The sequence below is a fragment of the Schistocerca nitens genome, chromosome 2 (genome assembly GCF_023898315.1).
Source record: "Schistocerca nitens isolate TAMUIC-IGC-003100 chromosome 2, iqSchNite1.1, whole genome shotgun sequence".
Classification (NCBI taxonomy): domain Eukaryota; kingdom Metazoa; phylum Arthropoda; class Insecta; order Orthoptera; family Acrididae; genus Schistocerca; species Schistocerca nitens.
In genome coordinates, this window is record NC_064615.1 from 630,723,115 (window position 1) to 630,795,203 (window position 72,089).

At 39.1% G+C, this 72,089-nt stretch overlaps 1 protein-coding gene across 3 annotated transcripts; it reads left to right on the forward strand.

Moving 5' to 3' along the window:
* Positions 1-365: 365 nt before the first annotated feature.
* Positions 366-57,073, forward strand: LOC126236738 (tubulin-specific chaperone E). Of its 3 annotated transcripts, XM_049946270.1 has the most exons (12): positions 366-486; positions 1,285-1,512; positions 13,616-13,819; positions 25,552-25,740; positions 25,871-26,018; positions 35,250-35,380; positions 35,654-35,783; positions 40,905-41,036; positions 52,636-52,801; positions 52,914-52,979; positions 56,418-56,566; positions 56,752-57,073. In XM_049946270.1, exons 2-12 carry the CDS (start codon positions 1,298-1,300, stop codon positions 56,839-56,841), a joined length of 1,620 nt encoding a protein of 539 aa, XP_049802227.1. In that variant the 5' UTR covers positions 366-486; positions 1,285-1,297; the 3' UTR covers positions 56,842-57,073. The 3 variants fall into 3 exon arrangements, 2 of the variants coding, with proteins under 2 accessions (XP_049802227.1, XP_049802228.1); XR_007544976.1 differs by lacking the exon at positions 56,752-57,073 and having other exon boundaries at positions 52,636-52,805; positions 56,418-56,556; XM_049946271.1 differs by lacking the exon at positions 13,616-13,819.
* The last annotated feature ends 15,016 nt before the right edge of the window (positions 57,074-72,089 follow it).

Here is a 72,089-nt window from a genome sequence, read left to right on the forward strand (position 1 = left end):
GCTCCTCGGAAACCATGTCAGTATTCTGTTTGTCTTTTTCGTCAATAATTTGTTGGAAGAACCTATTGTAATTTGTTTTTTCCGAAACCAACTGTACTCTATTGTTATGTTCAGCACGATGCATACGTAGCTATTACAACTGGCACCGATATCTCATTGGTTGGCGGTAAGAGCAGTTGAAAGAGCTACGTATAATGCCTCGTATGTTCAGCACCCTTTCTCTGCTAGTTGTCAAACATATGCGAAGCGATTCAGCGATTGGCTTCACCAAAGTCTGCGAAAGTAATAGCAATATTTTTATAACCGATTAGCAAACATTAATTCAAATTACAATTTTCAAATAATAAAATAAATACTGCTGAAATGGGAAAGGAAGATTCTTTCCACAAACATCCTTGAGTAATTCCATGATGATCCAGAGATAAAACACTCTTATGCTCCTTCGAATACAGTAAACGGCACAAAATTGTGAACGTCAAATGAATGGTAGCTTGATATTTTTATGCTGTTTAGCGTAATGAATTTCCTTTGTAGACATTATAAACAAATTACACACTTCTTTGTAGCCTGAAATGTATTTTCATTAGTGAAATTTGTGTTGAGTGTAATGTGGCATGGTTATAAAAATATTACTGACTACGTAGAATGTATAAAATGAAATAGCGTCTGCTCGTTAGACTATGTGAATTGAGTACAGATTGTTTAGTTACTTCACTATAATGAAGCGCGTCAGCGTTTGTTGCGGGTGTGTCAATAGCTCATGGGATGCACATTGTCAAAGTTACTGCAAACATGTTTATCCGAACGAGGAATTCTTCGAGTTTAGAACTGAAGAGCCCTGTTCTCCAGTAATATGAAAATCTTAAACACTTATCTTAAAGAGAAGTTGAAAGGTCTCGTACTGACTGGATGCGAAGGAAATTTATTTATGCTGAAAGAAACAAAACGTATTTATTCAGTGAATTAATAAAGTGCGTGTAGTGGGTATGACGTCTGAGATACCAGTAGTATTTTACAGTTTATATTTACGACTGCGATACAACCTTTTCATATGTTTTTTTTTTTTTTTTTTTTCTTATCTGTGCACCGATTTGACAGGTGCCCTATTAGAATAACACACCTTTGATATTAAACCGATTTAATGTTCCATTTAAGATTATTTAGATGCCAGTGAGAGCGAGACCTATCAGTAAAAAGAATTTGCAGAGATATATAGTCACAACAGTTTGAAAATGCTATTGTCAAATTCTGAATTTGTGTCTTTAAGTTGTGTTTATATTTCAGTTTTGTCTTGATAATGATTGGCCCAAATATTCCTGGGAACACGACGAAAGATGAGTTCTCGTTACTTCAGCTGGGTCAGCGCATAGAATGCAGTGGTTCGTATGGAACTGTGAAGTACATTGGAGAAGTGCCACCAACTAAAGGAATATGGCTGGGTATTGACTGGGATGAGCCACATAGAGGAAAGCATGATGGAATGTACAATGATGTTAGATATTTCAAGGCAAGGTAAGGCAGCATTCTTCAGCATTATTATATGTCTTCACAGTACCTACAACATGTCTCTACCATCAAGTGGAAACACACATAAATAACCTTATACATTTTACAAGAAACAGTACTGTTTATTGATGAAATGGGAAGTTAGACATACACAAAATGTGCCTTGTTTTCCACTGTGTGAGTCTGACTGTGATATAATGAAAGAGAACAAGTGTATGAAAAGGGAACATTAATGTCTACTTGCAGTAATTGGCAGTTTAAAGGGCAAATTAATTTAATATTTGTTGTATTAAAATGACGATCAAAGATTTATCATCATCAACCATGTGACATCCACAGCTGTGGATAAAGTTTGGAGATATGCTTTCTTTTGCAAACATTCTGTAAATAATATTGCAGATTCCTGTAGTACGAATTTTCCTCCAACTGTAAAACAGTTCTGATGGAACTTTGTCATCTCTTGCTGCTTGCCATTCTGCATACCTCAGATGTCTTTTACACCTTATCTGGTATTAGGTCTGAAATTTTATTTTGAGTATCAACAATCTATTGTTTCTGATAAATCCCTCAAACTATACAAACATTTAATGAAAGTATGAAATGTTAATACATTTTATCTTTGTTTCTAGTGAATGTACCGTTTGTCACCTCAATGGTCAATCCATACCAAGTGGTCCAAAAAAGAAAATTGGTGGCTTGACCATTTCAGAAAAAATTTATATTTGCTGAGTGAATTCCTCAATGTTTAGTAGTCACAAAAATATTTTTTAAAAAAATTATTGTTTATTATTTTGAAATGGTAGACATATTTGTACCAGGCCACATGGGTTTTTTCGTATTCACAAGCATCTAAATTTTTCAGAGATATTCAGTAGTGGATTATCCTAAGCCTTTCAGATAAAATGCATTTAGTTCAGCACACTCTGAGTTACAAATTAACATCATTATCACTTAGCTGAATGTATTCTTTAATATATTTTTAATAGTTCAACGTTATCAGCCACAAGTTAAAAAAAAACTAAATTTTTTAACAGTAGTTTTCCAAAGAAAGATTAATTGCTCAGCTTTAATATTTTTTCTGCTATTACACTGTATTGTAGCTAGGCTACTTTTTATAGAGTATCAATTATGAGCAGCTTGCACTTAAAAATACACTATTTAAAAAAAAGGATATTTTTTAATGTTTCCATTTTGTGGACTGCAATATCTTTGTTGGGGGACCAGATAAAAATCTGAAACTTTCACAGTTAATAGACCTTCATGATATCAAACTTCATTATAAATTGCAACTTAGAGATTCAGTTGGAAGCCATGGAAAAAAATACAAACACGAGTCAAAAATACGTTTTTTAACATTTGTGATATCTAGGCTTATGGAATAAATTATATCAGTTACAGTATATAATTTAATCATATCTATGATTCCTTACTTTTTTTTTATTGAAAATAAGGCTGCTAATTACATTATATTGTTCTCTTGTTATTTGTTTTTAGTACATCGCTCACTGACATTGAGAAATTTTTTCACTCAGTTTGGGTGTTAGATTATAAGTTTGCACAGTCACAGTTGTAAATTCCACGGGAGACAGCTTCCTTAATACGTTTTTAAGTGGCATCCAACCTTGATCCTTCTCAATTTTTTTAAAGATGTCCTTGATCCTGGAGGGTGATAAAATACATGTTCATCTTGGTTTTGACAGTCAATATTATCAACTTCACGAATCCACCACTGTTCATCGTAAACACAAGCCACTATGTCTTTATTTTGAAGAACCAGTTGTACAAGATTTCCACACTGATGAAGTTCACTATCAGACGAAGTTGATGTGATCTTACTCTTCAGTAAGTTGTCTGAATGGGGTACAAAACAATGAAAAGATTGAGTGCCTTTAATCTTCTGACAAGTGTTGTACCTTTCCTTCAAGACACTGAACATAGACTTATTGTATTTCCTCACATTGTACAAAAACATAGGTAATTCCTTTAGTATGTTTTTTACAGAATTCAAACATTTCTTGAGGTGTTACGATATGATTGTCATCGGTCCGTTGCAGACTTGCTTTTGTGACAGCTCGCTCTGTTGTACCCCCGACACCATCACAAGGATTCTTCCCATGGCATGAAGCGAAAAAGTGCTATTCTACATCAAACCCAAAATGTTCTTTATGAAAGGAGATTTTAATTTTTTTTTCATATTGACTTGCTGCCCCATCCGAAAAGTAAATCAGTCTTTTTATGGAAGGGTGGTGCTGTTTAATCTAGGTTGTTAATTTTAGTTAAAAAATGTGCACTGCTGTAGTGTTGTTTTCAAGGTAGTCACTTATGACTGTGGCTCATCAATTTATCTTCACCTTTATAATAGAATACAATTGGATGAACTGTTAGTTTACCCAGTTGTGCCCTCGTACTTCATCTATAAAAACAAAGGAATAATTTTTTGAAGAGTCAGCAAGAACTAAGCATTCATCAGCTGTCAAGTTTTTGCTTTTTGTCTTTCAAAAATTTACTTTTAGCTTTTCCAATAAAATGATGCATGCATTATCAGATTTTCAAGGTTAGCCACCAACACTTCAAAAAAGTCTTCTCGTGATTTTATGACTGTCACCATTTCAGTTCTGTCTCTTGTGTCACCCATTGTTTGTATTTTATATTGTCAGGCATCGAATCGTCGTCTTCGGAATCTTCAAATATTTCAACTAAGGCTTGTTTGCCTGGAAAACCTTCGCATTTTCCCTTGGTCATACAATTGTAACTGTCAATACTGCATACCATAACTTCCAAAAGGTCTTTATAGTCAACTCTATGATTGGCCCCAACTATCATCAACTTTACGTTCTGATGATACAAACAAACACAAACATTATGGGTGCCAGATGCCCCTGCAACACTACAAAATCTGGGGTCTCAAATTGTAAAACTTTGATTTTCTAATTTAATGTCGGGATTTTCTTTTTTAAATTCAGTGAATAGTTCATTTAAATTACTAAATATTAACCTACATTTACATCTACTTGACTACAATTCACATTTAAGTGCTTGGCAGATGCTTCATCGAACTACAATCATACTATTTCTCTACCATTCCACTCCCGAACAGCGCGCGGGAAAAACGAACACCTAAACCTTTCTGTTCGAGCTCTGATTTCTCTTATTTTATTTTGATGATCATTCCTACCTATTTAGGTTGGGCTCAACAAAACATTTTCGCATTCGGAAGAGAAAGTTGGTGACTGAAATTTCGTAAATAGATCTCGCCGCGATGAAAAACATCTTTGCTTTAATGACTTCCATCCCAACTCGCATATCATATCTGCCACACTCTCTCCCCTATTACATGATAATACAAAACGAGCTGCCCTTTTTTGTACCATTTCGATGTCCTCTGTCAATCCCACCTGGTAAGGATCGCACACCGCGCAGCAATATTCTAACAGAGGACGAACGAGTGTAGTGTAAGCTGTCTCTTTAGTGGACTTGTTGCATCTTCTAAGTGTCCTGCCAATGAAACGTAACCTTTGGCTCGCCTTCCCCACAATATTATCTGTGGTCTTCCCAACTGAAGTTGTTCGTAATTTTAACACCCAGGTACTTAGTTGAATTGACAGCCTTGAGAATTGTATTATTTATTGAGTAATCGAATTCCAACGGATGTCTTTTGGAACCCATGTGGGTCACCTCACACTTTTCGTTATTTAGCGTCAACTGCCACCCGCCACACCATACAGCAATCTTTTCTAAATCGCTTTGCAACTGATACTGGTCTTCGGATGACCTTACTAGACGGTAAATTACAGCATCATCTACGAGCAACCTAAGAGAACTGCTCAGATTGACACCCAGGTCATTTATATAGATCAGGAACAGCAGAGGTCCCAGGACGCTTCCCTGGGGAACACCTGATATCACTTCAGTTTTACTCGATGATTTGCCGTCTATTACTACGAACTGAGACCTTCCTGACAGGAAATCACGAATCCAGTCGCACAACTGAGACGATACCCCATAGGCCCGCAGCTTGATTAGATGTCTCTTGTGAGGAACGGTGTCAAAAGCCTTCCGGAAATCTAGAAATACGGAATCAACTTGAGATCCCCTGTCGATAGTGGCCATTACTTCGTGTGAATAGAGCGCTAGCTGCGTTGCACAAGAACGGTGTTTTCTGAAACCAAGCTGATTACGTATCAATAGATCGTTCCCTTCGAGGTGATTCATAATGTTTGAATACAGTATATGCTCCAAAACCCTACTGCAAACCGACGTCAATGAAATAGGTCTGTAGTTCAATGGATTACACCTACTACCCTTCTTAAACACTGGGGCGACCTGCACAATTTTCCAATCTGTAGGTACAGATCTATCGGTGAGCGAGCGGTTGTATATGATTGCTAAGTAGGGTGCTATTGTATCAGCGTAATCTGAAAGGAACCTAATCGGTATACAATCTGGACCTGAAGACTTGCCCGTATCAAGCGATTTGAGTTGCTTCGCAACCCCTAAGGTATCTACTCATGCTAGCAGCTGTTCGTGTTTCAAATTCTGGAATATTCCATTCGTCTTCCCTTTTTTGTCTTTGAATCTTAGAACAATTTTCCTTCACAGAAACATAGTCTTTTTTGCTCGACATCAACTGCTTTTATTGTCATCGTCATAATACTTTACAACTGTATTGATTGTGTTTTCATCTACCAAATTAAATGGACTTTTCTTTTGTAATGCTGGTAAAATTCCCCGTTCTTTTACTAATTGCCTTGTTAACTTAACAAGACGTTCTGACACATTAAATTCATCACTAACTTTTGCTCGACTCCAATAATTTGGCAGTAAACTGATAATCTTAATTTTATCCTCTTTGTTTGAAGTACAGCATTTAGTTTTTCTATCAAATCATCATATCCGGTTGGTGAAGTTTTAGAACTTCCATCTGTTTTAGTACAAACTGTATTTTTAAATGAAACTTCCAAATTCTTTTTGACTGTAGCTGCCACTTTCTCAGTTTTTGTATACAAGGCACTTGGTCTTTTATTTTGACTTAGTTTTCTAATTTTACTAGCAGGCGATATACCCAGGATTTCACAAGCTGTATCTACTTTTTTAATGGTTGCTGATAAATCACAAAATTGTGTATCTGAGGTTTCACTATCCTTTCTCTTGTGAATTACAAATATCTTAGAATAACATGTTGGACACAATGTTTTTCCTGTAATGGGATTGACAAAAGGGCTTTTATTTTTAGAATAATGATCAAATGTTATTTCTCGCAGACCTTTTGTTATAGGTTTCTTTTGTTTCTCAAAAGGGTCCATGCAAGACTGACTAAGAAGGTGATGAAATTATTTTAAGTATTCATGGTACTTGCTTGTTGGTTTGACCTCTGGGCCGACTTGTAAGTAAAACAACACTTTTCTTCTTCATAGTAATCTTCAATTAAAGTAATGGCTGTGGGATACACTCCATACGCACTTTTATGACATGCTCCATTAATAATAATACCAACAGAACATTGACACACCATTTTCAGCTGCACACTTCAAGAACTTCTTGCTAAACAAGTGTGAGCAGACAATTGTTGGTGTAAGGGGGAAGACAACAATCAGATTTGTATAGGCTTGCAGATGCAATTGTTAGTCTGCTGAAACAATTACCACAGCATTGTTTTGACAAATAATCATTATCTAGTGTAATGTGGTGTGTTACATGAAGTAGTTGGTATACTTTATTTGATGAGCCTACCAGATATTGCAGATGTTAAAAAATGAATTTTTGACTCGTGTTTGTAATTTTTTTCCCCATAACTTCAAATTGAATCTCAAAGTTGCAATTTATACTGAGGTTGATGTCATGATCTATTAACTGTGAAAGTTTCAGATTTTTATCTGGTCCCCCAACAAAGATATTGCAGGCCACAAAATGGAAAAATTAAAAAAAATCCCCTTTTTTTTAAATAGTGTACTTTTTTAAGTATCAGCTGCTCGCCATTGATACTATATAAAAAGTAACTATACTATACAGTGTAATAGCAGAAAAATATTAAAGCTGAGCAATTAATCTTTCTTTGGAAAACTACTGTTAAAACATTGAGTTTTCTTAATTTGTGGCTGATAAGTTTGAACTAATAAAAATTTATTAAAGAATACATTCAGCTAAGTGATAATGGTGTTAATTTGTAGCCCAGAGTGTGCTGAACTAAATGCATTTTATCTGAAAGGCTTAGGACAACCCACTACTGAATAATTGTAAAAAATGTAGATGCTTACAAATATGGCTGCCATTTCAAAATAATAAACAATAATTTTTTTAAAAAAATATTTTTGTGACTACTAAACATTGGGGAATTCACCCAGCAAATATAATATTTTTCTGAGATGGTCAAGCAACCAGTGCTGGACCACTTGTTATGGATTGAGCCTAAATGTGGTTTCTACTCAGTATAAGATAATTTACTTTGTTACATTCATGATTTCCTTTGTCAGTTGTTTCTCTTACCAAATTTACAATATATCTTTTCACATGCTTTTTAAAGACACTTCCAAATAGTTTTAGGCATTATGGAAGTGTCAGATTCCACTTGTCTGCTGTGACCCCTGACGTCATCAACTGTAATGTATCTACAGAGAAATGTGTACAAAAATAAAAACAAAATGAAAATATTTCACTCTAACAGTAGCCTAAAATGAAACTGATGTGACAATGTCGGGAAGTTGGGGTTTAGGGTTGGGGCAATCTAAATATAAATCTATACGAAAAACAGCACAGTGCCAAAACAAATATTATCCACAAAACTCTACACCAAAATTTCTCAAAATACGACATATTCTACAAACATGAAAACTACAGGAATCATACTTTTCACTAGAGCTATATAGCTCAAACAGAACCCTCAGTACCAAAAAACCAACACACCCATCTCAGAAATGCAGTATCGCAAATTTCACTTGGCCTATATAGTTTAAATGAAGCCTTTGATACCAAAAACCCAACACGTGCAACTCCAAAATGTGGTACTGCGCATTTCAGTTGCCCTGTATACCACATACAAAGCCATTGATACCTAGAACCCAAACACAAGTTTAAATACCAGTAGCTCAGATTTCATGTAACCCCCATCTCCTCCTCCTGCTGCCATTTTAAATTAATCTGTTACCAGAACCTACATTTTGTATTCACATTCGTTGAATTTGTCAACTTGCTACCAAATTGTCACCTTCCAACCAAACTTACAACTTGGGCTATGCTACAGCTCAGACTGTCACAACAACCTAGAAGTCAAGTGGGGACATTATCATACTAAATTCATTGTAAATGTTGAAAGCAAAGGATATTGAATTTTCTCAAGTAGTAAATTTATCACATAAATTGTTAAGTTCATGCTTCCATGTCCTCTAATACTATTCTGCACCTTCTCTGGCTACTGGTTGCTGTTTGCTGCCTCTGTAGCTAAGAATTTTAAACATATTATTGCATTCTAACTCCAACATGAAGTGCCGATATGAATCTTGGTGTCGGGAAATTTGTCCAGAAAGGGGAAAAAAGGTGGTTGTGTACAAATAGTTCAAAATTTCTGATTACCCATGGTGCATCTGTGTCCTGAATTAAATATCACGTCTCTCTTGAGGAAGGGCGTGAGATTATAATCCGTTCTGTGGATAAGGTCTTTTCTGTAATCTCATACCGCTATTCAAAAGTAAGTATCAGCATTATTCTCTCGCTTTCTTTTTGAAAAACATTCATAACAGTATACACACAAACTACCTTGCCGAACATGATTACAGACTTTCACACAGTACTTTTACAAATTACACATAACATACCATTCAGGAGTCGGTAACAACCATTATGCAGTAGATCCTTGCCAAGAGCCCATTTTGCTTGACATATATTTAGCCAGCTTTTCAGTGATAGGAAATAAGTATTCGTTTACATTTTGATTAAATTTCATTTTTGTTTGTAGGTTAAGACAAGAGCAAGCAACCAAAAAAAAAAGCCAAGACATTAGAAACGCTCCATCCTGGATTTTCCATTCTTTGATTCCAGCTTTGGTATTGACTAATTATTCTGGAGCTATTAAGCAAAAATTTTCATTGCATGTTGATTTTGGTTTTGCTGCCTGTATTCATTTATTTATATTGTCATGGAGGTTTATACTGGCAAATTCACATCAAGATGAGTGGTGATGAGATGATCACCAATTTATTATATTTTATTATTTATTTATTTGTTTGTCTAGGAGTATGTCATTTGCCCATTTGGCACAACAGTTTAGGATGTTTCAAACATATTATATAAAATTGTATAGAATTAGGCGATGTTAGGCTAGGAAGTCGGCCAAGGTCTTATCAATAGAACCATCTGAGCATCCATCTTAACAATTTGGGAAAACCATGGGAAAAAAAAACAGTTATTATTATTATAACTGCGACAATTGCAGTTGGTCTGCAGTCACCATGTCTAGCCCACAGTCTAACCTCCCAACTGCACATAGCTGCCCTACTCTCTATTGGCTGCCCTGATCTCTATCCACTTTATCCCTGTGCGTTCCCGAGCAGCACTGTACTGTCCGCCACCGGCACCCTGCTATCCCTCTCTCTCTCCCCACCCCAGCCTCCTCCTTACCCCCACCCAGTTACCACTCCCATCATGCACTGGTGCTGCTGCTTGCAGTGCAGTTTCAGTAGTCTGAGACTGCAATCGCGTGCGTGCGTGCGTGCGTGTGTGTGTGTGTGCTTTGTTGCCTACTTTTGATTAAGGCCTCCTGGCTGAAAGCTTTGTGACAGTCTTTCTGTTGTGCGTATATGCAACTCGGAATCTCTGCTATATGGTGAGTAGCAACTTTCTTTTTCATAAAATTGTAACATTCCATCCTGGATTTTATATTGTTTAAATGAAGTATACATACTCTAAACTAAACGTGTGTCCTTGTTTCCATAAGTAAAGTTACTTAAGTAACACTTTGCAAAAACATGGGAAGTGAAATACAATTACACGTTACTGTCAGCATTATATTCAAGTTTAGGGCCTATTGTATGAAACATGATATATCACTCAAGTATAAGAACACAATAATTTGAGGAAGATACACTGATGTAACACACACAAAATTTTTTCACTATAACTAAAAGAAATGTATTTAATTGAGAAAAATTATAAAAAAAATGTTTTTACTATATCGACTCCCGTGATGTATAAACAGCTCATGCAGTGGATTTTCACATCACTTGGTCTTAGCAAGTGTCCCTGTAGCTACATCATTTCAATCATCTTCAGTGGTATGCAGTGTGTCCATACGTGTGTTTCACATCTCATGGTCTTAGCCTGTGTCCTATAACTGCCACATGTTACTTCTCTTCAATGGATTGCAGGTTGACCATGCAGTGGCTTTCACACAGTAACCTACAAAAATTGAATGCATGTCTTACAATCGTGGGAGGTAGTGAACTAATATTAACATCAGCATATAAGATTCTGCCACTGAACTGAATGACTTGAGGTATAGAGCAAAATTAAAGATATGTTTCAGTAGAGATATTTTATTAGAAAAAAAGACACTCAGCAACAGTACATGTACTTAAATTACACTTTCAGTAATAAATACACATACAGATAACAAAAAGGCATAAAATTACAATAATACTTGCAAAAGTAATAACAGAACAGTTACCAAAATACGCTTACCTAACCAAAGACTCATATTGACCGTACGTATGTTACCTGTTATAGAGTTTTCATTTAAATCATTTCTTTTCAACATCTACTGAATTGTTATCTATTTTGATGCCTCCCTCCCTCCCAAATCCATTACCTTCTCTTTGTATGTGAAATTCCTATTTGGATGCGAACTGCCCAGATGTTGGTTAACTGCAGTTAAAGGTCCCATCCAACTTTTGGAGGTAGTCAAAAAGAGTTCCATTGAATTAGCAGATGCATTCGGCCCCACTGAAAGCTCTTGGGAACCCACCTTCTTAGAGTGGCAGTTTCAGTTAAGACTTAAAGCGACAGGTTTCTTTAACCAATTTTTACACAATTCCTTCTTGCTACCTTTTTCTTCCCAATAGGTTAATCCATTCAAGATCTCATTCTGGATTTTAATCCATTTGGCTTCAGACCAGAAATAGTAAAGAAAACTTCTTTCAAATTACTGATAACTTAATTTTTTAAATTTTCTTTAGTTAGTCTGTTTTACCACATCTCCCTCTAAAAGCCTTGGGTGTCTGTCATGCAAGGTACAAAATTATTGCTGCAACGTTGAGTAAAATCTAGAGCATAATATTTTTCTTTCCCTGAAACATTTCACTTTCACATTGCCCCATATAACATTATTGTGAAAACGTCTTGCAAAACAAACTTCCTGCAGATTCTTTACTCTAACATCAATGTTTTCTAGGTTTGGTTGGTTTCAGTTTCTATTCTTTTTAAATTAGTTATACTTTGTACTACAAAATTACTTATGGCCTCAACTTTATTAAGTACATTAACCATTTGGGCTTGAATACTGTCACTGACCGAAATTGTGTGTCTCCAAATTTGACTTAGCTGTTGCAATTTTTGATTTAAATTTGTGGTCTTTTGATTCAAGGGGATCATGAACTCCTTTGAATTTCTGTTCACTGTTGCACTTTTCAAAAGTACTTCTTTCTTACAGCATTAGTGTCATCATTTAATGAGATTTTTACCGCAGCTATCCTGTCCTCAGATTTGTGCACTTCAGTTGCTAGAAAGTTAACTTTACCACATAGCTCTGCCCGCAAAGCTGCATTTGAAATACAATTTCATTTCTAATATCAACACATCTTACATATAAAATTATTGAAATTACAAGTTATCAATATAGGTTTTGGTCAGAGAGTTTGTTGCTAGTGTTTGTGATCAACCTTGCTAAATAATCAGTAGTTGACTATGAAATTATGTCACAATGGTCTTTCCAGTTTTAGTCTTAATCGACATACATCTCTTCAAGTTGTACCATTTTTAACTCATTTCTGTCCAGTAACACTTGGAAATCTTGGTTTTGATTCATTTTTCCAAATTGAATGTAGGTTTTTTTTTCCACATTATGCATCAGACAGTTGGCATTGAACCATGAATGCGGGGACTTGAGGCTTGTTCGATTCTTGTAGATAGAGATTCCTTAACATCACTTACTATTACACTTATTTCAGCTGCAAACATGATGTTAGCTGTAGTCTCTGAGACCTGTATGTTGATTATACAAAGAGGGAATGGAAGGGAGCCTAACACACTATTATGTAGTACTCCTATTTAAATTTTTTTTACATCAGTTACTGACCTGATTTTGTGAGTTGACGTGAGTTGCACAATCTTTGGTCTGTTTTGCATATATTTTTGCAGCCACTTGTTTTCTGTCTCCATTGTTTCCAGCTTACCTAAAAGAATTTCATGATTAATGCTACTGAAAGGTTTAGAAAGCCCCGAAATATCTCCCTCAACAATATTGTTGTTTTCTAGGCTGATTATGGTTTCATCTGTGTAACCCATTATTTCTGGTACTGTACTTCTACCTGTTCGAAAGCCATGTTGATTACTATTCAGTAGCTAGAGGGTATTCTTGGTGATTTGTTGTCATTAATCTCTCAAATACTTTAGAGAATGCTGAGAGAAGTGGTGTGGATTGCTAATGTTCAACTTCACATCTATTGCTACTGTTAAATAAACCAATAGTGCGTTATGCACTCAGTGTTTAAGCTGCATCATAATTTTGTGAAAATTGTTGGATTTTTGGAGTTGCTTTTCTTAATTTGATCAGTTAATGTAACATACGTAATGTATCAAAATGTCTTCTGAACACTTCTGATGTGTACCTGATGTAGCCTGGTGGTGGTTGGATTTCTTACCTACAACCCACAACTTGCATGTTAATTGTTATTGCTGTGGGATTGTTCAGTAGGTATTATCTAGTCAAGCATAATATTGTGGGTATATTTAAATGCAGAATGTTGTATTTATGTATTAATAATTTAATGATTGGACATATGTGCCACAGTATGATGTCTCTCATCATTAATTGTATTTGTCATTCTCACCTGTGTTTACAAAAATAATTTTCTGAACTGTTGTACAACAAGCCAGTAATAGAAATACTTTCTTTTAAAAAAAGGTTTCCTCAGTCAGGATCCTTCATCCGCCCAGCCAAAGCTAACTTTGGAGTCAGTTGCCCTGAAGCAATCAGGGAACGGTACGGAGAAGTGAAAGGAGATGAAACTGCTGGAATTGACAGGAAAGGATTGGAACTCTTACAAAAGGAAATCAATGCTAGATTTCTGGAAGTAGTGGGGTTTGACAAGGTTAATAGACAACAGAGGTAAGAGCAATAGAATGGTTTTAGTATTGTCTGACTGTTGTTCCCAATTGTTCTTGTGACTTTCTGAAACTAGTTAGTTACATTGAAGTACAGTTTCACTAATTGTCATTATAAAACAGTTCATGTAATTCTGACTTGGGGTGACTTTTTGATCTACATCTACATCCATACACTGAAAACCACTACAAAGCACATGGCAGGGTACATCCTGTTATACCAGTTATTAGGGCTTCTTCCTGTTCCATCCACATATGGAGTGCAGGATGAATGATTGATTGAATGCCTCTATGCTTACTATAATTATTCTAATATTGTCCTCACAATCGCTAAGTGAACAATATGTAGGGGTTTCTAGTATATTCCTAGAGTCATCATTTGAAGCCAGTTCTTGAAACTTTGTTAGTAGACTTTTACGGGATAGTTTATGTCTGTCTTCAAGAGTATGCCAGTTCAATTTTTTCCATATCACTGTAACACTCTCCTGTGGTCAGACAGACTTGTGACCATTCGTGCTGCACTTCTCTGTACATGTTAAATATCCCCCGTCAGTCCTATTTGGTACAGGTCACCACACTTGAGCAATATTCTAGAATGAGTCACATGAGTGATTTGTAAGAAATCTCCATTGTAGACTGATTGTACTTCCCCTGTATACCAATAAACCGAAAAAGTGTTACACCCAGATATTTCTATGAGTTGGCTGATTCCAACTGTGATTCATTGATATTATAGTCACAGGATACTAAATTTTTTTCATTTTGTCTAGTGCACTATTTTACATTTCTGAACATTTAAATCAAGTTGCCAATCTTAGCACCACTTTGAAATCTTATCAAGATCTGACTGAATATTTATGCAGCTTCTTTCAGACTGTACTTCATTATAGATAATTTCAGAAAGTCTGATGTCACTATTAATATTGTCTGCAAGATCATTAATATACAACATGAACAGCAAGAGTGCCAACACATTTCTCTGGGGCACACCTGAAGTCACTTCTACATTTGATGATAACGCTCCATCCAAGATAACATGTTGTGTTCTCTTTACCAAAAACTCTCCAGTTCAGTCAAGTTGATACTCCATACGATAGAGTGTTTGACAATAAGTGTAGAAAATCGAGAAATGCTCTGTCCTAATTACCGCCTTGATTCATGGCTTTCAGGATGTCATGTGAAAAAAGTGCGAGTTGGCTTTCATGTGCTAGATGTTTCCAGGATCCATGCTGATAGGCATAGAGGAAGTTATTTTGTTCGAGATACCTCATTATATTTGAGCCTAGAATATGTGTTCTATAACAAATCAGTGTCAGTGATATTGGACGGTAGTTTTATGGATCACTTCTACTTCTTTCTTGTAGACAGGTGTTACCTGTGCTTTCTTTCATCAACTGGACATGAGTTTTTATTAGAGGGATCTGCGATAGATTAAAGTTAAAAGAGGGGCTAACTCAGCTGCAAATTCTGTATAGAATCTGACAGGGATTCCATCGGGCCCTAGAGCTTTTTTCAATTTTAATGATTTCACCTGTTTCTCAACATCCTGACACTAATACTTATTTCATTCATATTTTGAGTGGTACAAGGACTAAATTGGGGCAATTCTCTGGGGTTTTCTTTTGTAAAGGAACATTTTAAAATGGAATCAATCTTTTCAGTTTTTGCTTTGCTACCCTCATTTTCAATTTGTGTTTTATTCATTAGAGACTGGACAATAACTTTGGTGCCACTAAATTCTTTACATATGACCATAATTTCTTTGCATTTTGTGAAAGATCACTTAACAAAAATTGTGCTACAGTAGTTATTGAAGGCTTCACGCATTGCTCTCTTGACAGCCAAAAGTGTTTCATTGAGTATCTCTCTGCCTCTGCTGTCCTAAGCTTTGTTTTACACCTATTGTGTCATAGTCTCTGTTTCTTTAGAAGTTTCCTCACAGTAACTGTCTACTATTTAGGGTCCCTCTCTTGTAATGATCTGAAGTCAACAAAAGCAGATATGTATCTGTAACTTTCGTTAGCAAGGCTATTTGTATGTATCTCTGAAGTCAAGATATTTGGTCTTTGTAGTTCGATTTAATACTTTTAATTATGTGTACTTCCAGCAGAAACTTTCACTATGTGAAATTTCTTGAGTATAAACATAATTTCATTTAAATGAATGATGTAATTGCCAATTTTTGCCAGTTATGTACCAGTGATTGATGAAATAACGCAGATAATGTTATTTTGGATGATCTTTGATATGTTCAATGGCTCAGAGGCTAAAGTCATGTCAAACAAACTTTAAAAATATTTTTGGTAAATGGCATTTATATTAATCAGTACTTTGTTTTGCATGGATATGTGCAGTTTTTGTTTGAAAGTTACAGAGCAGTTGTGAAAGGTTTGTGTCATCATGAAGAAAAATTTGCAGTTAGAGAAAAAAAATTGAAATAGCTTGTAGGAAAGACAGTTCAGCTGTGATGAAGATTAAAAATGTTAATAATTGTAACCTAAAGTCACTGGTTACTGAGTGGAATAAAAAGATAATTGAGTGTCTTTAGGCATTTTAATCTAAAGTTAGGTTTTTTACTTTGTAAAGTGAACAAATGAAAACCAGGAGAAATGACATATTGGTGTTACAACTTGTTTGAATCCATCAAGGGTAGTTTAGATTGCTTGGGAAGTAGTGTAGGTTAAAAATTATAAGAGGAGGTGTATAGTGGAAATATGCAAACAGAATGAAATATCTCTCTTCTCATCTCATCTGTCATAACCTAATGAAGACATAGCTACTACTTCATGATATTATCCAAGTTCAGCTCCATGTGTATTAGTTATATATAAAACAAAGATGATGTGACTTACCGAACGAAAGCGCTGGCAGTTCGATAGACACACACACAAAATTCAAGCTTTCGCAACAAACTGTTGCCTCATCAGGAAAAAGGGGAAGGAGAGGGAAAGACGAAAGGATGTGGGTTTTAAGGGAGAGGGTAAGGAGTCATTCCAATCCCGGGAGCGGAAAGACTTACCTTATGGGGAAGAAAGGACAGGTATACACTCGCGCGCGCGCACACACACACACATATCCATCCACACATATACAGACACATATATATAGCTCACTGGCCATTTGACCAACTTCTTCAGTGCGGATGCACAAACAGTGCCTGAACTGTGGCGGGAATTGGCAAAAAGCCACGAGTAATGAGTATAATGGGCAAGGGCACAATGAATATAGTGCGGGACAATAAGTTGTGAATGTGGGTCTCACAGGAGGCGTGCCAGAGATAAGTCCTTGCAGTTGCACTATCCTCTGTGTTCTCAGTGGCCGAGACAGGTAGAGTGTCTGCCATGTAAGCAGGAGACCCATGTTTGAGTCCCGGTCGGGTCACACATTGTCTGTCCCCGTTGACGTATATCAACGCCTGTATGCAGCTAAGCGTATTGATTTCATTGTAATTTCATCATCAACTTCAAATGTGTTTTTGTCATCTGATACAGTGCTACTCACTTTAATAGGTTGAATTACAGATGAGCAATATAAGGAAAAGATAGAGTGCTACTTACCATAAAGATGACACGTTAAGTTGTAAACAGGCCCAATGAAAAGACACATACAGGTAAACTTTTGGCGAATCCTTCATCAGAAAAAGAAATTGACACACACTCACACAAGCAAGCACACCTCATGCACAAATGACCATCATCTCTTGCGGCTCGGACTGATCTGAAGAAAAATATCAGCAAGCACTGTGACCCTTTTACACAAGGTATGAAGATGGGAAAGTTATCAAAAACTTTCTCGTGGTAGTTCATAATACAGTGTAAGTAACAGGTATGTCTCTCTGAAGCCAGAACTGTGTGTTAAGTATATCACTAGTGCTTATTCTGGTCGCTACTTCTTGTAATATGGCATCCGTTTCTTCAGTACTAGTGTATAGATACATAATCCACTGTCCTATTTCCATAATCAAAACATCCTCAAACTTAGGCTTCAAATTTTCTATGAAGAACAATTAAATGTTGAATGTAGGTTGAAATGACATCATCCTGGCAGATTGTCTGTGACAAATTGGGAAACTGAGAAACTTTTCACTGTCCGTTGTTTTGCTTCATTAGTCTAATCCTACAGAAAAGCCAAAATGATAGACTTAATGTTTTATTAAATTTAGACTGCCACGTAGTAAGTGCAAAGTAACTTAGTTAAAGTTTGTAATTTTGCACAATTAAATTGATTAAATTATCTTTTAAGGTTGGATTTTTAGAATCGTAAAACTCTAAAAAAAGTTTCAGATACTGTAAGAAAAATCTTGTCAAAAATGTGGCTTTTGTCAGGAAGTGTACTTCAGTGTGAAGGAGTAATCGATCAAAGTTCTTGTCATTTTCTTCTCGTAACTGTGCAAATAACTTTTAATTCAACTTGTCATCTCAAATTTTGTCTACTGTTTTCATGACAAATTGAAGAGACGGGTGCAAACTACCGCTCAGATTTTTCGAAACTGATTGTTGGCAACGGATGACACTGTGTATTGCAAACACCCCAGGTACATTTTGTTTTAAATGATTCATTAATCCATGATAGTGCCCACACGTGCCATATTCTTCATCTGCTGTTGCTGATATTACATTTGATAAAGGGATTGCTTTTTTCATAGAATAATCTTTCATAACATTAAATATTTATTCACCTTTTGTGTGTGTTATCACATTTCTCATGAAGAGCAGTTATTTATGGATTTCTTAGTCCATAACAAAATGAACATATGCCAGTAATAATGCTTCATTACAAGATAATGTTGACTCATCCATTTGTGTGGAGAGAATGTCTTTTGCAAATAATTATGCAAGATGTTTTGAGTATTGAAATTCATTTCGTTAACACGTCTTTTGAGTACATCATAAGCAGGTTTGGGTAGAACAGTTGTTAAAACTTCAATGGCTGACAAAATTATCTGTTCCCCGATGGTATGTGAATTTTCCAGATTTAGTGATAAATAACAAGATGATGTAAGGCACTTGCAGACCATCACCATCTTTTTCTGAAATTGAAGTGAACGCACTGTCCACTGTGGGGCTCTTTTGCAGCTTTTCTTTATGTACTTGAAAGCATTTCAGACCATTACCTTTCTTGTCTAGGTGACACCTCAGATGATCCTCCAGCTTGGAAGCTCTCGTAGTGTCATTGCTTCACACTTTGTTGGTTAAATGGCACATAGGTAATCATTTGTCTGACAGTGAGGAATGAAACCAACCTTTAAATACTCGACACTAATGTCTACATTTACTTTTAGAGTCTGACATCTTTAGTATGAGTTACCTATGGACAAGAATTAAGCTATTTAGATAAATATGATAAGACATTAGCAATCAAAATTGATCCTCTCAACCTCAAGTCATGGCTGGCATGTCTCTATACAACTAAAGTAACTACAAAGATAAAATTTGATAAAAAGTGACTTTCCTCCAACATTTCCAAACATGGTGACATTACTTCCTCACACTTGTTTTGTGTGCAACCACTGCCAAACTTGGTGCTGTAACACAGAACCTTGTGTATGGGGCCATTGTGAAGTGGTTGTTGTGCTGTGTTGTGTAGTGTCAGAAATTGAAATGGCTCCAGATGAGTGAGAAGCTCTTCCTGGCTCATGATGGGCTGTGCTGGATACTCTTTTCACTCCTTGGAGAACAACAATGGGTAGTACTTTACTGAGTGGAGCTAGAAAGGTAATTAATGATGTTGCGAGCAAGAGAGTGAAAATAAAAAAAGTTACTTCACCGTCTCTCTCAGCAGATGAGACAAACAGTGATGTACAGAGGACCAAGCTTCAGTTCTATGAGGAGAATTCGGAATTTCAATTGTGACATCCCTAATTTGGTATACATTTAATGCACTCCTTCCTTTTTTATTCCCCTGCTGACATGGACCACTTGAAGGTTGGAGTCAACTCCTGGGGATCGATATAGACCAATTTGGGAATCACTCGTTTACTCAGCTTTGAGGGGTGGATGGTGCATGACTCTGTAGCTAAAGTTTTATATGCTGTTCTAACATGAAAGAAAACTATTTAATGTATAGACATTCAGCCTGAGCTGCTGTAACTAAAAGTCATTGTTTCGGCACACAGATGGAAATATAACTTGATAATTGGTGTTTACTGTCTGATGATCACATGTTAATAGCAGCTGGCTACAACACTGGCAAATGATGTTACGTGTTGGATCGAACTGGTACTGTATGAACTGTGACAGGAACTGCAGCTGTGTGAACCAATGATCTGCGTGAACTGTAACTGCATCTGGCGAACTGGCCCAGTGTTTCTGCGTGTCAGCTTTTGTTCACAATTGGCAGAATAGCATTGCATCTGTGATCAGTTTTGCAGAAGGGGAAAGTAGTTCCAGGTATCAGCACCCTCTGTGGCAGCTGATATTACTGTAAGCAGGTGGACTAGACCGTTTGAAGGAAGTGTGAATTGGAGGAAGTATAAATTCACCATCTGATTTCTGGAACTTCAGTTGTGGTATAGTTTTCTTCAGTTCATCTTCTTTGATAGGCTTCAAGCTCATGGTTCTTTGATACCTGATATCTTATACCTAGGTCCCTAACCTACATAACCATGCAGGTGGTTTCAAAAAATTGATCCCACCCCGGGGGCCCTCTCGTTTTAAGTCTCTCATTGGTTAAAAGCTATCCCTGTGTCAGAGTTGATTGGTTGGTTTGGGGAAGGGGACGAAACAGCGAGGTCATCGGTCCCATTGGATTAGGGAAGAATGGTGAAGGAAATTCGCCACGCCCTTTCAAAGGAACTATACCAGCATTTGCCTGAAGCAATTTAGGGAAATCATGGAAAACCTAAATCAGGATGCCAGACACAGATTTGAACTGTTATCCTCCCGAATATGAGTCCAGTGTGCTAACCACTGCGTGACCTCACTCGGTGCTGTCAGAGTAGTACCTCTCTTGTAACACAGCAATACTTTAATTTAATCAGCCAGGTTCCGTACAAGAGCTGTTACTTTCTTGCATGGTATCTGGAAACAAGAATTTTCCAAAAATCTTGTCCACTTCCTCTCACCATCAGAGTAGCTTAACTTATTTGCCTGATTTCTTACAAATTTTTTGCAAAGCTCCACCATTTGCCCAGAACCTCTCACTTGAATCCATTTCCCTCTTCACCCCTATGACACCCTGCACATCCACTTTCTATATGATACCCAAAATCCACAATACCAACAATCCTGGATGTCCAATTGTAGCTGGTTATTGTACCCCCACTGAAAGAATCTCACCCCTCATTGACTAACACCTCTAACCAATAGTCCTTAATCTAGCCTCCCACATCAAAGATGTCAACCACTCCTTTAACCAACTCTCCACAATCCTCACCCTACATTCCTTACCCCTTTACCTCCTGAATCCCTACTCTTCACTATTGATGCCATTTCCATATACACCAACATCCTTTGTGCCAGTGGTCTTCCCACTATTGAACACAGTCTTTCCCAACGTCCTTCAGACTCCAAAACCAGTACCTCATTCCTCAAACACATTACTAACTTTATTCTAACTCACAACTACTTCTCATTTGAAGGGAAGGTATAAAAACAAATCCATGGCACAGCCATGGACAACTGCACGACACCCTCCTATGCCAACCTGATTATGGGCCATCTAGAAGAGATCACCTTTGCCTCCCAAAATACCAAACCCCTAATCTGGTTTATGTTCATTGATGATAACTTTGTTATCTGGACTAAGTGCGAAGACACCCTATCCTCATTCCTTCACAACCTCAACACCTTCTCTCCCATCCACTTTACCTGGTCCTGCTCAACCCAGTGTGTCATCTTCCTGGACTTTGACTCTCTCCTCCACCAACAGTACCTGCATTTTGAAAGCTGTCATCCCCTCCACACCAAAAAATCCCTCTGATACAGCCTGTCAATGTGGGGACAGCATATCTGCAGTAACAAGAATTCCCTTGCTCAGTATGCTGAGGGTCTCACAAGGGCCTTTATAGACAGGTGATCCCCCCCCAGACCTAGTCCGCAAACAGATCTCTCGCACCATTTCCCCAAGCTCCCCCAATCCTCCCACTGTCCCCAAGAACCAGATACAAAGCAGTGCCCCCTTGATCATCGAATATTACCTCAGACAGGAACAACTGAACCACATCCTTCATCTGGGCTTTGATTATCTATCCTCATGCCCTGCATTGAGGGACATCCTACCCAAGATCCTTCTCGCCCCTCCTAATGTGGTGTTCCATCACCCACACAACCTCCACAACATCCTAGTCCATCACTACTCACAGTCCCAATCCCTTGCCACAGGGATTACATTCCTGTGAAATACCCAGATTCAAGACCTACCCAATCCACACACCCAGCACTCCTATTGCAGTCCTGTCACAGGCTTATCGTACACGATCAGAGGCTGGCCACCTGTGATAGCAGCCATGTCGTATACAAGCTTTGCTGCAGCCATTGCACAACTTTTTATATTGGTTTGACTGCCATCCAGCTGTCCACCAGTCTGAATGGCCACTGCCAAACTGTGCCCTACACAAAAGTAGACCACCCTGAGGCACACCAGCTTTTCTGACCTGCACAAGTGGGAGTTATCCTTAAATCACATTCTCCACTCCCAGCCTGAATCTAAGGTAACCTACTGTCCTCACACCCTCCACCCAACAGTTTCTGCCCCCTTCTGCCCCTCTCTCTTATCATCTCATCCCTATTTATGCCCCCTCACCCACTTTGTGTGCCTAATTCTGTCCATGTGCCCAAGCATCTTTCCTCTTTCCTGCTTCTCTCCTTTTCTGCTCCCTCCCCCATCCCTGCCCCACAGCCTACCAGTGCTGCACCTGGTGACAGTCTTGTCATGCCTCTTTCTAGTTCCTGCATAGTTTGCCAGACAGCAGTCCTCTCTCCCCCATCCATACCCTGCTGTCCCTTCCCCACCCCCTCCAGATTGCTGCTTCCATTCAACGTGACAGTTGTAATCCAGTCCGAGCTGTTGGAGATGGCGGACACATGCACATGAGGTTTGCTTGCTGGTATGAATGTGTGTGTGTGTGTGTGTGTGTGTGTGTGTGTGTGTGTGTGTGTGTGTTTTTTTCCTTTTTGGAAGAAGGCATTGGCCAAACAGCTAAATGTGTAACAGTTTTTTGATTGTGCCTGTCTGCAGCTCAACATGTCATCTTAATGTTCAGTAGCAATCTATCTTTTCCCTTATATTGTTGAACATGTATAAGATAGAGATTGATAGGTAGATATATTTACATTCCACAAATCCATACTAAGGTTGCATAACATGTCATAAAAAAAAAGTAATACACATGTACAAAAGAAGAGATATGCTAATGTTTCTTTCACAGCTCCTAAGTTAAATATTTAGTCAAATGGCCTCATGTGAGAACACGTGTTACTTGCAGTTGTTGCAGAACGCTGTTTCAGCATTCTTAATGTTATAACCTCCAGTAAAGTACCACCAACATTGAAGTTCGTTTCAGAGCAGTTTCAAGACACACATTTGCTTTCAGTATCTCAAAATTATGCCTATAGCTGGGTTATACCACTTTCATAAAGAAAAGTAAATTAGCTGGAACCAGAACTGGAAAGTGTGGTGCCTGGATTTGAGACCCCTCAAGAGATGTTTGGATCCTAGATGCAAGACGAGCAGCTGTATTGTGTGGGACAAAGTCCCACACAGACCTACCTTTGTGATTTCTCGTGGTACCTGACTGCCACTTTGTATTTCAATCAAATTGGTGGAACCGTATTTCATTACCAGTTATGATGATGAATATTGATTTTGATATTTGAGCGCCTGCTAACAGAACTCCAAAAACTAAGCTGGCTGTTCTTGGTTTCGGACAGCATCCACCAGCTGCAGACCTTAATAAAATGAGTTGTACCATAACTGTGTAAATCTTATACTTGATTTTCATCTTCATGGATATTTATTTTAATGTCTGACTGTGTTGAGCCAATGGAATACCATGCCTGTGGAATGAGAAAAAATACAAAAAATCCTCCAAAACACTGATTTTGAATAACCCACTCGTAAATTATGAAGGAAAAGGAAGGAAAATTAGAGTTTAGAATTTTTTAAGGATGAAGTCATTAGAGCAGGGAACAAGCTCAGACCAGGGAAGAATTTGAATGAAAGTTGACCTTGGCCTTTCAATAAAAACGTTCCAGCGTTCAACTTAAGCATTTTAGAAAAGCAGGTGTTTTCTAATTCTGGCTAGTCATATGAGGATTTGAACTATCATTCCTGAGAATACAAGTTCTGTCTATCACTGTGCCGTCTTGTAAGATAACCAACCTGACTTCTGTAGTCTCTTCTTCGTTGCCTGTTTGATAGCACACAAGTTTGTATTCATGAACCTGAAAATCTTAATGAATACTGGATTGTGTTTACTTAATAATGAAAGCAACACCACAATTTTGGTTTCACTTTTTCACACATTGATTAAACAAGAAATCATATTATTGAGGTACGTGTCTTAACTTTGCTGCACAAGTAATGCCTAAATTAGGTGAGCTGTTGCAGCCAACAACAATCCAGTGGCAGGATTTGTTGGATACATTATATTGCTGTTGAAGCAATGTATTTAGAAACATTGTCCAGGAATGAGTTCTTGCTCTAAAAGTCACCAAACCAAAATGATTGAGGGTGGCACAGAATACAGTTCACATTTACATCAGTCATCACAGTAAACACAGTATCTTGCTGTTGTTCAAAGAATTTTCACAGAGACATTTCACATGAGCCTCTCCTTAATTAAATATGCTACTTATACTAGTTAATTGGTCTGGAGAAAGCAGTAGACTGATCTTTCTACTATTTACATTATTAAGTCCAAATTAAAATTAATACTTTACAGGAAAAATCCTGTATGGAATACAAGGAATGGAAGGAGCAATGTTAACCAAACACCATATAGTTAAAGTATAGAAAGGCACACATACAAAATTGAAAACATTATTAAGCTTGCAGAAAGTGTCCTCCTTCAGAGATAACCAAATCCTTCCTAGCCACCCAAGGTTCTAAATCACTTGAGTGCTTAAGGATCATTGATGATCTTTACAATTTGGAAGCAAATATAAGATACTGTACCCTTATTCCTCAACAGCTTCTCCTCTGTCCATTTCACCTGATCCACTTCATTCCAGTGTGCCACTTTCATGGATATTGAGATCTGACTCTTCAGTACTCCATTAAAACTTTCATCCATATAAAGCCCACCATCCATCAACAGTACCTCCAGTTGAATAGCTACCATCTGCTCTGCTCTAAAAAGTCTCTCTCATAGAGTCTATCTGCCTATAAATGGCACATCTAAAGTTAACAGCAGTGTTTTGCCCAGTATACTGTAGCTCTTACTAACACATTTCCAGACAGAGATTGCCAAACTTTGTTGACAAACAGACTTCCCATAGCCTCATTTAGAAGAAGCCCCTTCCTACCTCATTGGGATTTTGTTCATGGCAGTAATTTGTTCAGCTCCTCAACTATACAGTGAGTCGTCATCTTTACCCTTCCCATTATGTCTTAATTATGTCAGTTTTATCATCACTTGATATTCTCAGCCATCACCCACTGTTACATTTAGTTGTATTTTCTTTACCCTTCGTATTAGCACAGCAGTGAAACTCAGTAATTTAGTTTGATAGATTAGTTTTAATTATTTTCTTTATATCTTTATTGATAGACAGGTAATTTCATTGCTTTTTACAGTGATTTCAGTAAACTTCAAGTTGTATGGTTAAGGGAACATCAAGTGAGCACTGCTGGTAGTCCAGGTGAGCTATTCCAACTATGTCCAAGAATTCGGGAGCTTGATCTCTCAAGGAATCTGCTGAATAACTGGACAGCAGTGGCCGAAATAGCTATTCAACTACAGTTCCTGCGGATACTGAATGTTAGGTAATTTTTATTGTGTGGAGAGGATGGATGATAACTGTAAAAAAGATATGTGATTACTGTAAAAAAAAGAAACTTGAGTTTGGCTTGCATCCACATATTATTTTATTTAACTTCCTTATTTATTTTTCAGTGAGAATCACTTAGTGATACCAGATGATGCTTTATCTCTGAAGTCATCATTTCTATCATTGGAGCATATCATAGTTGGAAAAATGTCATACTCCTGGTGTGATGTATTGATTTGCGCCACCATGTGGCCTCATATCCATAAGTTGCAGGTTTGTATTGTGCTACAGAAAACTTTGACATAATTTTTATGCTTTAAATGGTGCCAGACAGAACAAAATTATATGGAAAAATGTTGTGAAAGCAACACAGCAGATGGTAAATAATAATTTAATTTTAAAACTTAACAGTAAGACAGATGCTGTTTGGTCAGTTGTTCAATCAGACTTACGTATTGTAGTTTGCACTCATTAAATATTGAAGAATAAGTTAAACAAAAACACCATTGTTAATACAATTTAAGTATTATTCACAAATATAGTGAGGGCTGATTGTATGAATAAATGACTCGCAAAGAATCTGGGTAATTTATTAAAGGTTTTTCAAGATGTTATAAAGGTCAATTTATCTATTTTCCGTCTTTCCCTTAGTTGCTCTAAATTTGTGGAAGTATGTCCCGTCTAGGCAACTAAATGAAGGCAGTTTGTTTATTGCCATACGCATTTTGTTTCTTTTATTTGGGAAGCGTCATCAGTGGCCTGAAATACATGTTTTGTTTGATACGTACAATAAATGTATTACATGGTGGATATAATATGCTCCTATATTACATTTTGTCATATTTTTCTCTTGCTTTTTAGGTTAGAAGCAACTTTTGTAGTAAAAGTTCTGTATTGTAATTTTATTGTTCGGTGTTAAGATTTCCAGCGCTTTTAACACGTGTGTGGTCCTGGAGATGTATTTGTTAGTTTTCAAACTCCAGCTGGCCGATGAGGAGGTGTTGAATAGGATTGGGGAGAAGAGACGTTTGTGGCACAACTTGACTAGAAGAAGGGTTCGGTTGGTAGGACATGTTTTGAGGCATCAAGGGATCACAAATTTAGCATTGGAGGGCAGTGTGGAGGGTAAAAATCGTAGAGGGAGACCAAGAGATCAATACACTAAGCAGATTCAGAAGGATGTAGGTTGCGGTAGGTACTGGGAGATGAAGCAGCTTGCACAGGATAGAGTAGCATGGAGAGCTGCATCAAACCAGTCTCAGGACTGAAGACCACAACAACAACAACAACAACAACAACAACATTCATCCACATTTGTCACATCACATGTTTCACTTGCACTTTCCATTAGGTGATCAATACATGTATGTTTTTGGTGTGTAGTGAACAACTGTTTTTGTGTGTTTGTCTGCTGTCACCAATGTGATTAATACTAATAACCAACCAATCTTTCGAACATATGCGTTTTAATGTGTTGGCATAATAGATATGAAACATCCAATCACAACTGGATCAAGAGAAAACATGTCAAACTATTGGTGTGTTTCTATTCTTCCAGTCTAATCAGCTAGATTGTTGAAAGTAGCTGCAATCCCAATTCAAAATTTTATTACAAAATGTAATATTATTCTGAGTAATTAATTTTAATCCTGACATTGAAAAATCACTATGTCTTTAGAAAGCAATTTTGCTGGAAGATTAGCAAAGCATTAGATCATGGGAACCAAGTTGCAGGTATCTTCTGTAATTTCAAGTCCTTAAACTTAGTTAACCATTCCTTGATTATCTACGGTTTGAGAAATACAGGATTAGGGGCAGCGCTCTAGAATGGCTTATATCATACCTCATGAACAGAAGCCAACAATGATTTTCACTGTGAATGCAATGTATTATTGTTTGAAACAGTGTACAATATGATATGCTTAAAGTTCTATTACAGGATGTACATAAATCTGGGAACACTTTCAATTATTTATTACACAAGAACTAAACACTGTACAGATGTCATACATATTGCATTTTGAAGAGAAACTCTGAAAGTTTTTTTTTTTTTTACAAACATTCGATATGCAAACCATGAGTAACCCATTAGATCAATCTAATTTTTGCCATACCTGTCCCAGCATGGCATCGTCAACAGTGGCAGTTGCTTCGCGTCTCCTGTCCCAAACTCTGCTACATCACATGGTAGAGGCAGTACATACACCAGATCTTTAATGTGTCTCCACAGAAAAAAGCCACACGGAAAGATCTGGTGATTGGGGAGGCCATTTCATGAAACAGCTGTCCCCTTGTGTAGCACAGTCGATCCATCGATGCGGCAGCTCAGTGTTCAGGTACCCACAAACTTCACGATGAAAATGGGGTGGAGCCCCATCCTGCTGAAAGATTAACAGAGAGTCCAATTGCATATGAGGCATCAGCCATTGCTGCAACATGTTCAGGTAGGAATATTCAGTGACAGTGCTCTCGGCGAAGAAGAATGGCCTGTACGGTTTTCGATGTGACAAGGCACAAAAAACATTTACTTTTGGGGAATCACGCTCAAATTCAATGCATTCATGTGAATGCTTTGTACTCCAGATTCGACAATTATGCCTGTTCACTTTCCCATTAGTGTGAATAGTGGTTTCATCGCTAAAAATTAAGCAATAAACAATGTCAACCCCATCCTCATTCAGTTGTTGCAACTGTGAATAAAATTCAAAACGCTTGCCTTTGTCATCGTCGTTGAGGTTCTATACTAGCTCCAATTGGAATAGTTTCATAGAGAGCTTCTGTCGCAGGACTTTCCACACTGTCATTGGAGCAATTTTGAGTTCATGGAATGCACGACACACCGATTTCTTTGGACTCCTTATGAATGTTTCTCGTACGCACTCCACATTCACTTCACTCGCACTGGGATGTCCGCTTCTCTTTGCCGGGCACAAGCAAACCATCATAATGAATTTGTTGTGACAGTGGTAAATGGCCATCCTTGGTGGTGGCTTCTTACCATACTTGGCTCTAAACATCCATGGAATAGCTGTAGCACACTTGTTTTTGTTGAACTCCAACATGCAGAAAGCTTGCTCCGCACCTGAATTCGCCATGTTTGTGACTAGCGCTGACTATCGGCAAAGTACCAAACTATGCTGTGGTGGTATATATGGGGGGGGGGGGGGGGGGAGACCAACCTTTAAGGGTTTGTCTTAAAAATGACATATGTATGATATCTTTACAATGTTTGGTTCTTGTGCAATAAATAATTGAAAGTGTTCCCAGACTTCATGTACACCCTGTATAAGGCCTGTTCAATGTAAGTCACTTGCTCATAGATTTATATTCTGTCAGTAATAATTGGAAATAGTAATTTGTATTAATTAAAGGTAAGTCCTGAATGTTGTAACACCTTCAATATATTAGAAACCAGGTTATCATAACAATCGTCCTATGGAAACGTTTGATGCGATAATTTTTTTTTTCTACATAAAGACTAGAATTGAAGCTGGAATACCGATGTTGAATTCTTAGCAACAACGTATTGAAGTTTCATACTCTTGAGCATGTCCGCTCATGCCCAGGCGAGTCATTTCTCCTGTGTACTGACTCATTGAGCAGCCTGCAAGCTATCGACCAGTGCTGCCCTTGACACCCTTTGGTAGCGTCCATTCAGGAGTTCATATATGCCCTGGAATGGTCCCGTCGTTCAGTGGTGTTTGTGTGGACCCCAGGACACGTTGGAATCCCAGGCAATGAACTTGCCGACAGGCTGGCCAAACAGGCTACGCAGAAACCGCTTCTGGAGATGGGCAGCTCCGAAACTGATCTGCATTCTGTCTTACGCCACAGGGTTTTTCAGCTTTGGGAGATGGAATGACATAACAGTACGCACAACAAACTGTGTGTCACTAAGGAGACTATGAATGTGCAAAAGTCTTCCATACGGTCCTCTTGCAGGGAATCAGTTGTCCTCTGCTGCCTCCGCATTGACCATACATGGCTAATGCATGGTTACCTCCTCCATTGCAAGGACCCACCTCGATGTTGCTGTGGCTCACAAATGACTGTCGTCCATCTCTTGCTGGACTGCCCACTTTTAGCCGCTCTGTGGTGGACTTTTAACTTTCCCAGCACCCTATCATTGGTGTTGGGCTACAGTGCCTCAACAGCAGCTTAAGTTTTATGTTTTATTTGTGAGGGTGGGTTTTATTATTTGATCTAAGTTTTAGCGAATGTCCTTTGTCCCTCTTGTGTCCTCAACCCTAGTGCTTTTAGGGTGGAGGTTTTAATGTGTTGCAGAGTGGCTGACTTCTCATGTTTGTTCTCATGGTCAACTAGCCATGGTAATCTGCTTTCTTGTTTTGATCTCTTTTACGTGTTTCTTGCGTGTCTCTGTGGGTTTCTTGTCTGATTTTGTCCATTTTATTCTTTGTTGCCCTTCTGTCATTCTTGTGGTTTTCTCCTGCTTTTCTTCCAGCTGTGTTTTGTATGTCTCAATTATTTTACTCCCACCCTCGTGGAATTATTTTAATCTGAACGGGGCACTGATGACCTAGCAGTTTGTCCCTTCCCCCCTCTTTTGAACCAACCAACCCACCTCTTTTAGAATACTGCTGTGCGATGTTGGATCCTTATCAGATAGGATTGACGAAGTACATCAAAAAAGTTCAAAGAAGGGCAGCATGTTTTGTATTATCACGAAATATGGGAGAGAGTGTCACTGAAATGATACAGAATTTTGCGTGAACATCATTAAAAGAAAGGCATTTTTTATTGCAGCGGAATCTTCTCACAAAATTCCAATCACCAACTTTCTCCTCCGAATACGAAAATATTTTGTTGACACCGATGTACATAGGGAGAAACGATCACCATGATAAAATGTGGGAAATCAGAGTTCTTATAAAAAGATATAGTGTTCATTCTTTCCACATGCTATACGAGATTGGAATAATAGAGAATTGTGAAGATGGTTCGATGAACCCTGTGCCAGGCTCTTAAATGTGATTTGCAGAGTATTCATGTAGATCCCAAATTCCTGGATCCTGTAACACACATTGAAATGCTTGCCCTCCAGGAACTAGAGGGACATGCACAACACAACCTCAAAAAGCTCTCCATCCTGCTCACTTCCTACTCCTGCCTTGGATTACCACTCACCACCACCTCTGCAACAACTTCCGAACCTCCCCCATGTCCTCTCATAGTTGGCAAACCCTGTCCTGCAGACTACTACATTTACCTCACCCTCCAAAACTCCCTCCCACCACCACCCAGAATCCAGAATATAAACAGACCCAAAACACTATCGCAAACCATTCCCCCAAAAGCCTTAGCCTCGCAGAAACATCAGTCATTTCCAAATGTCTCACCTTTTGCCCTAGTCCCAAATTCAATCATGCAGGACTTGTTAAAACCCTTCTCTCCTTCTCTTGGCCCCTACAGTGGCAACACTTTTTTGCCACCAGCTGTACCAATCAGACTCAACCAAAGACCAATTTTGAATCCTGTCTGACTCAGATCACTCCTCCATCCAACTGTGAACCACCCCCACTGCCCCCCAAATCACCCCTTGTTAACTTTCTAGAATTTAGTAACCTCAAACCTTGCCTTGCCATCATTCCCCAGATCCCTGAACATGTAAACTAACCTTACATCTGCAGAGAGAACTACAATCCACCACTTAAAAACTGGTCCCGGCCGTATAATCCTTCCTGCCGACAAAGGCTGTGCTCCTGTTGTCTTTAACCGCAATGATTACCTGCCAGAAGGACTCCACCAGCTGTCAGATTCACACATCTCCATACCCTGCCACAGTAGCCCCATTCCAGAAATGGAATCCTTAGGCCCATCCCAGAACCTCTCCCCGTAATCCATCTCTCTTCACACTCCTACCACTTCCTACACTCCTACCTTCTACATGCTTCCTAAAGTCCATAATCCCAACAACTCAGGGTGCCCCGTTATGGCCGGTTACTATGACCCAGTGAAAGAATCTCTGCTCTCATAGAACAACACCTTCATCCTATTACCTGCAACCTATCCTCCTGTACAAAAGATACCAATCATTTCCTCCACTTACTCTCCACAGTTCCTATTCCTTTACTACACAGTGTCCTGGTAAATCACTCTTCATGTCATCTCCCTTTGCACTAACATACCTAATGCACATAGCCTTACTGCTATTGATTGCTACCTTTCCCAATGCCCGACAGATTTCACACCAACAACATCCTTCCTAGTCACCATGACCAACTATATCCTCACCCACAATTACTTCTCCTTTGAAGACGTACCTACAAACAAATTTGGGGTATGCCACCCTCGTGGCACCATCCTGTGCCAAACTTTTCATGGGCCATATAGAGGAATCCTTCCTAAACCCTCAGAGTCCTAAACCTCTCACCACTTTCAGATTCATTGTGGAGATCTGCCCACCATCCTCGCAGATACTGATACCAGTGTTACAAGAGTGGTGAAATTTTGTGAACGGTCAGGCCTCACCCCCTAAATTGGTGGGGAAGGACAGCAGACTTTAATACATTATAAACTGCTCCGCCTGTGGGGACAGCCTTTGTCCCCACCCATGAGATTTGCATGTTGACTCGTCATCATCATCATCATCACAGATGGCATATTCGTCATATGGATTGAGGATGAGGACACACTACCCACATCCCTCAGGAACCTCAACACTTTCTCTCCAGTTCGCTTCATGTGGTCCTACTAATCCAACAACCCATCTTTCTCAATGTAGACCTCCACTCCAAAGGTGGTTACATCAGTACCTCTGTCCGTTTTAAACCTACCAACCACTAGCAATACCTCCACTTCGAACAGGGCTATCTGTGAAACCAGTCATGTGAACTACAAGCTAAGCTGCAACCACTGTGCTGCATTCTACGTGGGCATGACAACCAACAAGCTGTCTATTCACTTGAATGGCCACTGACAAACTGTGGTCAAGAAACAACTGGACCACCCTGTTGTTGAGCAACACGATATTCTTCATTTCAGTGACTGCTTCACAGCCTGTGCCATCTGGATCCTTCCCACCAACACCATCTTTTCTGAATTGTGCAGGTGGAAACTCTCCCTGCAATGTATCCTACGTTCCTGTAACCCTCCTGGCCTCATCCTTTGCTAGTCATTGTGCGTACCCATTTTGCCTCTTACCTGTTCCCTTTCCAACACGCACAGCCCTCCATTCCACCAACATACCCAGTCTTTTTACTTCTCTCCTTTTTTGCTAAGCTCCCCCCACCATCCGTGTCTAACATCCCAACTCTGCATGTAGCTGCCCTGTTCTCTCCACCTTGTCCCTGTATGTTAGCCCTAGCAGCACTTTACCATCACCCACCCCTACCATACTATCCCTCCCTTTCCCCCACCCCACCTCCTCCTTACCCCCACTTGATTGCCTCTCCCATCATGCGCTACTGCTCACAGTCTGGCTTGAGCTACAAGAGGCTGTGGTGATTGTGTGTGTTTGTGTGTGTGTGTGTGTGTGTGTGTGTGTGTGTGTGTGTCAGCTGTCTATTTTTGACAGAGACCTTGTTGGCCAAATGCTCATTTTGTGACAGTCTTTTTGTTGTGCCTATCTGCAAATCAGTATTTCTGTTATATGGCCAGTAGCAACTATTGTTTTCATGATATTGTTGCATTTTATCCTGGATTTTCCATTGTTTGCATGAACATATATAAATTATGGATCATCTTGGCAGAAGGGAACCCATGTATCATTGAATATTTTGGCAAAAGCTAGAATATTCAGAACTGAAAAAGTGTTAAAACATTGCAAATTCCAGGTTGTAATATCAACAGTATTAGGAAAAAGATAGATTGTTACTCACTGTTAAGGTAACCCACTGAATTGAAGACAGGCACAACAGAGAGATTATTAAACAAAGTTCTGACCAGAATCCGCTCAGAGCTGCCAGTGGAAACGGTCATGTGTGTGTGAGATGCTGCCAGTCATAGCGGTCATGTATGTATAAGGTGTGCTTGCTTGTGTGTGTGTGTGTGTGTGTGTGTGTGTGTGTGTGTGTTTCTTTTTCTTTGCTGAAGAAAGCTTTGGCCAAAAGCTATTAATGTGTAACGGTCTTTTCATTGTGTCTGTCTGCAACTCAGTGGATTATTTTTACAGTTAGTTGCAGTCTATCCTCCTCCTAATGTTGTTGAAAAAGTATTTAGAATCATCACTTTATCTGTGTGTGAATCAAAATAATAATGTCTCGCATGGAAGCCAGATATAATATTTGCTCCCTTATTGTCCATCATGAGTGCAATGTAGTTGTGACAGTAACAACTACATTATTTTGTACTGAATACTTTTAAATTCTGCCTGTAAAAATGCAATTTAAATAAAAAAATTTCAAAGTCATTATACAAGGTGTCCCAGGAGGAATGGTCAGTATTCAGGAATATGACAGGAACAAACATTTGAAGCAAAGAAGTTTAGTAAACATGGGCTCTATAATGGATGACATAAGAGCTATGGGCACTTTATCAGCAGAAGAGATATGTTTCACAGTAGCAAAGATGAAAAAGTGCTTATAGCTGTTAAGGTTTGGACTTCTGAGCTCATGTTTACTGGACAATTTTTTCTTGGTTCAATCCATACTACGGCTCTCAAATTATGGAAAGCAAAGAGGTGTCAAAGGTGAAGTGTTCGTAGCTCTTCAATTATGCATTTCAGAGCCCATTTTTACAAGATTATTTTTGCTTTGAATGATCATTTCTGTCATATCCCTGAATATTGGCCATTCCTACTGGTACACCCTGTCTACTTGTCTCTCTTATGTTTGTTTACTGGTAGCTTCTGCATCTTTTGCCTAAGTTGAGCATGTCATACAGAGAAGCAATGAATTTTTGATCACAAGTGCTGTTAGCAGCTGACTGTTGTAACTGGCTTTCAAGAGAGTGCTGTAATATTACAACAGTAAATGAATTTAAGCACAGTCTTTAGAAGCTGACCAACTGCCAACAAAAAACTGGAACATGTAGGTAAACATTCAAGAGGACTTGGGGAAAGGAAAGACAAAACGTGTAGTTGATGAGCGAGGGCCAATTGATGAGCATCACAGCACACAAACTTTAAAAATATTAGCTCCATATAACCAAAAAAATATTCACCAAAATCTTCTTGCTAGTTTGCTATTCAGGGTAAGAGACTAATTTTTTCCTCATTTCTTTAATAATTGTCAATTGGATCAGATTTCACTAGATGGAGAAACTGGTTTCTTTTTTGCAAAGAAATCTATCACTGCCTCAGATATGTATCAGTCAGGTAGTTTCTGTCCGTGTGATTTGTGGTCATACATTTCAGTATATTTAAACTGAAACCTGATATGAAACAAAAACTGTAAGCATAAGAAAATTACAACGAAATGAGCAAGTGAGGGTGAAGACACCAACAGCAATAGTTCATAGATCAGATAAGTCATAAAATGAAATAATAATCATATACTGTGCACTTTTTGTACTATAAAGTGGTTGAAACTGTGATATTGTTTCTAGGTACCCTTCAACTGCATAACGACTTTAAGCAGTCCCCCCCCAAATATTCTACAGAACCTCCGACTTTTAGATTTGGAAGGAAATAAAATTAGACACTGGCATGAAATCAACAAACTTGGTAAACTTAATACGTAAGTTTTCCTTCCAATTTTGATGCCATTATACTTAAGTTTGGAAAAGATTTACCTTATATGACCAAATAGATGTGATGAATATTGCTGTATCTTTTAAAGTCACTTCATCATCTTCCTTTTAATCTTGCTTGGATGCTTTTCATTGAAAAATGGCATTTATGTTCGTTGTTTTTGACTGTCATGTTTCTGTAATGGAAATAAGTGTCATACCTGTAATACATACATGTTATTTGATTCCTATTGACATGATTTAATTTTTTTTCCTAACAGGTTAGAAGTTTTGAACATCTCAAACACAGGTGTGAGTGAAATTGCCTTCCCGCTGGAGAATGAACAACAGAAGACTGAACTTTTTCCATCATTAAAACAGCTGCATCTTTCAGAGAATAACATCAGTGATGTTGGTATTAACTAAGTACACTTTTATAGTAATCAGAATGCCTGAACACATGACATTGCTTTCACTAAAACTTACAGAAACTGAGCAGTTCTTAAAGAAAAGATGCAAAATGTTTGTTCTGCTCTTAGTGAGGTGTGCATAACTTAAGGTGATAATTAACTATCACCTTACATCTTGCTATTATGCATACACAGTGAAACAACTGCCCTTTATCAACACATCAAGGGAAAATGATGCTTTTACATGATCTTATAAAATGTGTTTAATTTTCATTTTTCAATAATATGCTATGGTAGCATCAAACATACATCATTGAGGCGTACTGTGTAGTAGTATTCCGCTTGCAGTGTTGAGAATGGCTTTCAACATCTTGTAAAACCAGCCCAGTTATGCTGCCTGCTCCACCTTAGAGTAGAAGAAACACATTCCTGGGTTTAATAGTGATGACAGAAGCTCCTTCCACCCACCCACCCCCCCTGCCCCTCCAACCTCCACCCCTTGCCCCACCTCGCCTTCTACATATCACTTAATGAGTGGTGGGGTAGAAGCAGTTGGTGGTAATGTTTGGTGTTTGTTCTATGACTCTTGAACACTCCTGACATAAACTTTTCCGAAAAAAAGACGTAACTGCCTTCTTTAAACATATTGGTTCTAATTATGTCTTATGTTTCCTTGAACAGTTTATTCTACATATTGATTTTCAGGTAGGAAATACTGTTTTGAATTTTTTGTTTAATTTTCTTTGTACATAAAAGTTGAGTTGACTTTTGTTCTATGATCATGACTACAGTTGTTAGTGTAATAATTACACTCTGACGGAGCAGTCAGGATCCCAGGCTCTTTAAACAGAATTTTAGAATTATCCCAATTATTATTACTTCGGTTGTTCTTATGGACCTTTTCTGTAATTTGAATATTGTGGCCATATTTTGCATTCTCTTCTTCATTGTTGCTCTTAGCCTTTTGTTCAATAGAACAGAGTTCATTGCTCTATTTGCACCTTGTCCTTTATTAATCCTACTGGTGGCTTTATCATTACTTGTGCCCTGTGGCCATGTTCTCTGCACAAAAAATGATACCATAGTTCAGGTTGGATAGCCGGCACGGTAGCTCAGCGTGTTCGGTCAGAGGGTTAACTGCCCTCTGTAATAAAAAAAAAAAAAAAAAAAAAAAAAAAAAAAACTGAGTTAATCGATCAACAACGAACTTAAACGGATGTCTTACGACATCTGCCCCGAGCAGATTCAACGAACAAAAGCGAACAAAATGTGATTTAAAAAAATCCTGTCTTTATGTTCACTAAATCAAAAAGTTCAGACCTTCTCATTGCTAACTAATCAAATAAGTTTCCCTAGTAAGTTGGGTGTTTCACCAAATGGAAACGATTATTTGAAAATATGTTTAATACAATGTCACAAAATGCTTTGTCCTTGTCTTTTATTCTTAATGTATGCATCTTCCACTCTCTCCTCTCATCACTATGGCCCGATAGGGGAATGAAGATATTTTCCTGGTTTTCTTACAAGCATTCTGCCACTTAAACACTTAATGCAAATGGATGGTAACATTTCAAAACCATCTCAGTCTCACCTTAGCACTTGTCTTCACCCATACTGCATTGCATTCTGACTTCATACTATCTCATTAGACATTATAAAGTTCAACAATGTAGAAAAAGACAGATTGCTGCTTACCATAATGAAGACACCTTAAGTTGCAGACAGGTACAATTAAAAAGACACCTACATAAAGCTTTCGGCTACAGCCCTCATCAGTAAAAGAGAGACGCACACCATTCATTCATACAAGCAAGCAAGCACACATCTTGCACACATGACTGCCAATACCATCAGCTCTGACTGGGATGCCCGAGCTGCTGGCATTGGCAGTCATATGTGCGTGATGTGTGCTTGCCTGCGCGCTTGCTTGTATGAATGGTATGCGTCTCTCTTTTACTGATGATGAAGGCTGTAGCCGAAAGCTTTATGTAAGTGTCTTTTTAATTGTGCCTGTCTGCAATTTAAGGTCGCTTCACTATGGTAAGCAATCTGTCTTTTCCTACATTGTTTATATTCCTGCCTGGAGTTTACATTATGAAATTCTTTGTGGCTAAAAATACACTTCTTCCATTAGTATCCATCCTATCCTTTTGGTTTATTTTCCATTTCCTAGTATTGCATGTGTGTTGTTACAACTAATGAGTTATTAATAATGTTGGAACTTTACCCTGAAAGCTTCTCCAGTTCACTGATTTTAGTTTTAAATTTTCTTCATGTGGCTTACAAAGATGTTCACTCTCCTTTGTAACAACTACATGTAACCTGCACATGATTCCTTGGTGTACTATTCCTAGCTGACTGTCCAGTATACTGAGAGGATTCTGTGACCTAGGGAATCTCTCATCTGCATGCCACATGTACCCACTACTAAAGTAGCTACTTCTGGGATGTGTAACCTATGAAGGGGCCTACTGTTTCACCCCGATAGTGCAGATCAAGAAATCAGCACCCGAGATAGTCACAGAGTTAATGGAGCCTCTGGTTTAAGCCTTCCATGTGTCTGCAATGTAAGGACCACAGTTGGTCCTTGACAATCCTACAAGTGATGGAGTCTGTATTCATACCATGAGAGAGGCTAACAGCCTTCATCATTTCAGCCAGCCACTGAAAGGAACTGAAGATGCTCACTGAATGTAGGCAGTAGGCATCAGTGGTGCTAATACAGGGTCCGGCATAAAAAACTCCCCGATTACAAAGTAACGTGCAGCGGACAGTAGAAGGAGCAGAGTGGTGGAGGGCGCGTCGTTAAGTAGCTGCCTACGTGCCGTTTTCAGTGTACGCCATGGCGTGGTCTGGTGAACATCGTGCCTTCGTAGTGGAAGATTTTATTCAAAATGGCGAATCGCCTATTAATACTCAACGTGCTTTTCGCGTTCGCTTTGCGCTCGGACGACGGGACCCTGTTCCCGATAAGAAAACAATTTATTCTTGGGTTGCTAACTTTCGTGAGACAGGTTCCGCATTAAAAAGGAAACCACCTGGATGACCACGGACTGCAACAGGCCCCGGAAATGTTGATGCAGTTAGAGCTTCAGTTCAACAATCTCCTCGACGATCCGCTAAAAAGCATGCGGCAGCATTACGGATATCTGATCGAAGTGTGAGAAGAATCTTGCATCGAGATCTTAAAATGCATCCTTACAAAATTGTAACTACGCAGGAACTGAGTGAACGAGACTGTGGTGTCCGTGTAAGTTTGTGCCAAGACCTTCTTCGGAACATTCGTCCCAACAATATTGTGATTTTTTCTGATGAAGCACACTTTCACCTTGCCGGAACAGTGAACAGCCAAAATTGCAGGTACTGGTGTGAACACAATCCCCAAGAACTTCATCAACGACCACTTCATAGCCCTAAAGTAACAGTATGGTGTGCTGTTTACAATTCCGGAGTGATCGGTCCTTACTTTTTCGAAGAAAATGACAGGAATTTAACCGTCAACAGTGAACGCTATTGTGCCATGCTCCGCGACTTTCTCCAACCGCAACTAAGGGAGCTTTTTGGTGAAATAGAGAACGTGTGGTTCCAGCAAGATGGTGCTACAGCCCACACAGCGCGGCAGTCACTGGCATTGGTGAAGGAAATGTTTCCTGGACATGTGATCTCGTTGCGTGGAGACATTGGCTGGCCCCCACGATCGCCGGACTTAACGCCCTGTGATTTCTTTCTTTGGGGCTATTTAAAAGCAAAAGTTTATGAACAACGTCCACAATCTTTACGAGCCCTGAAAGAAGCAATTACACAAGAGGTTGAAGCTATTCCACCTGAAATGACTCAAAGAGTAATGAATAACTTCAGGGAAAGACTCAATCAGTGTGTCGACAGTGCAGGAAGCCATTTAAGGGATGTTTTATTTAAAAAGTAAGACCATAAGAGTATTTTCTAAAATGGCATAATATGTACTTTTATTTAGTATAAATAAAATTGTTCTACCTTATTTGGTTTTGTTTTTATTTGCTTTCCTTAAAGGGGAGGTTTTTCTGCCGGACCTTGTATAAGCCACAGCTTGCAGTCATTTCCATACACTGAATTCAGTAGCTGCAAGCAAACCTTATTCCATTTCTCGGAACAGACCTGGTGGTAACCATACAGAATCCCCACTGGCCTTCTTTCCCAATCTAGCTGCCACTTCTTGGAAGGGCACCATACTCACCTAACATAGGAGCTTTCAATAGCTAGAAATCCGGACCTCTGTGGAAATCTGTACCTTGCTGGGAGGTCAACTGTAGTCTAACAAAAGGTGAGATGGTTCCTACTTGCTGAGTTGTAATTTCAGCAAAGGGCAGCACCTGTTGTTAAGGCACAATGGGTATTCATTCAGTCAGTATACTGGAGGTCTGCACTGCCCTATATTCGCACTAAAGTGACTGTACTCAATTCTCCTGGCATCCATACACAACAAGCACAGTCCGTTTTGGATCTAAAAAGTGAAAGAAAAAGATCTCTTGCTGTCTGGTCAAATTGTCTAAAGAACTGTGTCAATAATTATGTATCAGCTAACAGAAGCACCTACAAAATAAGCAAAGTTGAAAACAAAATTAATAAAAATATTTAAATATATATACTCATACATTGGTAGGTAGTTTTTGTTCACTTCTACAAAGAAAGCTGTAAGAAAGCAACCTTAGCTAAACACTGTGCACAAACTAAGTAATGCTACTGCTTGCTAGTGTGAACATCAAACTGACACCAGCAGTTGGTATACTATTTCAAAAATTCCACCTTCTTGTGAACACCTGCTGTCAGTGATTTTATTTTAATCAAAAGAATCTCTCTCTCTCTTTCTTTCTCCCCCCCCCCATCTCCCTCCCCCCCTCTCCCTCTTTCCCCCTCTCTCCCCCCCAATCCCCTTCCCACTCCCTCTCACCCCTCTCTCTCCCCCAATCCCCTTCCCCCTCCCTCCCACCCAGTCTTCATTTATCTCTCTCTCTCTCTCTCTCTCTCTCTCTCTCTCTGTCTGTGTGTGTGTGTGTGTGTGTGTGTGTGTGTATTTTTCCCATAGTAATAATTACTTAATATATATTGTCAAAAAATACTCATTTCCCCCTTTAAAAAATTTCAGTGGAAGTATATCAGTGAACTGGAAAAACTAAAAAGCCTAGAAGACCTCAAGTTCAGAGACAACCCGGTTTTACAGCACGAAACTGTGGAAACATGCTTTCAGCTCATAATAGCTAGAATTGGCAATTTAAAGGTATGAGTCATTAACCAATTCCATAAGTTGAATGTTAATAAATTTGGAAAGCTCTCTCTTTTGCTCTGCCATATTTCATATTTTAATGGATCTTCAAAATGGTAGCTTTGCAAACAATGCAGGTGAAGTTTCATATCTTCATTGTTGGTACTATAGACACAGACGTCACATAGGAGTAGAAAGAGTAGTAGGTCCTCTCATACGTGACAACTGTTGCTCTCTAGCACAGGTTGTGTGATGATAGTGTAATAACTGGTAAACATTTATATTCTAAGTTTGATAAGACTGGAGATTATTTTACATGCTCTATGAGTATGCTATCTGCCACACAAATACTCACCACATAGGGGAGACATGGAGTGCTAAACTTTAGCTTTCAGACAAAAAACCCCTTCTTCAGAAGAAACAAAAGATATCTCTCTCTCTCTCTCTCTCTCTCTCTCTCTCTCACTCACACACACACACACACACACACACACACACACACACGGCTAATGTCTATTATGACCACTTGGACCCAAGTGGCCATAAACAGTAGCTATTTGTGTGTGTGTGTGTGTGTGTGTGTGTGTGTGTGTGTGTGTGTTTTTCTTCTGCTTCTGGAGGAGGATGTTTTTGTCTGAAGGTTAAAGGTTCAATAGCCATTTCATTGGTGTCAGTGATTCCACAACTTCTGTATGTGGTGATTAGCAATCTGTCCTTTTCATATTGTTGTTATTCCATCCTGGGCCTAAAAATACCATTTATTATGTTGCACAAAAACAAACTACTAAAAAAAAAAAAAACAAGAAAAAAACCATATAATCGTAAGTAAGTGTTACACTCTGCAACATATGAGCCAGTGAAGTGTAATCTGGTGGTCACAAAGGTATATCATTGTGTTACTGACTAAATTGAAATAGTAATGCTGTGGAACATTGGCACTTGTAAGGAGAAGCAGCATCAACAGTGTACTGACAGCTTGATTTGCGCAAGACAGGATTTGCTCATTAAGAGGAAAGACCACGAAGGGAACAAAATGAAACCGTTGGTACTTAAACCAACAATATATTGTAAGGTTCCATTTTTCTCAGACAAACATTGTGTCGATAAAGTGACTACTGTCATTTGCCAAGCAGCACCTTCACACTTAAAAAGTCAAACCATTCTGTTAACAAGGTTGTTACTTTCAACACCTATCTACAATCACAAATTTGGCAAATCTTCTGGGGAGAACAATATTATGAAAAGGATAGTTGCTACTCACTATATAACAGAAATGCTGAGTCGCAGATAGGCACAACAAAAAGTCTGTCACAAATAAAGCTTTTGGCCAGTAAGGCCTTCATCAACAATAGATTACAGACATACATGCATATGCGCGCAAGTGCATAAACACACAAAACGTGTTGTTTGCGTGCGTGCATGTGTGTGTGCATGTGTCGTCTGTTGTTGAAGGCCTTACTGGCTGAAGGCTTTATTTGTGACAGTCTTTTTGTTGTGCCTATCTGCGACCCAGCATCTCTGCTGTGTGGTGAGTAGCAACTTTCCTTTTCATAGTATTGTTACATTCCATCCTGGATTTTCCATTGTTTGAGTTTTGGGGAGAATTGTATTTGCACCTCAGATGCTTCTATTGCAATATTCAAAATTCCTTTGAATGTGTTGTTTCGAAACATTAATAGCATTGTTTAAGCACAACAGATGATACCTCAAATAACATACAACTATAATTTTAGTTTAGAAGCAGGAGAAAAATCATAGAACATATCTTTTGTTGTAAATTTTGGATATGATAGCAATAATGATAGCAGTAGTAGACATTGGTGAGAACAGCATGTTTGTCAGTTGTATATTCTTGTTGGGGAAAAAAGTTGGAAAACTATTTGGTAAGGACCAAATGCAACTAATAATGAAATTCAGTTGTGACAATTGTAAAAATATTAGAAATGAAGGATGTCATAGATTAATAAAATGGAGAAGTAGAATAAAAACTTGCATTTCTACCTGTCATACAATTTATTTAATTGGGGAAATAATAAAAATTTTTGTTAGTGCATATTGAATTAATTTTTGAGCCATTTGCAGCTTTAACAAGTTGATGGCCATGAGGTGGGTGGCTGCACAGCAGAGCCACCTGCTGTAGCAGCCAGTGGCCACATGGCGCTCGATGTGTGAATAATGGATCATAAATGTCATTTTGTCCTCCAGTTGTCGTAGGCATGGACATCATTGTTCTTCTCAAATTGTGAAAGATAATTTATGATGAATTTTATTAGCGTACATATGTGTTGCATAATGCGTCTAAATTTCTAACTCTGAAGGGGTACCTGCATGATGATTGCTGGTGAATACTGTATATTACTCTTACTGTTCGCTCCTGTGCAGTCAGTGCTTTCTTACTAATGAATGAGGTACCCCAGAAAATTATTTCATAAGATATCTATTATAGAATGGAAATATTCAGAGAGGAAAAATAACTAACTTAATTATTTGAGCATCTCAGTGATGTGATATTGGTGTGATATGTTTCGTACAGTTGAAATTTTCGTCAATATGTACAGCCAAAAATTTTGAGCCCTATTTACTGATTCCTGCACAGGTGCTGCGTCAGTGGTTGGTAAGACCCTATTTGTTGTACAGGACCAAGTATAGTGTGTTTTTAACACTCTCTTTTGTTGCTCCTCTCTAATGAGATTTATGATGACACTAGTCATGTCTGTAAAAATTACGAATTCTGCTTGATTGATGTTAAGTGGAAGATCATTCACATACAGGGTGGTCCATTGATTGTGACCAGGTCAAATATCTCACGAAATAAGCGTCAAACAAAAAAACTACAAAGAACAAAACTTGTCTAGCTTGAAGGGGGGAACCAGATGGTGCTATAGTTGGTCCACTAGATGGCGCTGCCATAGGTCAAACGCATATCAAGTGCATTTTTTTAAAAGTAGGAACCCCCATTTTTTATTACATATTCGTGTAGTATGTAAAGAAATATGAATGTTTTAGTTGGACACTTTTTTTGCTTTCTGATAGATGGCGCTGTAATAGTCGCAAACATATGGCTCACAATTTTAGACGAACATTGGTAACAGGTAGGTTTTTTAAATTAAAATACAGAATGTAGGTATGTTTGAACACTTTGTTTCGGTTGTTCCAATGTGATACATGTACCTTTGTGAACTGATCATTTCTGAGAATGCATGCTGTTACTGTGTGATTACCTGTAAATACCACATTAATGCAATAAATGTTCAAAATGATGTCCGTCAACCTCAATGCATTTGGCAATACGTGTAATGACATTCCTCTCAACAGCGAGTAGTTCGCCTTCCGTAATTTTCGCACATGCATTGACAATGCGCTGTCGCATGTTGTCAGGTGTTGTCGGTGGATCACAATAGCAAATATCCTTTTAACTTTCCCTTCAGAAAGAAATTCGGGAATGTCAGATCCGGTGAATGTGCGGGCAATGGTATGGTGCTTCGATGACCAATCCACCTGTCAAGAAATATGCTATTCAGTACTGCTTCAACCACACGCGAGCTATTTGCCGGACATCACCATTCTGTCATGCAGTGAAACATCTTGTAGTAACATCGGTAGAACATTATCTAGGAAATCAGCATACATTGCACCATTTAGATTGCCATCGATAAAATGGGGGCCAATTATCCTTCCTCCCACAATGCCGCACCATACATTAACCCTCCAAGGTCCCTGATGTTGCACTTGTCGCAGCCATCGTGGATTTTCCATTGCCCAATAGTGAATATTTTGCCGGTTTACGTTACCGCTGTTGGTGAATGACGCTTCGTCACTAAATAGAACGCGTGCAAAAAATGTGTCATCATCTCATAATTTCTCTTGTACCCAGTGGCAGAACTGTACACAACGTTCAAAGTCGTCGCCATGCAATTCCTGTTGCCTAGAAATATGGTACGGGTGCAATCGAAGTTGATGTAGCATTCTCAACATAGACGTTTTTGAGATTCCCGACTCTCGTGCAACTTGTCTGCTACTGATGTGCGGATTAGCCATGACAGGAGCTAAAACACGTACTTGGGCATCATCATTTGTTGCAGGTCATGGCTGACGTTTCACATGTGGCTGAACAGTTCCTGTTTCCTTAAATAACGTAACTATCTGGCGAACGGTCCGGACACTTGGATGATGTCATCCAGGGTACCGAGCAGCATACATAGCACTCGCCCGTTCGGCATTTTGATCACAATAGCCATACATCAACACGATATCGACCTTTTGCACAATTGGTAAATGGTCCATTTTAACATGGGTAATGTATCACGAAGCAAATACCGTCCGCACTGGCAGAATGTTACGTGATACCATACTTATACGTTCGTGACTATTACAGCGCCACCTATCACAAAGCGAAAAAAGTGGTCCAACTAAAACATTGATATTTCTTTACGTACTACATGAATATGTAATAAAAAATGGGGGTTCCTATTTTTAAAAAATGCAGTTAATATCCGTTCGACCTATGGCAGTGCCATCTAGCGGGCCAACCATAGCGCCATCTGGTTTGCCCCTTCAAGATAGATGAGTTTTGTTCTTTGTAATTTTTTCGCTTGATGCTTATTTTGTGAGATATTTGACCCGATCACTATCAATGGACCACCCTGTATATGAAGAATAAGAGTGGACACAAAATTGAAACTTGAAGGACTCCGTTCATGATTTCTCTCCAGTCACTGAAATTTCTTCTCCTTGTAGCATTATTTGAATTACCCAGTACACATTTTGTGTTCAATTTGTTAAATATTATTGAAACCAGTCATGTTTAAAGACATCAGTTCCATAAAACCCATGTTTTTGTAGGAGAGTAACATGATCTATGCAATCAAACCCTTGGAATGATCACAGAAAATACCATGTGGCTGTATTTTATTGTTTAAGGCCTGTAATATTTGGTGACTGAATTTATAAGTAGAATTCTCAGTTGAGTAATCCTTCTTGAATGCAAACTGCAATGTGCTTAGTAAATTGTTACCAATTAAATGTGAGAGTATTCTGGAGTACATTACTTTCTCAAATATTTTGGAAAAAGATATCTGTTAGGAAATTAGATGATACTTATTTAAGTTTTTGTTACTTTTCTTATAAAGAAGTTCCACAAATAGATATTATTATGTGTCTGGGAAAATTTCCTGCTGGATTACATACATCACTGAGGACAATACTTACTAAGTTAAAACAAAGTTCCAGCATTCTGTTTGAAATTCCAACACCATTCGTGCTTTCGTTTCTTAGAAATTTTTGAATTCTATTAATTTCAGTGAAGGAGGTTGGTGCCGCTTCTAGTTGATTAAAGTTTTGTGGAATGACAATTTTTAATATATGCTCTTGTTTCTTCAACTGAACCATTTAACCATATTTTTGCTGCTACATTTAGAAACTGATTGTTAAAACACTTGCAACTTCTGAAATATCAGCCACATCATTTTCCTTTAGTTTAATTATTACAGTATCTTGTTCACTAACTGTTTGTCCTGTGATCCATTTCATATAGTCTTAGTAATGTTTTTTGTGCGTGTTTCTGTACAATTTAATGATTTTCCTTAAAATATTGCAGTACTTTTTGGTAAATGCAAGTAACTTTGGGTCTAGACTTATTCTGGACTTTATATAAATTTCTCTTTTCGTATTCTGTGGTATTTTAATCCCCTGATTACAAATAAGTTGTTGTTGTTGTTGTTGTTGTTGTTGTTGTTGTTGTTGTCTTCAGTCCTGAGACTGGTTTGATGCAGCTCTCCATGCTACTCTATCCTGTGCAAGCTTCTTCATCTCTCAGTACTTACTGCAACCTACATCCTTCTGAATCTGCTTAGTGTATTTATCTCTTGGTCTCCCTCTACGATTTTTACCCTCCACGCTGCCCTCAAATGCTAAATTTGTGATCCCTTGATACCTCAGAACATGTCCTACCAACCGGTCCCTTCTTCTTGTCAAGTTGTGCCAGAAACTCCTCTTCTCCACAATTCTATTCAATACCTCCTCATTAGTTATGCAATCTACCCATCTAATCTTCAGCATTCTTCTGTAGCACTACATTTTGAAAGCTTCTATTCTCTTCTTGTCCAAACTGTTCATTGTCCATGTTTCACTTCCATACATTGCTACACTCCATACAAATACTTTCACAAAAGACTTCCTAACACTTAAATCTATACTCAGTGCTAACAAATTTATCTTTTTCAGAAACGCTTTCCTTGCTATTGCCAGTCTACATTTATATACCCTCCTATTCGACCAACATCAGTTATTTTTCTCCCCAAATAGCAAAACTCCTTTACTACTTTAAGTGTCTCATTTCCTAATCTAATTCCCTCAGCATCACCCGACTTAATTCGACTACATTCCATTATCCTCATTTTACTTTTGTTCTTGCTCAATATACAGATTGAATAACATCAGGGAGAGGCCACAACCCTGTCTCACTCCCTTCCCAACCACTGCTTCCCTTTCATGTCCATTGACTCTTATAACTGCCATCTGGTTTCTGTACAAATTGTAAATAGCCTTTCGCTCCCTGTATTTTACCTCTGCCACCTTTAGAATTTGAAAGAGAGCTCCAGTCAACATTGTCAAAAGCTTTCTTTAAGTCTACAAATGCTAGAAACATAGGTTTGCCTTTCCTTAATCTTTCTTCTAAGATAAGTCGTAGAGTCAGTATTGCCTCACGTGTTCCAATATTTCCACGGAATCCAAACTGATCTTCCCCGAGGTTGGCTTCTACCAGTTTTTCCATTCGTCTGTAAAGGTAATTTTCACATCTGTCAACACCTGCTTTCTTTGGGATTGGAATTATTATATTCTTCTTGAAGTCTGAGGGTATTTCACCTGTCTCATACATCTTGCTCACCAGATGGTAGAGTTTTTCAGGACTGGCTCTCCCAAGGCCGTCAGTAGTTCCAATGGAATGTTGTCTACTCCCGGGGCCTTGTTTCGACTCAGGTCTTTCAGTGCTCTGTCAAACTCTTCATGCAGTATCGTATCTCCCATTTCATCTTCATCTACATCCTCTTCCATTTCCATAATATTGTCCTCAAGTACACGGCCCTTCTATAGACCCTCTATATACTCCTTCCACCTTTCTGCTTTCCCTTCTTTGCTTAGAACTGGGTTTTCATGTGAGCTCTTGATATTTATGCAAGTGGCTCTCTTTTCTCCAAAGGTCTCTTTAATTTTCCTGTAGGCAGTATCTATCTTACCCCTAGTGAGATAAGCCTCTACATCCTTACATTTGTCTTCTAACCATCCCTGCTTAGCCATTTTGCACTTCCTGTCGATCTCATTTTTGAGACGTTTGTATTCCCTTTTGCCTGCTTCATTTACTGCGTTTTTATATTTTCTCCTTTCATCAATTAAATTCAACACTTCTTCTGTTACCCAAGGCTTTCTACTAGCCCTTGTCTTTTTACCTACTTCATCCTCTGCTGCCTTCACTACTTCATCCCTCAGAGCTACCCATTCTTCTTCTACTGTATTTCTTTCCCCCATTCGTGACAATTGTTCCCTTATGCTCGCCTTATCCAAGTCCCATCTCCTTAAATTCCCACGTTTTTGCAGTTTCTTCAGTTTTAATCTACAGTTCATAACCAATAGATTGTGGTCAGAGTCCACATCTGCCCCTGGAAATGTCTTAAAATTTAAAACCTGGTTCCTAAATCTCTGTCTTATCATTACATAATCTATCTGATACCTTCTAGTATCTCCAGGATTCTTCCATGTATACAACCATCTTTCATGATTCTTAAACCAAGCGTTAGCTATGTTAAAGTTATGTTCTGTGCAAAATTCTACCTGACGGCTTCCTCTTTCATTTCTTAGCCCCAATCCTTCTCTCCCTTTGCCTACTCTGGAATTCCAGTCAGCCATGACTATTAAATTTTCATCTCCCTTCACTTCCTGAATAATTTCTTTTATCTCATCATACATTTTATCAACTTCTTAATCATCTGCAGAGCTAGTTGGCATATAAACGTGTACTACTGTAGTAGGCGTGGTCTTCGTGTCTATCTTGGCCACAATAATGCGTTCACTATGCTGTTTGTAGTAGCTTACCCGCACTCCTATTTTTTTATTTTATTTATTCGTTATTAAACCTACTCCTGCATTACCCCTATTTGATTTTGTATTTATAACCCTGTATTCACCTGACCAAAAGTCTTGTTCCTCCTGCCACCGAACTTCACTAATTCCCACTATATCTAACTTTAACCTATCCATTTCCCTTTTTAAATTTTCTAACCGACCTACCCAATTAAGGAATCTGACATTCCATGCTCCGATCCGTGGAACGCCAGTTTTCTTTCTCCTGATAACAACGTCCTCTTGAGTAGTCCCCGCCCGGAGATCCGAATGGGGGACTATTTTACCTCCGGAATATTTTACCCAAGAGGACGCCGTCATCATATAACCATACAGTAAAGCTGCATGCCCTTGGGAAAAATTACGGCTGTAGTTTTCCCTTGCTTTCAGCCGTTCGCAGTACCAGCACAGCAAGGCTGTTTTGGTTAGTGTCACAAGGCCAGATCAGTCAATCATCCAGACTGTTGCCCATGCAACTACTGAAAAGACTGCTGCCCCTCTTCAGGAACCACAAGTTTGTCTCGCCTCTCAACAGATACCCCCTCCATTGTGGTTGCACCTATGGTACGGCTATCTGTATCGCTGAGGCGCTCAAGCCTCCCCACCAACGGCAAGGTCCATGGTTCATGGGGGGGGGGGGGGAGTTTATTTGTGTATTTAAAATTATTTGAGGCTCAGCTGGATAAAAAAATTAAAATTGAGTTTACACACAAAGAAACTAATCAAAAACTTCATTTCGGCAGGTTTTTTTCCCAAGAAGCATCTCTCATCTAAAATTTTGAGAATCGGTCAATTTTGCATATTTCTACTCCCTGTTGTGTTATATAATTATCTTCTGAAGCAAGCCACCTAAATTAAATACAGTATTTATTCAATAGAAGTGACCAGTAAAAATATTGTGCAAAGTAGATAACTGCACATCTTGCAGAAGCCGATTTAAAGATCTTTAATTCTTACACAAACTTCCAAATACATTTACTCTTAAATGCTTTTTATAGCAATGATAAAGATATGTTTCAGTTTAACTGTGATCTACAGAATTGGAATACAAGACACAAATATAATATTCATGTAGTGTTTGCCTCTTTGTTATGGGTTCAAAGTGAAGTTACATACTCTGGTGCAACAAGCTCCCGTCTATACTAATAATTAATCTGAAATACTGTGTATCTGTCTGCCTGCCTGCCTGTTTGTTTTTGGAAATGCTTTTATTCTAAATTACTAGATGAATTTTCACAAGGTTTTTGCAGATTACGTAAGCATAGTTAGGGGCACTGTATCAAAACTGCATGATGGGAAAAAAAAAGATACCCATACGTATTGCAAAAATGTATGTATGTACGTTCCACATCTCCTTTTGGAGCACTGGTTTGATTTCAGCCAAACTTTGTCTTGATGCTGGAAAGAATCGCTGTGGCAATAAGAACCTATGTATCAGAGGTGTGGTGACAGTGATGAAGTAGTAGTGTAGGCTACGACTTGCAAATACCCAGATTTTATTCATCCAGGTTTTGAGAATAACAGTACGTAGTGACTTGCAGCAAACTTCTTTATCTCAGTGACAAACCCCCCCCCTCTCAGGTATTCGCATCAGGCATGTCGTTTAGATTTATTACTTATTCATGACAAATTTTGCTGACAGTGTTCACATATACCACTGAATGTAGCTGCAAAGTTATATCATTGTACAACACATGGTTCAGGATATATGACATCGTAAACAATGAGATGTGTGAAAAACCGGCACATTATGCAGACGCTTAAATTTATTGTTACTAACCCCCCTGAATTCTTTCGATGAAATTTGGTAACAGTATGGCTTGAACCCTGAAGAAGAACGTAGTCTACTTTAGAGAGTGTGTAGGAAAGGTACTTATTGATTTGAAAAAATGTTATGCAAATTAGGGAATAATATTTACTCTTGAACTACTTGATATTTGTGAAAATGATTTTATTGGTCGATACGTGCTATTTGATAAGATTCAAAATCATGAATACAGTGCTTATACAATCTTCAACGTGTTTAGTCCATGCCCTCACACTATTTCAAGAGCATGATGCACAGAGTTGAAAGCACTTCATATGGTATGCTGTCCCAAACAGGCAGACACGTTAGGGTAGCTGATGTCATTGCATGTACAGCAGCTTACTTACTGACCATAACTTATCATAACAAAGCTGCCGATATGCAAACACAGCCATGGGTAACAGCTAGTCTAACATAAAGTAAGGAATTGGGAATCCCAAACTAGTTCAAAAGAAAATTAAAGACATACCTCATTATTTATTAGTAACTCTTTTTTTTTTTCAGATTATCTGTGTTTACAGATACAGGGGTTGAAAATTTCTGTTAGTTACCTGACAAGTAGCGCAGCTTTCATTGTGAAGCTGCGTGACAAGTGATAATGTGCTGTAGACGGGACCCATTAGTTTCATCTGTAGTTAACTGTTTTTATGAAAAATACCAGTGTAATAAAGTAGTTGTTAAGTTAGTGATAGGAAATCAACAGCAGCTATTCAGTAGAACTGATGAGGCAGCACCTGTTATCAAAATAACGATCCTTATAATTTACCAAGTTACATTAAGATGGTATAGCCACAAATACTATGTAGCAGTACAGTGATAGTTTTTGTTAGTGCAGTTAAGTTTCAGTCAATCACTATACACTAATTAGTCCATCATAGATGAGAACAAGTAAAGGTATACATTAATGAAAGAGATGCAGCTGTCGATAACTAAATCTTCACAGCACATTAATAATAGCCGATTACTATATATCTGTATATAGTATTTATGTCTTACAGTGGCTAAATTTACCACTGTAAAATTAACAGTTTCATTGAAGGTATTTTCACCGGAATATGAAAGCCCACTCCGAATTTGAGGCATAGAGGAAAAATTTAGATGAAAATTATTTTTGTCTCATATTGCAGTTGTGTGTCTGTGGGGATTGTTGAGCATGTTAAAGCAGCTGCTTCCAGGCCACAGGGAGGCACGCCAGCCACAGATCGAATTCACATTATGGATTAGCTGCTGAGGCCATTGTGCTAGCCTTCCTGGATGTGGTCGCTATGCAGTTTTCCACATCCGTTTATGTGGAACCTGGTTCTTACGTTCCATCTCAGTTATATAATGTGCAAACACTGTGATAAACAAAGTCACATTTGACCATGCAGTGTACACTAGACAGACAGAACAGGTACATGGGTGCCTCCTGGGGAGGCGGGGGATTGGGAAGCTGGCATTATTTTTAAAATGTCTTTGAGAGTTGTGACCTGCTCGTAATTAGTCCATAAACATGTATGGTTCTGTATGAAATTGGAGAAGTACCATACCAGTCCTGATTGGCTGAATATAAGGCACGGAATGGGAGGGTGCTAGGATGAGTGGGTGGGTGGTTGGTTAGGTTGATTGATTGTGGTTGTGTAAAACATAATTTTTTAAAAAATTATGGGAATTGCAATATCCAAATGTTTGCCATCCATTTTCATGTTGCAGATTCTGAATGGAATATCAGTAACACCAGAAGAGAGGAGAGGAGCTGAATATGACTATATGAAGCGTCATGCTCACTCATGGCTGTCTCTGACAAGTAATTCGGAGAAAAAAGAACAGCTGAATGAATTCACTGTACACCACCCTCGTTACCAATACCTAGTTGACAGTATGTATTATTCATGCTTCTAAATTATATTTGTTTTAATATTATATGATCTTTTATGTGGATAGATTTAATGATATATTCTCCTAATAATTATTTTATAATCTGTTGGCAGAATATGGAGCACCTGAAAACGGAGAAACTGAAGTTACATCCCATACATTAAAGTCACAACTGATTCGTATCCTTTTTACAAAACTTTCATCAAGCCTTAGAAATTACATTAATAGAAACTATAAAAAATTACACGAAGCGAAATGTAGTGTGAGGAGGGCTATGCGAGAGGTGTTCAATGAATTCAAAAGTAAAGTTCTATGTACTGACTTGGCAGAAAATCCTAAGAAATTTTGGTCTTGGGTCAAAGCGGTAGGTGGATCAAAACAAAATGTCCAGACACTCTGTGACCAAAATGGTACTGAAACAGAGGATGACATACTAAAGGCCGAAATACTAAATGTCTTTTTCACAGAGGAAGACTGCACTGTAGTTCTTTTCTAGATTGTTGCACAGATGACAAAATGGTAGATATCGAAGTAGATGATGGGGGGATAGAAAAACAATTAAAATCGCTCAAAAGAGGAAAGGCCGCTGGACCTGATGGGATACCAGTTCAGTTTTACACAGAGTACGCAAAGGAACTTGCCCCCCTTCTTGCAGCAGTGTACCGTAGGTCTCTAGAAGAGCGTAGCATTCCCAAAGATTGGAAAAGGGCACAGGTCATCCCCGTTTTCAAGAAGGGACGTCGAATAGATGTGCAGAACTATAGACCTATATCTGTAATGTCGATCAGTTGTAGAATATTGGAACACGTATTATGTTAGAGTATAATGATTTTTCTGGAGACTAGAAATCTACTCTGTAGGAATCAGCACGGGTTTCGAAAAAGACTATCGTGTGAAACCCAGCTCGCGCTATTCATCCATGAGACTTGGAGGGCCATAGACTCGGGTTCCCAGGTAGATGCCGTGCTTCTTGACTTCCGCAAGGCGTTTGATACAGTTCCTCACAGTCGTTTAATGAACAAAGTGAGGGTATATGGACTATCAGAACAATTGTGTGATTGGATTGAAGAGTTCCTAAATAACAGAATGCAGCATATCATTCTCAATGGAGAGAAGTCTTCCGAAGTAAGAGTGATTTCAGGTGTGCCGCAGGAGAGTGTCGTAGGACCGTTGCTATTCACAATATATATAAATGACCTTGTGGATAACATCGGAAGTTCACTGAGGCTTTTTGCGGATGATGCTGTAGTATATCGAAAGGTTGTAACAATGGAAAAGTGTACTGAAATGCAGGAGGATCTGCAACTAATTGACGCATGGTGCAGGGACTGGCAATTGAATCTCAATGTAGACAAGTGTTATGTGCTGCGAATACGTAGAAAGAAAGATCCTTTATCATTTAGCTACAATATAGCAGGTCAGCAACTGGAAGCAGTTAATTCCATAAATTATCTGAGTGTAGGCATTAGGAGTGATTTAAAATGGAATGACCATATAAAATTAATTGTCGGTAAAGCAGATGCCAGACTGAGATTCATTGGGAGAATCCTAAGGCAATGCAGTCCGAAAACAAAAGAAGTAGGTTACAGTACACTTGTTCGCCCACTGGTTGAATACTGCTCACTGGTGTGGGATCCGTACCAGATAGGGTTGATAGAAGAGATAGAGAAGATCCATCGGAGAGCAGCACGCTTCGTTACAGGATCATTTAGTAATCGCGAAAGCATTACAGAAATGATAGATAACCTCCAGTGGAAGACTCTGCAAGAGAGATGCTCAGAAGCTCGGTACGGGCTTTTGTTGAAGTTTTGAGAACGTACCTTCACTGAGGAGTGAAGCAGTATATTGCTCCCTCCTACATACATCTCGCGAAGAGACCATGAGGAAAAACTCAGAGAGATTAGAGCCCACACAGAGGCATACCGACAGTCTGTCTCCACGAACAATATGAGACTGGAATGTCCTCAGTAATACAGTACTACATACTATTGCTTCTAATTGGAAAATAATTGTTATCCTTTATAGTACTTGAGGACTGTTTCCAATGTCTATTGTACATAGCACAAAACTAGATTCACTGGATCATTAAAAATAAATAGTGTGTGTGTGTGTGTGTGTGTGTGTGTGTGTGTGTGTGTGTGTGTGTGTGTGGGCGCGCGCGCAACCTGTCCCACCTGTGTGTTGTGCAAGTGATATACAAATTTTTATTTATTTATCTGATGTAGGATTTGCTGTCATAATGGTGCAATATTTTAACAGAATGAAGAACTTGCTTCATATCATACCTATAGGGCAACAACTAGTTCATCAGCTAATCTGTTTTATCCAATTAGAAGAATGCGCTAAGAATTATAAATTTTATCCCTCATTCCACACACAAATAGAATAGTTTAGGTAGTCATTAATAGTGGTGCAAAGTACCCCTTCTGTCATGAACTGTACAGAAGCTTATGTAGTATACATGTTTATTATTATCCATCTAACTTAGTGCCAAACATCATTAGTGTTTGTGAGACATAAACCTTTCAACTTTTCTTTGTTCAGAATGCTGAGATTAAGAACTGACAGTAATTAGTTCTTGCAAAAGTTGCAATTAGTCCATGTCAATGCATCTGTTCTATGTATCATTGTTGATTGGTTGATTCGGGGAGGGGACCAAACAGCGAGGTTGTTAGTCCCACTGTATTAGGGGAGGATGGGGAAGGAAGCTGGCCGAGCCCTTTCAAAGAAACCATCCTGGCATTTCCCTGAAGTAATTTAGAGAAATCACAGTAAACCTAAACCAGGCTGGTCGGATGCAGGTTTGAACCATCATCCTCTCGAATGCAAGTCCAGTGTGCTAGCCACTGTGCCACCTCACTCGATAGTCATTGTTGTCTTCTGTTAACAGAGTATTTAATCCCATTGATATTTTAATATTAATCATCTTAAAATTCTGTTGCATCAGTAATTAAAACCTATTCATTGTGACATGGGACATACTGAAGTGTGGAGGGAGAGTGAGTGAGAGAGAGAGAGAGAGAGAGAGAGAGAGAGAGAGAGTGTTTTATGTGAATGACTAATAACCTAACTGTTGAGTAGCACCCAAGGGAGATACTTAATGACCCTGTTTCTCAGGCTGATATCCGTCATCAGAATCACATGCCCCCCATCTTATAAAACATTGTGAAAAGGGTTGTGATTTAATGTGCCAAGTGATCAAAAACCCCTCCTACTGACTAGATAATAGTGATAGAACTTTCTTAGACGTCCTGAATTAGAACCAAAGGCCTCATGGTTAAATACGACCTCACTTGCATATTTTGAAAACTGTAGTCTGTTCTGTCTGATATCTTTTTGAAGTTTTTCTGTCTGAAGACCATACCTCGCTTAATATGGTATATTATTTACATACTTTTATTGTGATGCTACATTTGATGTTGCTTTTGCCAGTTATTAAACAGTCTGGACCCGAGTTCCTCTGTATATGCTCTTACGTGTGTCATCCTCCGTTACTTGCCTAGGTGGGTACCTCTAGATCATGTAAATATTGAATTGTCTGTCTCTCAGTAATGTATAAGGACATTAATTCTTTGTTGTGTTCTAAACTCAAGTAAAATTCCTTAAAATTTTGACAGTTGTAGAAATTCATGTTCCAGAAAGTAAACACCAACCTATAACAAAGAGAGTTCCTAGAAACATGACAGTTCAGAAGTTTAAAGGATTGATACAAAAATTATTTAAATTAGAAAATGAAATTTCTCAGCTGTCTTGCAGAAATAAAAAAGTATGTATTACACAAAAAATGTTTACTTACATTGAAATTTTAATTTTTAAGTTTTTTTCCAAGTATCTGTGGTCTTTAAAGCGATTTCATAATGAGTAACATGTCATATGAGCTAAGTGACTTGTCATACTTCTCTTGCACATTGCTGTGCTGTTACTAATACAGAAAAATGTTTAAATCTATAGGCTCCTTACCTGGAATATCCCATTGACAATGACTTGGAGGAACTTGCATACTTCGCAATTTCTGATGGAGACCACATTATAGCACAATAATAAAATTGTGCAGTCCGTCCAGATGTTTAATTCATTATGCATATGGCTGTGAATCATAAAATGCATTAACATTTAATGTATTTACTTATAACCATGGAAAGTTTTTAGAACATTGTTAGCAGTGATGACTGTTTTGTAAATGTGCTTTAAAACTATGTTGTAAATTTAACACTGTTTTTTCATGTATGTTTGTATTGTGTTGATCATTCTCAAATTTACAGTAAAGACTAAACTTAATGTGATTTGATCTATTCATTCAGAGATCATTTGGCAATGATATAGGATTTGTCATCATAATGTAATTAAAATAAATATCTCAAAATAAATACACACACAGAGAGAGAGAGAGAGAGAGAGAGAGAGAAGAGAGAGAGAGAGAGCCTTGCTAAAGGAACCATCCTGGCATTTGCCTCAAATGGTATAGGAAAACATAAACCAAGATGGCTGGACAGAGGAAACCTCATCCTCCGGAATATGTTGGTCAGTGTCACATTTGGTTGGTGCCCGTTCTACAATGTTCTTTGATTTGCACCAAATAACTTATGATATGAAACACAGTTTTGCACTTCATTGCTGCACACACTAAGGACACCAAGAACATGTGGCTACACCACTTGTACTAACTTCAGTGTGTTCAGAAAAGTGTCTCCAGGCCCAAAACATGCAACTATACTCCATGTATGAGGTCTGTGCAAAAAATTCCGGAACTTTGTCCACAAAATTTTTGTACACTTATCTTTTACTATTGTGTGTTGTCTCCTTTGAAATACTCTCCTCTACAATCAATACACCACTCCCAACACCATTTCCATAAGCAGTCCTGATATGTCTCTTGCTGGACTGCACAAAATGCCATCTGTGAATTTTCTTTTATCTCATTTATAGTTGCCAACCTTCATCCCTTTAATGGGTTTTTCAACTTCGTAAATAAAAAAAAAAAAAAAAAAAAAAAAAGTCCACAGGGACCAGGTCTGGAGAATGTGGAAGCTGAGGTAGCACAGTGATTTTGTTTTCGTGCAGTAGTCATACACCAACAAGGATGAATGTGCAGGTGCATTATCATGATGCAAGGGTCATGAATTGTCTCGCCACATTTCAGGCTCTTTCCTTCTCACATTTTCTTGTAGGCATCGCTACACATCCCAATAGTACCATCGATCAACGGTTTGTCCCGGTGGCACGAATTCATGATGAACTACTCCTTCAAAGACAAAGAAAATTATCAGCATGGCTTTGACATTTGACCTGACTTAATGAGGTTGTTTTTTTTTTTTTTTTAAAAAAAAAAAATCTTGGAGAATGTTTCCTGACCCGTTGTGAAGGCTGAACCTAGGTCTCAATATCATAACCGTAGACGCATGTCTCGTCACCAGTTAAGATTCTCTTAAGGAAGATCTTGTTATCATTTGCATGATACAGTCAGTCTTTGACTGGCACGCACAGTTTCATTGGCGTTTCTGAAAAGATCACAATCGGTTGATGTTGAAGGGCGTCCTGAACAAGAGTCAACTTTAACTTGCACCCAGCCGTTATTGAACCATGTGAACTATTCATAACACCAAGTACGGCTTAAGCACTCATTGCCATAGGCTTCCTGCATCATTTGGTGTGTCTCGGTAAAGGTTTCCTTGAGTTTCATGGAAAATTTATTGCAGACGCATTGCTCCTCTAACTGTGCCATCTTGAAATTCACAAACTGTGCGACACAATGTTCTACTCAGTACAACACTGAACAATAATTAACAGGTATATCACAATGAAATTTCCGACAGTTACACATTGAACACAGGCATGTGCGGTGATGCCAACTGCATTTTGCTCCCATACACAATTGACGTGAAATTACAAATGTTTCGAGGTTCTTTGAACAGACCTCATATGTCTTCATATTCTCCCCTATGTCTACCTGAAAAACTGAGTCAGCATCCCCCTTTCATGATTGAGATGTATAGCTCAGGAGAATGACAAGATATTACTATCATGCACTCTAGATCTTAGCATATAATTTTCTTCTCAAAGCATTGCATGTGATCATGTATTTTAATGTGACAAGATGTTGCAGTTATCCCCTCTCATTATTAACCACTACTCTGAATTCTCCAAGTAATCTTTAATTGTAGTATGGAGAGAATAGATCACTACTCAATACATAGGCCACATAGTGGCAGACAGGTACGTTGAAAGCAACTGCCAGTTATTTGTCAGCTGTCAGACTTAGTCATTAACCAGACAAAGACAAAACAAAACTCACATATACACATCTCAAGCACACATGGCCACTGTCATATCCAGGAGGCTTGACTGCCAGTATCCGGAAATGATAATGGCTATATATGTATGAGTTGGGCATATGTGCAAGTTATGTTTTATCTATGTCTGATCAAGGTCTAAGTCTGATAGCTAATAACTAGCAATTTTTTGAGTGTGCCCCTCAATGTAATGAGGAACAATCTGTCTTCTCATATTGTTTGTTATTCCATCTAGGATTTTCCATTGTTTAATCTTTGTGTAGTGTGCATCAGTTACGAAGAATTTTTAGCTGCATTTTTAATCAGATGTAGTTTAGTAATCTCTTTCAACTCCTTGGAGAATTTGTTATATAATCTTAATCCCCCATAAAAATGACAATTTGAGTTTTTGTTTGTTTTTCCTTGATAAATGCAGGTCCAAACTGGCTCTTGTTTGATGATTATTGTAGAAATGTTAGCAAAATAATTAGTAATGTTTCCATGATTTGCACAATATGTTAGTAGATGTGTTCACTTGGTGCAGTAAGGATACCCAGTTTTTTTTAAATAGTTCTTTACAATGAGCCTTACTACTACTTCTGGTTATTCATATAACCCTTTTCTGCAACTTAAAAATTGTGTCCATGTTTCATGCCTTCAGTCCCCAGAAAGGAAGTCCAGAGCTAAGAATGGAATGTGAGTAAGATTAGTATGCCATCATGTGCTGTTACACAATTGTTATAGAACCTTAATAGTGTAACGTGCTGATGTTATATATATATATTCCACGTGGAAAAACTATATCTAAAAAGAAAGATGATGAGACTTACCAAACAAAAGCGCTGGCAGGTCGATAGACACACAAACAAACACAAATATACACACAAAATTCAAGCTTTCGCAACAAACTGTTGCCTCATCAGGAAAGAGGGAAGGAGAGGGAAAGACGGAAGGATGTGGGTTTTAAGGGAGAGGGTAAGGAGTCATTCCAATCCCGGGAGCGGAAAGACTTACCTTAGGGGGAAAAAAGGACAGGTATACACTCGCGCACACACACACACGCACACACACATATCCATCCACACATATCCATCCACATTTATGTATGTGTGGATGGATATGTGTGTGTGTGCGCGAGTGTATACCTGTCCTTTTTTCCCCCTAAGGTAAGTCTTTCCACTCCCGGGATTGGAATGACTCCTTACCCTCTCCCTTAAAACCCACATCCTTTCGTCTTTCCCTCTCCTTCCCTCTTTCCTGATGAGGCAACAGTTTGTTGCGAAAGCTTGAATTTTGTGTGTATATTTGTGTTTGTTTGTGTGTCTATCGACCTGCCAGCGCTTTTTATATATATTCTAATATCTTTGTGTGTGCTCATTAAATGTTATTCATCCTTAACAACTTTGCGTTAGTTACACAATCTATAGATTTATCATCTATGTTTAATACAACAGAGTTGTTTTCTCTCTGCACACTGTTGTTTCCTTTATATCCAGTGTAAATTTATTACATTCTGCCCTATCATTTGATGAATTCATTTGCTTTCTGTAATAGGAGTTCTGTTATTTTACCAGTGATTATAGTATTGTTGTCTTTCTCCATATCTTCAACTGCCTGAAAAGTCATTGATACATATTAAAGACAGAACAGGACCCAGTAAACTGTCCTGAGAGACACCTATGTTTATATATATATTGTGTTTGACATTTGTTGTGCTAAAAATTTATCATCAACAGACTACCTCTACCTTTTGCACCCTGTTTTCCAGGTAAGACTGAACCACTCATTTGCTATTCCTCACACACCTTGCTTTTTAATAGTATTTCACAGTCAACAGCATCCAAAGCCTTGGCCAAGTCTAAGAATATGTCTGTAACACATTCACACTTGTCAAGAGCTTCAAGTACCACTTTTGGCAACACTAATATGTGATATTGTGTTCCTTCTATTCCACTTCTGAACTAAAAAATTCATTGATCATGCATGTTATGGGGCTTGTATGCTGTCTGTGCACATCTTCAGAACAGAGACAGGAACTTGATTCGTACCTACTGACTTCTTATTTTTTAATTTCCGTATTGGCTTCCTGCTTAAGGTCTGTTTGTGGGGTGGGAATAAACATTGTGAGCGCTCTGTAAGTCATTGTGGGTTTGTGGGTAGTGCATGTGTAGTAGGAAGAGTTGGTTGCAACTTTTCTGCAGAGAAAAAATCATTCACTAAATTTGCCATTTCTAACATGCTAAAAGTGTTCAAATTTTTTATAAGATTATTACTAATTTTGCCCTCAACGCCTTGTTAATATTCATGTCTCCACGTGTCATATTAGTTTAGGGGGCTGAGGCCTTTCCTGGACTTCAGTTAATTTATTGAAGAAAGTGTCCACATTACAACTAAGTGAGTTGTATACACACAGTATGATGAACTTCTTTTGGGCATCCAGCTTTATTAGTTGAGTAGTTGCCAATTCAGACTGTTTACAAATTCTGAACAGATTTTCTCTAGCTTAAAATGTGTGCGCCTCTGACATAACTAAGTCGGGTCACCTCTCACTTGTGAGTATGTGCTTGTCCAACACAGGGTCCTGGCCCTTGTAGTGCTGCTGCTTTTTTCGTGCTGTAAGTCCATCCTTCTATTATTCTTTTTTCTCCACTGCCTTTCCGTTGGATTACCTTCTTGGTGTCAACTGTAGTTTAAGTTGAAGAAACACCTGAGATATTTGTGTCGGCATGGTAGTGGATCCTAGCACGCATTGATGTACTTCTGGAGGAGCTTGAGCAGATACTACAACACACACAATCTATTAAATCACTTTATTAAAACTTGAACAATCTGAACTTAAATTGAAAACATAACAATCCAGGTCCACAGGAATATCTATGTATTCGTTACAGTCACTCAACTCTTTATCACTTAACACAATACAGAATGATAACCTCATATCATGAACTTATACAGTTGTGGCTTCTAATACAACTCATACTGCTGGATCTGATGTAAGAAAATGCTGTCATTTAAACGATGATTACAGAGTGGGGTGAGCAGCACTGTGCTCTGACGTAAGTACTCTTTCAGCAGCAGCGGCATATGGAACCTCTTGAGGGCCTGTCTACGCCGACATCTCATTCGTGGTTGTGTCATGCAGCGACCATCCTTACTTGTTCTGTCATGAGGTACCAGCTTTGACATGGTTTGTTGTTTGGATGACACTACACCAATCACACTTGGATTTGGTTTATGATTTTGGACACACTGTTTTGTTTTCCCCTCATCCAGCACTTTAAACAACTTTTCATCCTTAACTACATGAATCGCATTGTTGGGTTAGACCTACCATTCCTCCTCAAAGTGTGGTTCATATTGGGAGGTCACCCTACACAGTGTACATTCCACCTTTTGTGCCTTTCTTTCTGGCAAAAGTAGTAGTTTTTGTTGTTCTTGTAGTCTTCAGTCCAGAGACTGGTTTGATGCAGCTCTCCATGCTACTCTATCCTGTGCAAGCTTCATCATCTCCAAGTACCTACTGTAACATAGATTCTTCTGAATCTGCTTAAGTAGTCATCTCTTGGTCTCCCTCTACTATTTTTACCCTCCATGCTTCCCTCCAGTACTAAATTGGTGAGCCCATGATGTCTCAGATCATGTCCTGCCAACCGATCCTTTCTTCTACTCTAAGTTGTGCCACAAATTCCTCTTCTCTCCAATTCTATTCAGTACCACCTCATTAGTTATGTGATCTACCCATCTAATCTTCAGCAGTCTTCTGTAGCACCACATTTCGAAAGCTTCTATTCTCTTCTAGTCTAAACTATTTATTGTCCATGTTTCACTTCCATACATCACTACACTCCATATAAAAACTTTCAGAAAAGACTTCCTAACACTTAAATCTATACTCGATGTTAACAAATACCTCTTCTTCAGAAATGCTTTGCTTGCCATTGCCAGTCTACATTTTATATCCTCTCTACTTCGACCATCACCAGTTATTTTGCTCCCCAAATAGCAAAACTCATTAACTACTGAAAGTGTCTCATTTCCAAATCTGATTCCCTCAGCATCACCTGATTACATTCCATTATCCTTGTTTTGCTTTTGCTGATGTTCATGTCATATCCTCCTTTCAAGACACTGTCCATCCCGTTCAGCTGCTCTTCCAGGTCCTTTGCTGTCTTTGGCAGTATTACAATATCATCGGCAAACATCAAAGTTTTTATTTCTTCTCCATGGATTTTAATTCCTACTCCGAATTTTTCATTTGTTTCCTTTCCTGCTTGCACAATATATAGATTGAATAACATCGGAGACAGGCTACAACCCTGTCTTACTCCCTTCCCAACCGCTGCTTCCCTTTCATGCCCCTCAGCTCTTATAACTGCCATCTGGTTTCTGTACAAATTGTAAATAGCCTTTCGCTCCCCGTATTTTACCCCTACCAACTTTAGAATTTGAAAGAGAGTATTCCAGTCAACATTGTCAAAAGCTTTCTCTAAGTCTACAAATGCTAGGAATGTAGGTTTGCCTTTCCTTAATCTTTCTTCTAAGATAAGTCGTAAGGTCAGTATTGCCTCACGTGTTCCAACATTTCTACAGAATCCAAACTGATCTTCCCCGAGGTCAGCTTCTGCCAGTTTTCCATTCGTCTGTAAAGAATTCGCTTTAGTATTTTGCAGCTGTGACTTATTAAACTGATTGTTCGGTAATTTTCACTCCTGTCAACACGTGCTTTCTTTGGGATTGGAATTATTACATTCTTCTTGAAGTCTGAGGGTATTTCGCCTGTCTCATACATCTTGCTCACCAGGTGGTAGAGTTTTGTCAGGGCTGGCTCTCCCGAGGCTATCAGTAATTCAAATGGAATGTTGTCTACTCCCGGAGCCTTGTTTTGACTTTGGTCATTCAGTGCTCTGTCAGACTCTCCACGGAGTATCATATCTCCCATTTCATCTTCATCTACATCCTCTTCTGTTTCCATAATATTGCCCTTAAGTAAATCACCCTTGTATAGACCCTTCCACATCTCTGCTTTCCCTTGTTTGCTTAAAACTGGTTTTCCATCTGAGCTCTTGATATTCATACAAGTGGTTCTCTTTTCTCCAAAGGTCTCTTTAATTTTCCTGTAGGCAGTATCTATCTTACTCCTAGTGATATATGCCTCTGCATCCATACATTTGTCCTGTAGCTATCCCTGCTCAGCCATTTTGCACTTCCTTTCGATCTCAATTTTGAGATGTTTGTATTCCTTTTTGCCTGCTTCGTTTACTGCATTTTTATATTTTCTCTTTTCACCAATTAAATTCAATATCTCTTCTGTTGCCCAAGGATTTCTATTAGCCCTCATATTTTTACCTATTTTCTGCCTTTGCTATTTCATCTCTCAAAGCTACCCATTCTTCTTTTGCTGTATTTCTTCCCCCCATTCTCGTCAATCATTCCCTAATGCTCTCACTAAAACTCTCTACAACCTCTGGTTCTTTCAGTTTATCCAGGTACCATCTCCTTAAATTTCCACCTTTTTGTAGTTTCTTTGTTTTTAATCTACAGTTCATAACCAATAGATTGTGGGCAGAGTCCACATCTGCCCTTGGAAATGTCTTACAATTGAAAAACTGGTTCTTAAATCTCCGTCTTACCATTATATAACCTATCTGGAACCTTCCAGTGTCTAAAGGCCTTTTCCATTTCTACAACCTTCTTTCATGACTCTTGAACCAAGTGTTAGATATAATGACGTTATGATCTGTGCAAAATTCTACCGGGCTGCTTCCTCTCTCATTCCCTCAGTCCATATTCACCTACTACTTTTCCTTCTCTTCCTTTTCCTGCTATTGAATTCCAGTCACCCATGACTATTAAATTTTCGTCTCCCTTCACTACCTGAATAATTTCTTTTATTTCATCATACATTTTATCAATCTCTTTGTCATCTGCGGAGCTAGTTGGAATATAAATTGTACTACTGTGGTAGGCATGGGCTTCATGTCTATCTTGGCTACAATAATGCATTCATTGTGCTGCTCATAGTAGCTTACCCACTCTCCTATTTTTATAATTCATTATTAAACCTACTCCTGCATTACCCCTGTTTGATTTTGTATTTATAACTCTGTATTCACATGACCAAAAGTCTTGTTCCTCCTACCACTGAACATCACTAATTCCCACTATATCTAACTGTAACCTATCCATTTCCCTTATTAAATTTTCTAATCTACCTGCCTGATTAAGGGATCTGACATTCCACACTGCAATCCGTAGAACGCCAGTTTTGTTTCTCCTGATAATGATGTCCTCATGAGTAGTCCCCGCCCGGAGCTCCGAATGGGGGACTATTTTACCTCTGGAATATTTTACCCTAGAGACGCCATCATCATTTAACCATACAGTAAAGCTGCATGGCCTCGGGGAAAAATTACGGCTGTAATTTCCCCTTGCTTTCAGCTGTTCACAGTACCAGCACACCAAGGCCATTTTGGTTAATGTTACAAGGCCAGATCAGTCAATTATCCAGACTGTTTGTTGCCCCCTGCAACTACTGAAAAGGCTGCTGGCCCTCTTAGGGAATCACATGTTCGTCTGGCCTTTCAACAGATGCCTCCCCATTGCGGAACACCTATGGTACGGCTATGCAAGCCTCGCCACGAATGGCAAGGTCCGTGATTAATGGGGGAGGGGGGGCTAGGGGCTGGCAAAATTAATATAGTAATATCCCCAAAAGCCAACACAGTAGCCATCGTGTGTGTGTGGGGGGGGGGGGGGGTAGGTAGGGGGAAGGGGGGCGGGGTCACCAAGTAATTGCACAGTGGTGCCCCCAACTACACAGGAATCCCACTACTGGCACCTTTGCTGGAAACTCCACGGATATGCCAGGGAGTATGCACTTGCTATGGCTGGGGCACGGTGACTCTGGGAATGGTTAACCAGCGAGGTAGCCCCCCCCCCCCCCCCCCTTTGGAATGGGTGGCAGCAAGGTGGATGACTCACAAATGAAGCTGGTGCTCTCCAAATGGCCCCAGCAATCTCTTCCTCAGGAAATAATTATTATAATGCAGAGAGATAAGATCCCACAAGGTTTCATTCCATGGCTACACCTTGGGAAGAACATAAAGGATTCCTTTATGACCACACAGCCATTATTCTTTGTTGAATACCTTGAGAAAAAGTTTGGAGAAGTATCACGGATTTTGAAATTGAAAAGTGCTTCAGTTCTGTTTGAAATGGCACCCCTTGCTCAATTGTCACTTCTGTAACAAGCTGGACGACATTTCTGTTACTATCACTCCCCAAAACAATCTCAATATAGTACGGGGTATCATCTTCCATTGCGATCTTTTAGAGACCAATGATGATTTGCATGCCAGTGTGGAGTGCTGGTATGTGCATTTTGTGTGCTGTGTCCATTTGGTACCAAATGATGATTTGCCTGAAAAGAACAAGGTGATGGTGTATCAATGTGATGTGAAACCTTATGTTCACCATCCCATGCTGACTCCAAATGCACAAGACTTGGGCACATGTTTTTGTGTTGTAACACCTGCACTGTCTGTAGAGGATTGTGGACATCAGTTGCACTCGGACACTGCTTGTGGCCCTCTCCCTTCTGTGCCAACTGCAGGGAGCAGTTTTGTCTCTCAGATACCAATGCCCCTACATACTTCAGTGTGGCATGTGGATCTTATTCAGTCATTCTACTCTTCATTTGCAGCCTGGTTTTGTCACCTCTGCATCCACACAGGTGGGCTCTCAGCAATGCTGACAGGGATGCCTCTGCCTCTGGCTCTGCCCTCGCTGTTAGCATCACGCCACATGGAAGTATCGATGAGGCTGTGCAGAGCACAACTGCAGCCATTATGTCAGCAGCAGATGTAGCAGTCCCATATTCCTCAGGATCCCACCCCCCACCCCCCTTTCTTGGTAAACAGTACCTAGGTGGACTTCAGAAATCGTCTTGGCTGTTAGAGGTTGCAGATGAGCTCAGGTGAGCCTTTCAATGCCATAAGTGACATCCATGGACCTTGCCGTTGGTGGGGAGGCTTTCGTGCCTCAGCGATACAGATGGCCGTACCGTAGGTGCAACCACAATGGAGGGGTATCTGTTGAGAGGCCAGACAAACATGTGGTTCCTGAAGAGGGGCAGCAGCCTTCTCAGTAGTTGCAGGGGCAATAGTCTGGATGTTTGACTGATCTGGCCTTGCAACATTAACCAAAACGGCCTTGCTGTGCTGGTACTGCGAACGGCTGAAAGCAAGGGGAAACTGCAGCTGTAATTTTTCCCGAGGACATGCAGCTTTACTGTATGATTAAATGATGATGGCGTCCTCTTGGGTAAAATATTCCGGAGGTAAAATAGTCCCCCATTCGGATCTCCGGGCGTGGACTACTCAAGAGGACGTCGTTATCAAGAGAAAGAAAACTGGCATTCTACGGATCGGAGCGTGGAATGTCAGATCCCTTAATCGGGCAGGTAGGTTAGAAAATTTAAAAAGGGAAATGGATAGGTTAAAGTTTGATATAGAGGGAATTAGTGAAGTTCGGTGGCAGGAGGAACAAGACTTTTGGTCAGGTGATTACAGGGTTATAAATACAAAATCAAATAGGGGTAATGCAGGAGTAGGTTTAATAATGAATAAAAAAATAGGAGTGCGGGTTAGCTACTACAAACAGCATAGTGAACGCATTATTGTGGCCAAGATAGACACAAAGCCCATGCCTACTACAGTAGTACAAGTTTATATGCCAACTAGCTCTGCAGATGATGAAGAAATTGATGAAATGTACGACGAGATAAAAGAAATTATTCAGGTAGTGAAGGGAGACGAAAATTTAATAGTCATGGGTGACTGGAATTCGTCAGTAGGAAAAGGGAGAGAAGGAAACATAGTAGGTGAATATGGATTGGGGGGAAGAAATGAAAGAAGGTTGTATACCTGGAAGAATCCTGGAGATACTAAAAGGTATCAGATAGATTATATAATGGTAAGACAGAGATTTAGGAACCAGGTTTTAAATTTTAAGACATTTCCAGGGGCAGATGTGGATTCTGACCACAATGTATTGGTTATGAACTGCAGATTGAAACTGAAGAAACTGCAAAAAGGTGGGAATTTAAGGAGATGGGACCTGGATAAACTGAAAGAACCAGAGGTTGTAGAGAGTTTCAGGGAGAGCATAAGGGAACAATTGACAGGAATGGGGGAAAGAAATACAGTAGAAGAAGAATGGGTAGCTCTGAGGGATGAAGTAGTGAAGGCTGCAGAGGATCAAATAGGTAAAAAGACGAGGGCTAATAGAAATCCTTGGGTAACAGAAGAAATATTGAATTTAATTGATGAAAGGAGAAAATTTAAAAATGCAGTAAACGAAGCAGGCAAAAAGGAATACAAACGTCTCAAAAATGAGATCGACAGGAAGTGCAAAATGGCTAAGCAGGGATGGCTAGAGGACAAATGTAAGGATGTAGAGGCTTGTCTCACTAGGGGTGAGATAGATACTGCCTACAGGAAAATTAAAGAGACCTTTGGAGAGAAGAGAACCACTTGTATGAATATCAAGAGCTCAGATGGCAACCCAGTTCTAAGCAAAGAAGGGAAGGCAGAAAGGTGGAAGAAGTATATAGAGGGTTTATACAAGGGTGATGTACTTGAGGACAATATTATGGAAATGGAAGAGGATGTAGATGAAGATGAAATGGGAGATAAGATACTGCGTGAAGAGTTTGACAGAGCACTGAAAGACCTGAGTCGAAACAAGGCCCCGGGAGTAGACAACATTCCATTAGAACTACTGATGGCCTTGGGAGAGCCAGTCATGACAAAACTCTACCATCTGGTGAGCAAGATGTATGAGACAGGCGAAATACCCACAGACTTCAAGAAGAATATAATAATTCCAATCCCAAAGAAAGCAGGTGTTGACAGATGTGAAAATTACCGAACTATCAGTTTAATAAGTCACAGCTGCAAAATACTAATGCGAATTCTTTACAGACGAATGGAAAAACTGGTAGAAGCGGACCTCGGGGAAGATCAGTTTGGATTCCGTAGAAATGTTGGAACACGTGAGGCAATACTAACCTTACGACTTACCTTAGAAGAAAGATTAAGAAAAGGCAAACCTATGTTTCTAGCATTTGTAGACTTAGAGAAAGCTTTTGATAACGTTAACTGGAATACTCTCTTTCACATTCTGAAGGTGGCAGGGGTAAAATATAGGGAGCGAAAGGCTATTTACAATTTGTGTAGAAACCAAATGGCAGTTATAAGAGTCGAGGGGCATGGTAGGGAAGCAGTGGTTGGGAAAGGAGTGAGACAGGGTTGTAGCCTCTCCCCGATGTTATTCAATCTGTATATTGAGCAAGCAGTAAAGGAAACAAAAGAAAAATTTGGAGTAGGTATTAAAATTCATGGAGAAGAAGTAAAAACTTTGAGGTTCGCCGATGACATTGTAATTCTGTCAGAGACAGCAAAGGACTTGGAAGAGCAGTTGAACGGAATGGACAGTGTCTTGAAAGGAGGATATAAGATGAACATCAACAAAAGCAAAACGAGGATAATGGAATGTAGTCAAATTAAATCGGGTGATGCTGAGGGGATTAGATTAGGAAATGAGACACTTAAAGTAGTAAAGGAGTTTTGATATTTAGGGAGTAAAATAACTGATGATGGTCGAAGTAGAGAGGATATAAAATGTAGACTGGCAATGGCAAGGAAATCGTTTCTGAAGAAGAGAAATTTTTTAACATCTAGTATAGATTTAAGTGTCAGGAATTCGTTTCTGAAAGTATTTGTATGGAGTGTAGCCATGTATGGAAGTGAAACATGGACGATAACCAGTTTGGACAAGAAGAGAATAGAAGCTTTCGAAATGTGGTGCTACAGAAGAATGCTGAAGATAAGGTGGGTAGATCACGTAACTAATGAGGAGGTATTGAATAGGATTGGGGAGAAGAGAAGTTTGTGGCACAACTTGACTAGAAGAAGGGATTGGTTGGTAGGCCATGTTTTGAGGCATCAAGGGATCACAAATTTAGCATTGGAGGGCAGCGTGGAGGGTAAAAATCGTAGAGGGAGACCAAGAGATAAATACACTAAGCAGATTCAGAAGGATGTAGGTTGCAGTAGGTACTGGGAGATGAAGGAGGTTGCACAGGATTGAGTAGCATGGAGAGCTGCATCAAACCAGTCTCAGGACTGAAGACCACAACAACAACAAGTGACATCCAGCAATGGAGCATCTCATTGCCTTTAAATGGCTCCATGCTCAGGTCCATCACCAAAAAAAAAAAGGACAGAAACAAGAATGCTGGAAATGGTATGTTACTACTGTTATATCGCATACCACCCCTGTGGTTGTTTGGACAGAGGTTTGATTCCTCTGTGGACACCAGTTCCCCATAGATGTACTTCGCGTCGTCCTGAATAGTGTTGTCTATACTGCCCAAATGCTGTCACCAAACATTATGCGCGAAACTTTGTATCTGAGAATCATCACACTGCATACCATGTCCACAGACAGTGAGTGGAGCAAATTCACTCCCCTTTCACTAAATGTCACCTGAAGCAATATAATGCTTTATTCATTGAGTGGGAATTCCTCAGTACTCTAGCCCTTCGCTCTAACATGGCTCCAGGCCAGACTGCATCCACATCCACATGCGTCTATGGGGCTCACTCCCAATTTTATTTGGAGCTTCTTGTCACACCTGACTTTCTGGGTTCAAGTGGATGTTTCCCACAATAAGCCCAGCCCCTCCCCCCCCCCCCCCCCCCCCTTCCCTCAGGTACAAGAGAATGGGGTGCTGTAGGGCTCAGGATTGAGTGTGCCTGTTTTTCTAGTGGCTATCAGTTGTCCAGCTGCAGCTGTGGGGTCTTCAGTGTCGCTCTGTATGTTGACAGCTTTTGTATTGACTATTGCTCCTCCACAGGGGTGTTGCTGAATGCCAACTGCATATGAAAAGAGCATACTGCCCATCCACATAAAAAGCTCTGCCTTGATGACCAGTTGCTCAATAAGCTGGAGTCTTATCACTTTTTGGCACTGGTCCTTTGATACCTGGTTGACATTGCTTCCCAACCTTCCCAACTTCAGCACACGTGCCAGACACAGTTTAATATTCTTTTCTGACTCAGTCACGGTTCAGCATTGCAGACGCTGGAACCAATACACTATTGTGGAGTCAGATTTGCAACAGATGCATTTTGGAACAACTCTGCGAACAGCCTACTAGTGGAGGTTGTGATCTCTCCAATACAGATCAGGCTCCAAAACTGCTGCTCAACTATGCTATGCACATTCGCTGCTACCCTGAATAACCAAGCTTCCGTGTCCTTTGTCCCTGTAGGAAGATCTACCTCCTGCAATAGAGGGGTAGGATTGGAGTGACGATCACATTTCAAATCATTATCTGTTGTCACGGAGCAATTGTGTATGCCCCCATGGTGTGTACCCCGTCCACAGATCTTTCTCGATATACCCTTTGATTCAGTTGACCCTTCAGTTTTTCACCACCTATTCCTGACATTCTTGATGCATTTCTGGGTTCGGAAGTGCTATACACTGACAGCTCTACACTCAATGGACAAAGGTGCAATGAATTCCACTACCTGCCAAACGGATGCAGTGCATTCATTGTAGAATTAGTGACAATTGCTCAAGCTGCCTGTCAAATTTGTTCTTGCACTGACAAGATGTTCTTAATAGGCAGTGACTCTGTGAATAGTCTTCAGGCTATTGACTAGTGCTACCTTCAACACCTGCTGGTTGTGACTGTCCAGGATCTTCTTCGTGACCTCTATCGAGCTGGATGGTTGGATATCTTTGTCGGGACCCCAGGTCATGTTGGGGTCCTAGGGAATGAACATCTGACCAGTTGGCTACCACGATGCTGACTGTGGAGATGGGGGTACCAGAACCAGATCTGTCGTCGCTTATGTTGTCAGTTGCCGGAAGGTTGGAACATGGACTGGTGTGCCCTTGTTCCTCTGAACAAACTGGGAGCTATAAAGGAGACCACAGCCACATAAC

What these genes read in the sequence shown, in the direction of transcription:
- LOC126236738 (XM_049946270.1), top strand. Translation starts at nt 1,298, where the DNA reads ATGATTGGCCCAAATATTCCTGGGAACACGACGAAAGATGAGTTCTCG. An exon ending in CTGCGGATACTGAATGTTAG is followed by an intron (nt 25,741 to 25,870) that starts GTAATTTTTATT and finishes TTTATTTTTCAG; the next exon opens with TGAGAATCACTTAGTGATAC. An exon ending in CTAGAATTGGCAATTTAAAG is followed by an intron (nt 41,037 to 52,635) that starts GTATGAGTCATT and finishes TTCATGTTGCAG; the next exon opens with ATTCTGAATGGAATATCAGT.